We start from the raw sequence: 72,089 nt of genomic DNA on the forward strand, positions 1-72,089 counted from the left end.
TTCTACCAAGCTTTAGTGCAGTAGGGCTGGTAGAGGGTCAGAGAAACCCTGGGAACTAAGAGACTGGGTTGGGTGGAATTGGGTCTGCTGAGCAGGCAGCTGTACCAAAAACATTCACAGAGTTGCAGAAATTGTTTTGCTTAACATTTATGTGTTAACCAACAAGTCTGCTGTGTTTCTACTTTAAGTATGTTAGGTTGTGAGAAGATAAGATTAAATTAGAAACATCCCTATTCTTGAGATGTACATTTAGTGTATAAAGGGAGGCAGATGCATACACGTCAAATACAGAGATGCTGTGGAGCTCTGGGGAGGGTCTACTGAGCTAAAACAATCACCAATGGCTTCGTAGAGGAAATAGCCCCTGACCTGAGTCTGGAAAGAGAATGAATAAGAGTAAAAAGTAGGAAAAGTGGTGCTGTAGTTAACAGCGACATTATAAACAAAGGCAAGCGTTTGTGGATCACTGTGTGTGTGTGTGTGTGTAGAGAAGTGAAGGACTAAAATCTGGTGTTTAGAATTCAAATTCAAGGCAGAAAGTAACAGACATGAAAGGACTCTAGGTAGGAGAATACAAAAGGAAAATGGCATGTCATGTTAACAAGTGTGGGTTTTATCCTATAGTAGGTGAGAGGGAAGGGTCTTGATCAAGGTCATCCTTTAGATGGTGACCTCTGAGAACTGTGGAAGACAACTATGAGATTGAGAGGATCGGAGGCCTCTCTGTTGGAGAGCCACTATGTAAAGAGGTCATTTAAGTAGCGGTTGTCCAACTCAAACTTGGGCTAAAGGAAGGGAAGGGAAGATAAGAATTAGATAAATATTTAGGAGATGGAATAACCAAGCTATGATTCATTGAACATGGGTGTTGAGGGACAAGGCTGACTCCACAACGTCTCTCTGATTTCCAGCTCAGCCAATGTTGGTTCCATTGATGGAAATAGAAATAAAAGGAGAAAGAGTAGGAGAGATAATAGCTGAGAGTCTCATAAACCAGCCAAATGTACATCAGACATTTGGATATAAGAGTGTAAAACCCAGCAGAAAGTTAGATATGGAAAAACATATTCATGTGTTACCAGGGAGTAAGTGACTATTTGGACATAAAGTATTTGTGATTTTTTTTCAAACAATGATTGGGAGGAAGGGAACCAAAACCTCTAACAGTTCTGCCCATGTGGGACTTTATTATTTCCCTTGGGGAAGCAGTTTAGATGCCTGTTCTGTCTGGTTGAGGCTGGGACTGGTATAGATAAGAAATGAACATCATCATATTCTAACAATTATAGATATGCAAATATAGATAAGCAATTCTAATTCAGTAGCTATAGAGTGCCCTGGAATATGGGTGAATAGAGGAGTTCATTTATATGGACTCCTAAATTGTTCTATGTGTCATGAAGACCTGCCAAGATGGTGTGGTGGTGATTTGAAAGGAAATGCACTTCTCCACATTGGGAGTGTTTGAGAGTAAGCTGTGCAATCCCTGAGCATGGATTTATCAAAGGGATCTCTACTGAAGAACAGAGTAAGTGTTGGATAGGCCATTAGGTAAGATGGTCATATTTTCCAGACAAAATTTCAGGAAACACTGTTTTCTGATTCATTGGCTTTATAAAAGCTATCAAGCAAAGGTACCCAATTTGGCCACATATTTTTCAAAATCCAATAAATGCCTTATATACAGTAAAGCAGGACTGTCTTAAGAGGCAATTACTATAACTTTCAAGATTGTTTCAAGATTTTCTGTTGTATCCTTTGTGATTAGTATAGTATTTGGCACTTGGTTGGACACACTAAATATGTGTTTAATAGATGCAAGGATAATATTGACATCATGGCATTTCACCTAGACTCAAATAATTTTTATTATCTGAAGAGGTGATAAAGAAAATACAAAAAATAAGGAACAGTAAAATAATACTAATTATTTCGCTAACTGAAATCATTTCATGCATACTTAAAGAACACAGCTGCAAAAATATTTTGGAAACAGTTTTGAAGTAGAAATTCCAAACACTTGTTATTGTTAGAGAAGGTTTTTAGTTTCGTAATAGGGAATGTTAAGTTTTTAGCTAAGAGCATATATTTTTGCAATGAGACTTTAATGGAATTTTCTTAAGTTAAAAAAAACAGTAGTACTTAAAGATTGAAAATAGTCTATTATATTCTTCATTTTAGGGTAAAACCATATATTGATTTTATTATGACTCAAATATAAGCTCCACAAAGGCAGGAGTTTTTGATTTGTTTCCTTTGCTTAGTACCAAATGTACCTAGTATATTACAGTGACAAATACATTTTGTTGCATTCAGTTGATAATCTTAGTCCCGTTAAAACTGGATAATATCTAAGTGCTAAGGATAATCCTTGATGTATACTACTAGCATACCAATACAAAATTGTAGCACCCCATAGTCATGCAGGACTTGCTACACTGGTTGGAGGCAGGGCCATAATAACAATAGCAAAAACATATTCTCTGATTTCTGGTTACTATTTGGGAATAAAGTAGGACGAGCATAGCTCTCCCCACCCTGAGACAACCAGAAAAAGTGCTGGACAAACAGATTTCATGATTTCTCTTAAACTCATTGGAGAGATGGAGTAACAGAGCTGTGCGCTAGCCCAAAATCTGCAGAAAGACAGGCTTCTGCAGAGAGAGAAGACACTTGGGCATTTGTTTATTTGGGGCACACCTAGCCAGAGATGCAGGTTAAGAAGTTAGCTAAAATTGTTCATGCATTGATCGGGCGATGGGGGTGGGGGAGACAATATAGGCTAGACAGAGTGTGGAGGCCCTGGAGGCTGTCAACAGGGGAACAATTTACACCCCCTTGCACGCTCTCTCCATGGACCCCAGTGGATGTTCACAAGAAGATTGGTGAGAGTCCTGAGCAAGGATCCCTAATTGTGCAGGCCTGTGGGGAGGAGAGCACACTGGGAGGGGCCTGAAGGTCCCATTTCACTTGTGCTACAAGATCTTACTGCGCGGGTGGTAGGGAGGGCGAGGAGCACTCTAGACTTCAGGTCACTGGTTAAAAACCATTGCAGCTGGGGGAAGGGAATAGGAAATAAAATTCCTCTAAGCCTGGGAGAAGGACAGGCATTAAATCCTCTGGAAAATCAGTCGTAGCCCTAAATACAAGGTAGTGCTAGAGGAAGCCGAAGCCGTGGGGCACTGAAGTAACACAGCACCAGCACTCCACAAACCCACCTCAGCTCCTGCCCTTGCCCGATTCAAACCCCACACGAAGGGCTCAGCAGAAGGAAACACCAGCCCATTTCCAAGCATAAAAATCTATTTACCTTAGTCTTTGCTGTCCTACGGGAAAATGCATGGCTTTCAAGAAAAAATTACAAGGCATACTCGAAAAATAAAACAAACAAAAGCCACATAACACACCGGCAAGATACAATTAACAGACCCAGGCTCAGATACGACACAGATGTTAGAACTAATCAGTGCTATTTAATCTAACTATGAGACGTTATGAAAAAGGAGAACAAATGCAAGAGGAGATGAGAGGGATCATTTTAACAGAGAGATGGAAACTATAAGAAAGAATCAGAGGGATGTAAGTAGAAAGATAAAACCCAGTAGCCATTTCTGTGGTTGCTGGCAATCCTTGGTGTTGCCAGTCTTTGCCTTGTGGAAGCATAACTCCAACCTCTTCATCTGCAGTCACATTGTATATTTCCTGTGTGTCTTCAGATGGCATTCTCTCCTCTTTGTGTGTCTGCGTCTTCGCCTCTATATTGCCAGTAATATTGGATTGAGGTCCCACTTCACTATGACCTCATTTTAACTTAATTACATCTGTGACAACTCTATTTTTAAATAAAGTCACATTCTGAGGTTCTGGGAAGGACATGAATTTGAGGGTGGATACTGTTCAACCTCATACAAACAGGATCACCGGTAGACTTTATGTAGTCAAGGAAGGAATTCGTGAATGTGAAGATAGATCTATGGAAATTTCCAATGGGAATTTCTAGGACACATGTCAGATGATTTGTCCTTTTATTCTGTTACAACATCCTCAGTGACCGGGCTCTTTCTTCAACTCTTTGAGTTCATTATAGCTGCCTACTCTTTAGAAAGCTGGTACTGGTTCTCTATGGAAACTGAGAGATCATTTGAAGAATAGCATTTTGTATCCCATTCAAAATCATGCTTCCCTTCTGCTCTTTATGAAAAGCCCTATAGCAGGTGAGTCTCAGTCCCAGATGTATATTAAAATCGCCTGGAGCTTTTAAACATTATTGCTGGCAACAGCAACTGAAATGGAATTTCTGGAAATGGACTCACCTTTTAACAAACTCTTCCAAATTATTCTACCTTGCACCCAGGATTGGGAACCTTTGCCCCATGTGTAGCTTTTACATGCAAATATTCTCTTTCTTCTGTTGGACTTCTGCCTCATCCATTATTTGGACATGTATGTATGTCTGTGTGTGTACACAGGGTGTATGTGTGTGTTGTGTGTATGCATGTGTGCATAAGGAGAGTTGTTAAGATTTACACCCTCTGAGGCCTATCCAGTGATTTTGCAAATGCATAAAATTCAGACTGAGTTGCTCCATAAAATTCAGATTGAGACCCTCAGCACCCTCACTATGAAGGAATCTGTACAGTGTTCCATTAGCCTTTCATTGTTGTTACAACATTCCAGCACAATTAAATGCTGGAAACAATATCAGCCAACCAGCTACCTTTATGCCTCATTTGGAAAGGAACAGTCAGCTTGGCGAAGTTCCTTTGTAGTTACTGTTGTCCTCTTCAGCAAAGTGACAATAAAAGTGAAATTATTAAGTTGATTTCTCACAAAAAATGGCTTAAGCTGCCTGAAGGAACTGGAGGCATTATGGAGAGGACATTTAGTCATAGAGAGATATGTGGATCATATGTATGTGCAGATTTATGTATACATCTATAGAAGAGAGATATCCTATATATCACTGTCCCTACGTCTGCTTCTGCATCTCTATCTATATGTGATTGTATATCTACCTCTCTATCTATAAAACCATTTTTCAGGATTCATTACAGTGTTGAATTGTTACACATATAAACATTTATAAGCCAAAGTAGCAGAAATGTTATATAAAGAACCACAAAAGAAACATCCTGGTAAAATGTTGATCAATGTTCAAATAATACTTTTCTGGTTAATATGTATTAGAAAACGAAGTCCCAATTAAACTAACAGATAAATTGGCAATCAGCATGTTAGCAAATGATTATTAGAAACATACTTCTGGAGTTTAATAATTACGTCAGAAACATACTTATTGACAGTCAGCTGCATTCCTGGCCAGGGGAAAGCAAAGACAGTTAGATTCTTCTAGTCCCACTTCTACCAGATCCCCTTATGCCAATTTAAGGTCATACTCTACCTACAGTGAGTAGGAATACTGGTAAGTATGTGTATGTAGCATCATTCAAAGGACATGGAGGTCAGAAGTTATTTGGTTTGGTTTAATTTACAGACAGTCATTGTTTTCCAGCCCACCTTCCTGTGGTTTCCTTATACAATGTATAGAGAAGTAGAAGTGGACATTGAGATTCCATACCCTGTATTTAAAACCCAATCCGCTATTTACTATTTCAGAACAGGTACTTAAACTTTCTAATCTTTAGTTTCTCCTCGAGAATAATATCTTAGAACACTTCTATATGTATTGGATAATGTTTAAGAGAGTGTGTAGGAAACCCAGCAAAGCACCTGGGTCATAGTCACTTCTTAATATACAGTAATTCCATTACTTATGCCTTATTTCTTAAGCAGAATCCATAGTGTATCATTCAAAGGTGCTTATGTGGATGAAAAGAACACAGATTGCAAACTGCAAGCATTTATCCTGGAATCTTGAAGAGAGTTGGAACAGCTAAAGTCAAGCCCAGACCCTGGGAATGGAGAATTATGATGGAATGGAGAAAATGGTAATGAGGAATATGGGGTAGCATTTCAGAGAAAGGGAACAGGTTTGAATTGGTACATCTTAAGTTAAGCATTTTATTACAAGGGTAAGTATTATGGCAGATTTAAATAAGTCTACATGTATTTACAAGTACATGTATGATCATTGTCTCATCGAGTTCTCATGCTATCCTGTAAGATAAGAATTATTATGCACATTTTACAGATAGAAAAGCTGATACTCAAGGATGTTGATTTGCATGCACAAATCGTCTATAGATTTGTTAAGAGCAAAGATAAATGATGTTAAAATGGCCATTTGATTATTGGGTGTCCTTTCAATGAAATGTTAGGGTTCTTTATATAGGAATGTGATTCTTTTCTTGACTGAGCCACTTTATAATTGTACAAATTGTAGAAGACTGAGGGGGCCACAAGTAATTATTGTCTATTGAGTTGCAAATGAATTTTGTCTTTTGGATTTGTAATTGATTTCCACCCTGTGAAAAAGATGATTCAAAAGATGATTTAAAAAGATGATTTTATTTGGTATATATTGATCCATTTTGCATCTACTAGCAAATTTATTTCAGCATTCCTGATTACCCATATTTGTATCTGTGTTCAGATTTTTCTTTTGAACTAGTTTTGCCATTTTAGTTTTCCTCATCAATTAATGAGTTAAGTGTTAAAAATTTGCACTCTCATTGTATATTTTTTTATTAAGATGTCATTGATAGACAATCTTATGAAGGTTTCACATGAGCAATATTGTGGTTATTACATTTACCCATATTATCAAGTACCCCCAACCCACACCCCATTGCAGTCACTGTCCATCAGCATAGTAAGATGCTATAGAGTCACTACTTGTCTTCTCTGTGCTCTACTGCTTTCCCTGTGACACCCCTACATTATGTGTGCTATTCATAATGTCCCTTAATTCCTTTCTCGCTCCCTCTCCACCCACCCTCCCCCCTGCTTCCCTTTGGTAATCACTGCTCCCTTCTTGGAGTCTGTGAGTCTGCTGCTGTTTTGTTCCTTCAGTTTTGCTTCACAAATGAGGGAAATTATTTGGTACTTATCTTTCTCCACCTGGTTTATTTCACTGAGCATAATACCCTCTAGCTCCATCCATGTTATTGCAAATGGTAGGATTTGTTTTCTTCTTATGGCTGAATAATATTCCACTGTATGTATGTACCACATCTTCTTTATCCAATCATCTACTGATGGACACTTAGGTTGCTTCCATATCTTGGCTATTATAATTAGTGCTGCAATAAAAATAGGGTGCATATGTCTTTTTAAATCTGGGATCTTGTTTTCTTTGGGTAAATTCCTAGGAGTAGAATTCCTGGGTCAAATGGTATTTCTATGTTTAGTTTTTTGAGGAACCTCCATATTGCTTTCCAGAATGGTTGAACTAATTTATATTCCCACCAAGAATGTAGGAGGATTCCCCTTTCTCTGCATCCTCACCAGCATTTGTTGTTCCTTATCTTTTGGATGTTGGCCATCCTAACTGGTGTGAGGGGATATCTCATTGTGGTTTTAATTGACATTTTCCTGATTATTAGCAATGTGGAGCAACTTTTCATGTGCCTGTTGGCCATCTGAATTTCTTCTTTGGATAAGTGTCTGTTCAGATCTTCCATCCATTTTTTAATAGTGTTATTTGCTTCTTGAGTGTTGAGGCGTGTGAGTTCTTTATATATTTTGGATGCTAACCCCTTATCAGATGTCATTCATGAATATAATCTCCCATACTGTAGGGTACCATTTTGTTTTGTTGATGGTGTCCTTTGCTGTACAGAAGCTTTTTAGTTTTATGTAGTCCCATTTGTTCATTTTGTTTCCATTGCCCAAGGAGATGTATTCAGGAAAAAGTTGCTCATATTATATTCAATACATTTTTGCCTATGTTTTCTTCTAAGAGTTTTATGGTTTCATGACTAGCATTCAGATCTTTGATCCATTTCAAATTTACTTTTTGTATGGAGTTATACAATAATCTAGTTTCATTCTCTCATGTGTAAGTGTCCACTTTTGCCAATACCAACTATTGAAGAGGCTGTCATTTCCCCATTGTATATCTGTAGCTCCTTTATCATGTATTAATTGGCCACATATATGTGGGTTTATATCTGGGCTCTCTATTCTGTTCCACTGATCTATGGGTCTGTTCTTGTGCCAGTACCAAATTGTCTTGATTCCTGTGGCTTTGTATTAGAGCTTGAAGTTGGGGAGTGTAATCCCCCCCAGTTTTACTCTTCCTTCCTAGGGTTGCTTTGGCTATTTGGAGTCTTTTATGGTTCCATATGAATTCTAGAACTATTTGTTCTAGTTCACTGAAGAATGCTGATAGTATTTTGATGGGGATTGCGTTGAATCTGTAGATTGCTTTAGGCAGGATGGCCATTTTTACAATATTAATTCTTCCTATCCATGAGTGTGGGATGAATTTCCATTTATTGGTGTCTTCTTTAATTTCTCTCATGAGTGTCTTGTAGTTTTCAGGGTATAGGTCTTTCACCTCCTTAGTTACACTTATTCCTAGATATTTTATTCTTTGAGATGCAATTGTAAATGGAATTGTTTTCCTGATTTTTCTTTCTGCTAGTTCATCATTAGTATATAGGAATGCTACAGATTTCTGTGTATTAGTTATGTATCCTGCCACTTTGCTGATTTCAGTTATTAGTTCTAGCAGTTTTGGAGTGGATTCTTTAGGGTTCTCTATGTACAATATCATGTCATCTGCAAACAGTGACAGTTTGGCTTCTTCCTTACCAATCTGGATGTCTTTTATTTTTTTGTGTTGTCTGATTGCATAGGATAGGACCTCTAGTACTATGTTGAATAAAAGTGGGAAGAGTGGGCATCCTTGTTTTGTTCCTGATCTTAGAGGAAAAGATTTCAGCTTCTCACTGTTAAGTATGATGTTGGCTGTGGGTTTGTCATATATGGCCTTTATTATGTTGAGGTACTTGCTCTCTATACCAATTTTGTTGTGAGTTTTTATCATCAATGGATGTTGAATTTTGTTGAATGCTTTTTGAGCATCTATGAAGATGATCACATGATTTCTTGTCCTTTTTTTTGTTGATGTGGTGTATGATGTTGATGGATTTGTGAATATTGTACCATTCTTGCATCCCTGGAATAAATCCTACATGATCATGATGAATGATCTTTTTGATGTGTTTTTGAATTTGGTTTGCTAATATTTTTGCATCTGTGTTTGTTCATCAGGGATATAGGTTTGTAATTTTCTTTTTTTAGTGGTGTCTTTGCCTGGTTTTGCTATTAGAGTGATACTGGCCTTATAGAATGAGTTTGGAAATATTCCCTCCTCTTCTACTTTTTGGAGAACTTTAAGGAGGATGGGTGTTAGGTCTTCATTAGATGTTTGATAAAATTTTGCAGTGAAGCCATCTGATACGGGTGTTTTGTTCTTAGGTAGATTTTTGATTACCAATTCAGTTTCATTGCTGGTAATTGGCCTGTTCAGATATTGTGTTTCTTCCTGGGTCAGTCTAAGAAGGTTGTATTTTTCTAGAAAGTTGTCCACTTCTTCTAGGTTATCCAATTTGTTAGTATATAATTTTTCATAGTATTCTCTAATAATTCTTTGTATTTCTGTGTTGTATATTGTGAATTTTCCTTTCTGATTTATGATTCTGCTAATGTGTGTACACTCTCTTTCTTTCTTGATAAGTCTTTTCTATTTTGTTTGTTTTCTTGATAAGTCTTATCTATTTTGTTTATTTTCTTGATAAGTCTTATCTATTTTGTTTATTTTCTCAAAGAACTAGCTCCTGGTTTCATTGATTCTTTCTATTGTTTTATTCTTCTCAATTTTATTTATTTCTACTCTGATCTTTATTATGTCCCTCCTTCTACTAACTTTGGGCCTCATTTGTTCTTCTTTTTCTAGTTTCATTAATTGTGAGTTTAGATTATTCATTTGGGATTGTTATTCTTTCTTGAGGTAAGCTTGTATTGCTGTGTACTTCCCTCTTAGAATGGTCTTCACTGCTTCTTACAGATTTTTTGGGGTGTTGAGTTGTTGTTTTAATTTGTCTCCATATATTGCTTGATTTCTGTTTTTATTTGGTCATTGACCCATTGATTATTTAGGAGCATGTTGTTAAGCCTCCATGTGTTTGTGGGCTTTTTTGTTTTCTTTGCATAATTTATTTCTAGTATCATACCTTTGTGTTCTGAGAAGCTGGTTGGTACAGTTTCAATCCTGAATTTACTGAGGCTCTTTTTGTGGCCTAGTATGTGATCTGTTCTGGAAAATGTTCTGTGTGCACTTGAGAAGAATGTATCTTCTGCTGCTTTTGTATGGAGTGTTCTGTAGATGCCCGTTAGGTCCATCTGTTCTAATGTGTTGTTCAGTGTCTCTGTCTCCTTACTTACTTTCTATCTGGTTTATCTGTTCTTCAGAGTGAGTGGTGTGTTGAAGTCTCCTAAAATGAATGCATTTCACTCTATTTCCCCCTTTAATTCTGTATTTGTTCCCCATATGTAGGTGCTCCTATGTTGGGTGCATAGATATTTATAATGGTTATATTCTCTTGTTGAACTGACCCCTTTATCATTATGTAATGTCCTTCTTTGTCTCCTGTTACTTTCTTTGTTTTGAAGTCTATTTTGTCTGATACAAGCACTGCAATTCCTGTTTTTTTCTCTGTATTATTTGCATGAAATATTTTTTCCATCCCTTCACTTTAGTCTTTGAGTTTGAATTGAGTCTTTTGTAGGCACCATATAGATGGGTTTTGTTTTTTTAAATCCATTCTGTAGTTCTGTGTCTTTTGATTGGTATATTCAGTCCATTTACATTTAGGGTGATTATTGATAGATATGTACTTATTGCCATTGCACGCTTTAGATTCATAGTTACCAAAGGTTCAAGGGCCGCTTCTTTACTATCTAACAGTCTAACTGAACTCCCTTATTACGCTATTTCAAACACAATCTAAAGGTTTTTTTCTCCCTTCTTATTCTTCCTCCACCATTCTTTATGTACTAGGTGTCATATTCTGTACACTTTGTGTATCCCTTGACTAACTTTGTGGGGAGCTGATGATTTTGCATTTGCTTAGTAAATAAGGTCTACTTCCTTAACTGTGGTTTTGTTTCCTCTGGTGATCCCTATTTAGTCTTAGGAGCACTTCCATCTAGAGCAGTCCCTCCAAAATACACTGTCACCAGATGGTTTGTGGGAGGCAAATTCCCTCAGGTTTTGGTTATCTGGGAATTGTTTTGTCCCTGCTTCAAATTTAAATGATGATTTTTCCAGGTAGACTATTTTTGGTTGGAGGCCCCTCTGTTTCATTGCATTAAATATATCATGCCACTTCCTTCTGGCTTGTAAGGTCGCTGAGAAGTCTGATGATAGTCTGATAGGTTTTCCTTTATATGTGATCTTTTTCTCTTTCTGGCTGCTTTTAATACTCTGTCTATGTCCTTGCTCTTTGCCATTTTAATTATTATATGTCTTGGTGTTGTCTTGTAGGGTCCATTGTGTTGGGAGGTCTGTGTACTTCCATGGTCTGAGAGACTATTTTCTTCCCTAGATTGGGGGAGTTTTCAGCAATTATGTCCTCAAAGACACTTTCTATCTCTTTTTCTCTCTCTTCTTCTGGTACTCCTATAATGGAAATATTTGGATTGGTCACATAGTTCTCTTATTATTCCTTCATTCCTAGGATCCTTTTTTCTCTCTGTGCCTCAGATTCTTTGTATTTCTGTTCTCTAATTTCTATTTCATTTACTGTCTCCTCTTCCCCATCTAATCTGTTTTTAAATCCCTCCATTGTTTGGTTCATTTCAGACACTGTATTTTTCAAAGTTTCTATCTCTTCCTTGAAGTCCTCCCTGAGATCCTGAATATTTTTCTTTAGCTCTGTGAGCAGGTTTATGATTTTTATTTTGAAATCTTTATCAGGAAGATTGGTGATTTTTTTTCACTCAGCCCTCTTTCTGGTGCTTGAGGGATTTTGGTTTTTACCAGATTCTTTTGCTGTTTGAACTTTCTAATGTTTACTATCAAATAATAACTTTTTTTGTAGGTGGCACCCTCTATTGCCCAGAAGCTCTACTCTCTGGAGCTACTCAGCTCCTGGAGCAATGGCGGGAGGTGCCCCTGGCTGCCAGGAGGCAAGAGGTGCTGGTGCCCGCCAGGAGGACAGAGGTCTTTCCTGCTTCCTTCTGCCATGCCTGCCTCCACTGCCAAAGTCAGTGGTCCCAGCACGCAGGTAGGAGCTCCTTTGTTACACCTCTGTCACTGCCATAGGAGTGGCTGCCCTCTGGCTCTCCTGGCGTGATGGTGGGGACAGCAGGTTTGTGAACCAGTGCCAGCAGAGAGGAAGGAGTGGAAGGCTGTGAATCACAGTGGGGGGCCTTGGCACTGCCTTGCCAGACAGGGGGATGGAGTACGTGAAGCTCCTGATAGTTCCCAAGCTGCTGGGCTTAGTGTACTGGGTTGATTTTGTCCACGTATCCTTTCTCATGTTGAGAAAACTCTTTCTAATCCTTTCCCCTTTAGCACAGCATTTGCTGTTGGGAAGTCTCTCAAAGTGCCTGTGTTTCTTTCATCCTGGAGCAACCGGTTGTGGGTACCTGTTCTCCATAAGTGGCTAGAATCTCAGTCTCTCTGAGTATTCTGCCTGTCTTTGCTTTCCAACCCCTTTAATCTCCAGAGCACCATGTAATGTGGGTTTGTGCTCCCCGAGCAGATCTCCAGGGCTGTGTGTTCAGCAGTCCTAGGCTTCTACCCCCTCCCCACTCAATTTTTCTTCCTCTCTCTCATGAGCTGGTGTGGGGGAGGGCTTGGATCCCACTAGATCACAGCTTTGCTACTTTACCCTTTTCTATGAGATCTTCTCTTTTCCCCAGATGTAGGCAATCTGCTGTAGTCTTTCCAGTCATCCTTTCAGGATTAGTTTAATTTGCTGTATTTTTGTGTTATATGTGGTTTTGGGAGGAGGTTTCTGCCTCACTTCTCACACCACCATCTTGTTTAATCCCCCTGTATATTTTTATGAAAATCATAATATTACTCCTTTAAAAATTATAACAGACTTGAGTTCAGGTCTTCTGCTGCCAGTGTTCCAAGGACTTAATAACTGTAAGAATTCAAAGGAGTTAAATAAATTTTGCTCTGTCAACCATCAAATTCATAAGAGACCACCCCAAACATTGACCAGACTTATTGCAGTAAGGGAAAGTGCCACTTTGCTAGTAAACAATATTTGCACACATATACAGTTTGGAAAGAAATAAAATTATCTCTATTCACAGATGACATGATTGCATAAGTAGGTAATCCTTAAGAATCCACAGATAAAGAATTTGCATTAATAAACCCATTTTAGCAAGAACTTTGAATATAACAAATAGAAAATGAAATTTAAAAGATACCACTTATAAGTCAATCAAAACATAAAATAATTAGGACTAGATCTGGTGATAGATGTACAAAACATCTACACAGAAAACTATAATGCACTAGTGAGAGAAATAAAGAAGTCTTAAATAAATATACATGTACTTAGAAGATCCACTAGTTTACAGATTACAGTTCACTCCAAACTAATAAATAGATTGAATAGAAACCCTAGAGTTGCTTTCTGGAACCTGGCAAGCTGGTCCCAGAAGTTATTTGGAAATACAAAGGGCCAAAATTAGCAAAGAAAATCTCGAAGAATAACAACCAGGCTGGGGGATGCAGAATCTTAGGTATTAAGACTTCTATTGCTGAAGCATAAAGTAGACAAATATAACAGAATAGTAAGTGTAAAAAAAGAAAAATGAATATAGATGTATGGCTGTTTGATTTGTAACAAAGATGAGATACAGGGGAGTACAGAAAGGGTAGTTTTTTCAATGAATGGAGGTAAGTTCATTTGGTATCTCTACGGAGCAAAAACACATCTATCCCCTGTCTGCTGTCAGCTCCTGAAAGGACCACCCCTAAACCTGTTGATTAAGGAAACTAAGTTTATTAAATCTATGTTTGACAAAATTCAGAGAAAGCATTTGGGGCTTTGGAATTTGGAACTAAGTGATTAAAGGTAGATCTTTCAAAGCTGTGAACTGATCAAGACTAGAAAAACCTATGATATAACAGTTTAAGATCTGCTGAGCAGAGAATCTTGAAGTGAGTAAAGTAAACTGACTTTATGATAAGGGAACTGCTTGCTCAGTTAAGAAATCTATTATCCTGACTGAGGAGATACTTTTCTAGATAAATCAAATATTTGCCTGGAGAAATAGGTTTGCAGGAATTTCTTGTAACAAATAGTTAAGTCCTATTCCAGGTGGCCTCAGTTCTCTGTCCTGCTAATTAGCTATGTGGATGAAGATTTTGCTACTCCCGCCTCCTACCTCACACCATACACAGAAGTCAGTTCCATATGGAGTGTATACCCATATGTAAAATTAAATAAGCCTTCTAGAAGAAGACATAGGAGAATATTTTCATGACTTTCAGGTAGGCAAAGATTTCTTAAATAAGATACAAAGAATTAATTATCCATAAAAGGGTAAAAAGTACATAACCAAGCTAGATTAAATTAAGAATTTCTACTCATTCAAAATAAACCATTGAGAGAGAAAAAAGGCAGAAAACCAATAGAAAAATGGATGGAAGTTTGAACAGGAACTTGACAAAGGATATATCCAAATGGTTATTAAAGCTGAGATCGTAATATACTCTGCCATTCTACTTCTCTTGGAATACACCCAAAAGTTGTATGTACACATATTCACACATACAATAATTTCTATTAGAAGAGTTTATCAATAGATAGATTTGTGGCATATACAATGGAGACTGAATGAATATGAATCATCTATTGTCGATTGCAACTGTATGGATGACTTTATAAATGTGACGCTAACCAAAAGGAGCCAAACATAAAGGAGAAGAGACTGTATGAATCTAATTATTTAAAGTTAAAATACAGGCAAATTTATTCTACATGGTCATAAGTCATACAGTGTTTACCTTTCAAAGTAACTTGAAGGAGACATTCATATCTTCTGCCACATTAGACATTTTGTTTTGTGGTCTCAGTGCAGGCTGTGCTTACAGGGTATGTTCATTTTGTGAAAATTCAATAGACTGTTGCTTTTTTGTACTTTAAAATGAATTTACAGGAAGGCCAAAAAGAAAACTGGGAGAAAGAAGAAAGGGGAAAGGAAAGACTGAAGGAAGAGTTACTTTCTAGGGATCTACAGTTTGACAGTCACCATAAGGACATGAAAAGCCACATGGAAAAAGGATCACAGAAGCTAATTGCTTTGCACAGTAACCAAGACGAATGATAGGATGAGAATGTTGGTGCGGAGGGAGCAGAGCTTGCTCCTCTCTTTCACTCCTTAGAACTCTGCACTGGGGTATTTTTCTTGGTGTCATGCTTCGTCTTTCGTACCTCATTAAAGAAGCATTTACAGCTGGATGGGTGCTATTTCTCTTCACTTGGAGCCAAATTTAGATCTTCATTGACAGCCCAGCCCCTGTTCTCTTTATTTCCCATGTGCAATTAGAATGAAAGAGCATATGTTCTGAAGCCGAAGCTCAGGAATGGGATGTTTGGAGTTCCTGAAGTCATTCTTCACTCTGTGAAACCCCAATTCATTCCACTCCCTCCTGACTGCACATGTGCGCTGGAATATTTGCTGCAAGGTGACTCTAACATGGCTTTCAGCTGACATCCTTTCTGCTTGTTCCAGAAATACAAATTAGCCTGTGTTGGCAGAAGATTAGGGACTGCTCTTTCAAGCAGTCTTTCATTCTGCAGTTTTATTTTCCATTCATCTTGCCAAGAGAGTATCTTTTTCCAGAAGTTTCTCCTCTGCTCTCCCTGCCCTCCTCTTCTTTCATTTCAGTTTTGTTTTGTTTTGTTTTTCCCTCTGAGATCCAATTATATCGTCACTGGAGCCTTTTGCTGTTTCTTATCCTCATCTATTCTTACACTGTTGATTTCTTTCATCTCTGTACTTTTAGCTCTGATTTAAAAATTCTTGGCCTGCCGTAAAAATGTTTATACATTAAGGGCAACTCATGAAGTGGGTAGATTCCCTGTTCAATAGAATTTCATTTTCCAGTTAGATTTTTCTTGAATCTCATGAGTTTGAGATGTTGACCATCAGAACGACTATCATTCCTTACCAAATACTGATCATTAATACCCTGCCCATAATGAGAGTTTTCTTTTTTCTTGTCATTGGAGTGTCAGCAAGGGAATGCAGGCACCTTCCACATTCCTCTAGCTTTCCTACTAGTACCCCCACTATTTTTTTTTTGGTATCATTAATGTACAATTACATGAGTGACATTATGGTTACTAGACTCCCCCCATTATCAAATCTCTGCCACATACCCCATCCCTCCAGTGTTAAGTGATGCTATAATGCCCATATTTAGGAAACCTGATTAAGTGTAATAATCCATTAACAATGCTCCTGTATCAAAATGTCAAGAATGGGGAAAAGCTAGGGCCAGTTAGATCACTGAGTCCCCTTTTCCATTTGTTTCCTCTGATTTTGCCATAGTGGCTCTTGGTTTATCTTGTTTACGAATTTTGGACTTTGGAAGTCTCTTTATTATCAAAGGCCTTGCCACTTACGCACCAGAAGGAGGACTGGGCGGCACTGGGGTCTGTAGTTAACCTGCACTATTTGCATATCTCAGGGAGGGAGGAAAGGACAGTGGTTTGAGCCTCATGGAAACCTGGCCTGGTGACCTAGAGCCCAAGCACTGGTTGAGATATTTTTTGTGGCATTAGCTCATGCCTCTCTAGTTTAAACTTTTTTAAAAACGCTATCTGTTGTTGTTTTGTTTTCCTTTATTATTTTCTATGAGGTTGAAATAGCCAAACCTTGCCACTGAGGTGTACTGTTATTTGATCCTTTCTTAATACACTGTCTCAAATGTATGCTATTCCTGAGCACAAAATAAGGGTCTTTATGAAGTTATAGGCAAGTTCAGTAACATCTCTCCCCAGATCTTGCTTTTATTTCTGTTCTGTTAGACAAGAGTAAGATTTCAAAGGAGGAAGATCACTCAAATGAGTAATATTTAACAACTTTATTCATTTATTTTTTTGTATCTTATTTCTAGCACTACTTGAACCTAATTCATTTATAAAATGAGTAAAAGAGGTGCTTCTGGCTACAAGTAGAGGTTCCAGATTTATAGTCTATTGTATTTCAAACCCTGGTTAGTTACTGATATTTGTTTTTAATCTGGTCTAGAAATTTAAGTGATCTAGAAATTTGGGAGATTGTTGAGAATTGAAATTTCAAGTGGCTGTCTGTCTCTGTTAATGGGCTTTTAGTCATTTTGGGGGGAAATGCCTTATTGAGAGGCCTGACACTAAATATAATAATGTCTGTATACTTATATAATGGGTTCTGTGTCATAAAAATGACTTGCAGGAATGAAGTGGTTGCAGTCCATTTTTCTGAGTAGATTCTGTCCTTGGAATACAAAGGAGAAGAAGGAGATGGGGTGGGGGAGGGGAGAAAACTCTAATCATACTTACTCTGCTCTCATGAAATGTTAAAGAATTATTTAGGATCTCTTAGAGTGGCTTCAAGAAAACACTGATACAAATGAGCATAAAAATCTTTCTCCAAACAAGAAGGATTCAAAGCTTAAATCAAAACGAAATAGGTTGAGTAATTTAAAAAAATTAGTCTATTTGAGTACATCTGCTTAGAGGTGGGCTCTGATTATAGAAGGAAACATGAAGATAGACACCTGGATTCAGAGTGGACAGGTCCATGGTCATTTGTCTAACCTGTCTTTGGATTTTCCAGTTTCTCGAACTTTGATTTTCCAAAGGGATAAAAATGCCCACATAATTGGTGACTAGGAACTTAAACATCATGCTAGTTTTAATTGATTTTTACTTCTAATGTCCTCAAGTTTTCATGAGAGTTATGGTTTTACCATTCAGTGTTATAATCATACTTATGTCTAGTGCTTTGACATCACTTAAATGTATTCCTACATTACATATCACTTGAGTCTCAGAGCTGTCTGGAGAGGTGGTAAAGCAGGTACAATTATCCGTATTTTATGTATATAAACTCGGAAACTTCAAGAGGTTGTGACTTGTTCATCTTCAAGATCACATCTCTATCAAATGATGAGCTGGGTGTTAGACTTTTAGCATCTTTCCTGTATAACTTGCTCGAGTATTATTAACTTGAGAAGTTTTAAGTCAAATTTTTGAGAATTCCACTTGCTTTTTTCCAAGTCCATCCCCTCACACCCCAATCTTTTTAAAAAAGGAATTCTCTTTAGTTGGTAATCTAGTTCATTTTGTGGAACTAACCAGGAAAAAAAAAACTGAAAGAAGAAGAAGAAAAAAGAAAGAAATGTTACCCTCTTTAACTGATTTAAGACATAACAAGGGAAATGGAAAAAGTTGGACAATCCTGACAGATAACTTTGTTTGCCAAACTACGGGCAGATCAGGATTTAAGAAGTTTAGTCCTAAACTCCTGGAAAATAAGAGGATAATTCCAACTGGAAAATTAAAAAAAAAAATGACTTTCAAAAGTAGGACACTACTGATCAGTGAGATGGTACAAATACAGAAGTGAATAAAGGGACAATAATGAATCAGTCTCTAGGTACACTTACCAACATATCTAAAAACAATCTCTAAGTGTTGGTCAACATCATTATTGTCAGGGCTGCAAAAACATTATATACTGTCAACAGTTTCAAATGGCATTTTCCAGTTTATGCCTATTAAAACCCACTGAAATCCATGGGGCTACAGTATAAACACAGATATATAAACAGGCATGCATTAAATGTCTTCAACAGTGATCAAAATGTTAAATCGATTTTATGAGAAGTTGGTTTCCAGCCACTGAGTGGCTGTAATGTTAAGTGTTTTTACAGGTTGTTTGTTTCCCAGCTGTTGAGCAGTTTAAATGTTATCACACACACACACACACACACACACACACACACACACACACTTGCTTTTCCAGCTGTAAAGCCTCTCTGTACATTTTTTATGAAGTTTTTCCTCATTCTTTTATTTGCTAAATCTATTTATATTTTACTCACAAAAGCAAGTGCAAAATTGTCTTGGCACCATCCGACTTTTATTTTTATTGTGTTTTTTTCAACTACAAATAAAAATTCCATCCCCTGTTTCAGCGCTTTCCAGAAAGCAGGGGCTCTAGTTATAATGAATCCAAGATGAACATTACGCGTTCATCTCAGAATTTAGATACCACAAAAGCACTCTCCTTGAGGTATGTTCAGTGGAAACACTGTTCTTGTGGTATTTCCATTGGAAATATTGTACTTGTGGTAGTTTTTCAATGGAAAAACTATTACTGTGGCATTACTGAGGGCTACAGGAAATGCTGGCTGGAGCCTTGCAACGAATGGCCAAGGGAGAGAGGGGGATGCTGAACGAGAGAGTTACAGTAAGGCAGCAACAGATGGAAGCAAGGATTTTAAAAAAAAGGGATGATGTTGATGGTGATAATGGTACTTTATTTGAGAACCCCAAAGTAAGCCCCTGTTGCAACACATATGAGGAAATGGGGACATGCTTTTATAATTAGAGGAGATTTTGGAAAAAAAAAGATAAAATGAGGGTGAAAAAGACTTTCACATGGTAGTAGAATGAAACTGATAAAAACAAAAGTGAAATCGTAAGCCACTGGGGTGGAGGTAGGGGGTGTGCTTAGTTCTATCCTTGTATCTGTTCACAGGCTTTAGAAATAAGTACTCAGGGGAAGAGACGAGTACAAGGTAGATGTTCAAAGAAAGAAAGAAAGAAAAAAATAGAATATTCTGGAGGATTTTCCCAATCAAGTTTGGGGCTGACCGCTGTCCTGAAGGAAACCAGTTTAAAATAATTACCTGGTTCCAAAGACTCATTGCAGTCTGGCTGGAGGGTCGTACTTTCCTGTATTACCCAGTGCTCCCCCAGTAGGATTCTTGGCTTCTGTTAGGCAGAAGAACTCTCACCAGCTCTCGCCGAACGCCTGGCTTCTCTTCACATTTATTCCCTGCATGACCGTCTCCCTTCCCGGGACACCCTTCAATGACCCCAGTTCCCTTCAGGCTTCAAACCAAGGTCAACGTTCAGCAGCTCATCACAGGAAGCCTTTCTGACTCCATCAGCCTTCGTGGACAAACTACTTTTTAAAAACTTTAACTTGGAGGCATTTCTCTACATTTCAGCATTTAATGGTGTTTTATGTTCTGTGCCTTCCCCGCAGTATTGAGGGCAGGCACCGGGCCTTTTATTTCTTTGTGCCCCATGGCGCCTAACAAGGCTCTGAAGGCTGAGTAGGTGCTTATTAACTGGTAGCTGCCTATGAAGTGAATGAATGGGGTATCTCAGTTTCTCTGAATCCACAGGGGACGATTAGTTTAGCTACGATCGCACTAGGCACTGTGGTAGGTGAGCCCGCAGATCGCAGTTACTAACCCAGGAACAGCTTGTTTCTTATCCCCGTCACATTTCTCATGGGCGTTTCTGGTGGAGGGGCTCTTCTCTGAAGTGGTGGCTCAGGGACCCAGGCTACCTTCAGCCTTGTGGGTCGTGGGTCTTCAACAGAAGGCGAAAGGGGGCCGAAGTGTGCAAGTGTCCATAGACTTGCCCTGAAAGTGACATCTGTGACTCCCACCCATATTTTATGGATTGAAACTCCATCACCTGGTGTTACTGGCTGAATCACATCCGTTCAAAAGCCGTATGTTGAAGTCTTAACCCCCAATAGCTCAGAAGGTGACTGTGTTTGGAGATATCGTCTTTAAAGGATAATTAAGTTAAAATGAGGTTATTAGGGTGAGCTTTAATCTAGAATGCCTGGTGTCCTTATCAGAAGGGGAAATTTGGATGCAGACATACAGAGTGAAGACCATGTGGAGACCCAGGGAGAGGACGACCATCTACAAGCGAAAAAGATGGGCCTCCGAAGAAACCGCCCCTGCTGAACCCTTGATCTCAAACCTTTGACCTCCAGAACTGTGAGAAAAGCAAATCTCCATTGTTTAAGCCGGCTGGGCTGCAGTACTTAGTTACGGGAGCCTGAGCAAACGAAACGTCTCCACACCTCCTTGCAAGGGACTGTGAGAATGTAGTCATCCTGTGCATGGAGGGAGAAAGAAAGGAAACAGGTTTTGCTGAACAGAGAGCAGTTTCTGCTATAGTACAAGAGCTGGATGTGATAGAGGACCATCTATACAAGGCTTTTCTTTTTTAAAAGATCAGGATAAACCCACCAAGTGAACTGACTTGCTAAAGAATCCTTTGGATATTTAGTGACATCTTCACCAATCACTTCATTTTCATCTAGTTAACTGGGTCTCAAAAATTTGCAGATCACTCTTTTCCAACAATGCTCCACCACATTCCCTTACATTGAATAAATGCCACCCTAGATTGGCTGTCTAATTCACTGGGCCAGTACAAAATAAAAACATGGGTTCTTTCTTAACAAATGATGAAGAATTTCAGGAAGCTGATCACATTAAAGTAAGTGCAGAATCCTAACTGTGGGCCCCATGTGACCGACTGCACACAGGTCACATGCCCAGGAAGCTGGCTCTGGTCCAGTCTATACCCCAAGCAATACCACTGCTACAGGGATTTAAGGATTGAAGTTGGTATTGAAAGGTAGAAACTTGAAGAGCTAGACCACCCCCAGTCCCTGTTGAGTATAGTGATCGGGTCCTAAAACAAGCTTGTGAAAGTACATCTGCTTAAACTGAAGGAACAAAATGGCAGCAGACTCAGACTCCAAGAATAAACTAGTGGTTACCAAAGGGGACGGGTGTGGGAGGGTGGGTGGGGAGGGAGGGAGAAGGGGACTGAGGGGTATTACGTTTAGTACACATGGTGTGGGGGGATCACAGGGAGAACAGTGTAGCACAGAGAAGGCACATAGTGGATCTGTGGCATCTTGCTGCACTGATGGACAGTGACTGCATTGGGGTATGGGTGGAGACTTGATAATATGGATAAATGTAGTAACCACATTGTTTTTTCATGTGAAACCTTCATAAGAGTGTATATTAATCATACCTTAATAAAAAATTTAAAAAAAAGAAAGTACATCTGCTTGAGGTTACTGAGCAGATTAAGTTGCTTGGTAATCTTAGGTTAGAATCTCACACGGGGTGAGTTTTGTTTTTATTTCTTTAGCCTGTAGAGATTCAGATGACATTTATTAGGGTTGGGGCACAGGTAAGGTAAGTTTCCAAGTGCCCCACCCTGTGATTCTGTTGCCTACCCAGATTGGGATATCATAGGTTATGACCCTTGACATCTTAAGGACCTGTTTAATCTATTTAGCATCTCCAGTTTGTCATCTCTCACTTCCCTTATTCAAAGGAGGGTTTTATTTGCAGATGATATTTCTTTAGATGGGATTTGAGAATGTTAATAAAGGCCAGGCCAAAAACGATTTGCCTAGAGTGTACACAGTTAGTTTTCTACTACCTGCCTCAGCTGTCCTTAACTTCTTTCAGAGGTCATCTCTGGTGACTATCAAGGAATCAGTTTCCTGTTCTATTTATACTTTGCACCATCAAAACTATTCTCAGGAAAGGGCTTTATTTTTATACTAAAACATGAAAGACAGATACCAATTAATATTTCAACCCTTTCCAAGATCTTTACAAGAGATAAGAGGATTTAAGCCAAAATAATGAATCTCTAATTGCAAAATTTCAGGCATTGATAAAATTTTAATAGGCCAGAGGTGTCTGTTGTGGGGCTTTTCAATTGTTCACTTGTTGATTCATTTATGCTAGCAAGATATATTTAATCAAAATCATTTAATTATCAAGTTATCCCTACATTTAAGAAAATATTATCTTAAAGGTAAACATACAAAAGAAAATATGGAAAGTACAATTATGTACATCTGCATGTATGCATATAAATGAGAGAAAGAGAGAGAGTGCTAGGAAGATCCAGGATAAGGAACAACTAATTCTGTCAGAATCTGACAAAAAAGGTAAAAAAAGTAGGTATTGTTTGACATGAATCCTAAGGCAGCATGGTGTAAATTAAAGAGTGTAACCTTTGGTGTAGATATGAATGTCTGCCATCTGTTAAGCAAAATAAATCTGGGGGAATTACTTAGTTTGGTAGTTAAGGGCACAGACTCCGGAGTCAGACTGCTCCAAGTTTGAATCCCATCTTCCCCACTAACTGTACAACTTTGGACAATGTATATAATATCTCTGTTCCTTATCTCTTCAATTATAAAACGAGGATAAAAATAAATAAACCGCGTCACATAGGTTTTGTGGGAAGATTAATGAGCCAGCACCTACCAAGCACTGAGAATAGTGCTTATTGTATTGTTACTTAACCTTCTCAGGTCTTCGTTTTTTCTGTGTGAGATGGGGGAGAATAGGCCAAGTCCTTAGGACTGATTTGAGGATCAATCTGAAGTCAGCATATGAAACATCTCGCCAGGGCCAAATGGCTTCCACAGGACTCTAGCTAGTGATGTGGGATCAAAAACCTTTGTTTGTTCATTGATTCACTTAGACATTAATGTAGATTACCTCTATGTACATTGCCTTTTCCTTTTATGTAGATTGCCTTTATATAATGTAATTTAACTTTATACAGTTTAGGATGTGTGATAGATTGTGAGTGAGCACAGATCACACATTTAGTGTTTACAAATCCTACAATGAGTTATTTTTGCTTTTCCTTTATATGAGTCTCTATGATCATACCAAACAATTTAAATGAGGCTGTGTAAAACAGTATGCTCTGAATAAAAATATATAAATAGCTCCTCTTTAATTAATAATCTTTGCAATTTTTAGCGAAATGATACAACCCTGAAAAAATGTTACTGCTCCAAATGAACAGGTGCAAAAAATTCTACAGTTCCCTTTACAGTGCCTTTATCAGAATTATTTTTAGCATTATTAGTTATGTCCCACTTCACTTCAAATATATTTTTAGATGGCTTAAAGAGATACATGCAACAAAAGTAAAAATAGAATAAAATAAAGAGCAGGTGAAGGGAAAGCAAAAGTGGTAAAATGAGAAAAAAGATCAGATGTTCCATAGATACATCAAATTCGTGCCGTAGCCTTTGCACCCTCCTTGTCAACGACATGCTCCAGTTCCTGCTTGGATTTACTTTTGGTGAACTGGTTGGAATGTATCTGGCTCTGAACTGTGACACACCCAACCTGGCTAAAAAACTTAAAGAAATTTAAAAGGACTTAGATGCCAAGAAGAAACCCCCCAGTTCATGAGGCTGACTCTAGCACTACCTTCTGGATATACTGATTCTACTATTCTTGAGGGCCTCCTTTACCATCTGAACCAAGAGCTTTTGTTTTAAAGCGGTCCCTAGGTGGGACCACAAATTCAGAATTACCCTTGTATTTCCAACATCCTTGCCTCTTCCCTTCCTTCTTCCTGCTGCTTGGAGGTCCTAAGACTGGTATGATGGTGCTGGATGGTAGACATGACTGTAATGACTAGTCTCTGCCTTATTCTTTGGGATTTCATTACCTGTTTTCAGAAGACAAATTTATGAGTTTTATATAGCTGATCAGAATTCATAATGCTGATTTCAAAGGTTAGCAATAGTAATGGATGTTTAAATATTTGATACTAAATTACCTTGTTTCAAAGTAGTTAAAATTAGAATCTAGAAGCTAGTTTCTGCTGAATTATCCATTTATTTCCTACTGTTGTCAGGCAGCTCTATAATTTCTAGTTTAATCAATAAATCAATTTGCTATTCATTAACTGAGAAACTATATTTTGAGATCCCTGTCAGGAACTGGGGAATTTAAAAAATATATAAAATAATGGCTTTTGTCCTCAGTAGACTTCATCGTCTAGTATGCATGTTTTTCCTTAGTACTGTATTTGATCTGGCTCTTTTTGTTCAAAGGAATCATACTTATTTTAAGGGATTACAGGTGCATTTGACATTACATGATGGAAAATGACAAGTTGTCTATACAGGGAGTTTTATGCCTTTTCACATTAAAAATGTATTTACATTAAAAAATTCATACTCTAGGTCACACTATAATATGGCTAGAAGTGGGCCACAAAAATTGGTTCTGAGCATCCTGGTAGGTAGAGCAAAAAGGGGAAAATGATCAGGTATGATATTCACTAAAAACAAGCATGTCAAAAAACACTTTAAGCCAATCTTTAACTGTCTTACCATTCTCTAAACTTAAAGGCATCTTTTCTAAACCTCTGATCTGCATTCATATTTTTAATTTATGTTTAATTTTTTATCTATTACTAAACCATAGATCCATGAAGACAGAGGCCTTTGTTTATTAATTTTTGTATAACACTGAGCCTCACACCTGATAGGACTTCCCTAAAATGTTTGCACAATGAAGTAATGAATGAAACTTTAAGACATATGTCAAAAGAAAGAAGTCTGAGTGAAGTTCCCACTTGCAAAGCAAATGGGCTGGGAAGGCAGGTTAACTGATCAACTGTGGGAAGAGATGAAAGTCTTAAGTGGATTTCTCTGTGTGTATAGAAATAATTTCTATGGTGACTTATCATTGTATATGAAGGGATAAGATGTGATGTTGAAGATAATGGTTTTCCAGAAAGGGAGAATTATGGAACCCAAATACTTCATTCCAAAGATCAATCAACATCTAAATCTCAATAGGATAATAATCTGACTTCATTAAATAAATGGTCTTCATTTGCTTCAAAACCAATGGCTATATTTATTTCAGGTTGTAAGTTCCCCACTAACTTGTGTCTTTAAACACATCCTCAAAAATTTATTGAATGCTCTAGCATTTATTATTGTTATCTGAAGTTTAGAAATACCTAGTCAAATGACTGCATTTGTAATATTGTAGACAGTATTCTTTTGGTCTTTAATTTCAGAGCTTTATATAATGGTTATCTGAGTTGGAGTTCCTTTGGGCATTTCACCCAATCTCCTTTTCATTCATGTATGCATTCGGCAAGCACTTACTTTGTGCTTACAGTGTATTGGGCACTGTGGGCAACAAAGACATGATACCATCAGTCAGGCAGCTTAGAGTCAGGGGAGAGAAATAATGACAGCCCACTGGGGAATCCTTGGTTGTAGGTGCTGTGGAGTGGTGCCGAGTCCACCATGGTCCACCAGAGGGGCTGTAAGAGGGGAAGAGGTACCTTCTTGGCTTGATTTTGGGAAACAAGACAGATGAGGGGGTCACTGGACCTGGTCTTAAAGTATGTAAGATTTGGATTCCTAATAAAGGAACAGAAATGCAGAGGTAAGGAAATGCAAAATTGGGGGAATGGAATTTAGGCTAAAGGATCTTAAGCTCAGAAGGAGCTTGGACCGTCCTATACAGCTGTCTGAAGAAAGAGGAGAAGGAAGACACGAGGACATTAAAACCTTGCTGGAGGGGAATAGCAAAATCTGTGTAATATGTGAAGTGAATTAATTAGCGGGGTATAGAGGAAGCTATGTGCTACATTTCATTCTCCTTAAACACATGCTGCAGGTCAATGTCAAACAGAGGATGAAGCACATTTTCCAGAATAGGCAAAACCGTAGAGATGAGACGTGGATTTAGTGTTTGTCAGAAGCTGGGGTGAGGGGGATGTAGGGAGTGGGGGTGACTGCTAATGGGCATGGAGTCTCCTTTGGTGGTGGTGAACAGCTCTGGATTTAGGTAGTGATAATGGTTGCACAACTTTGTGAATATACTGAAAACCACTGAATTGTACATTTTGAAACACTGAATTTTACGGTCTGTGAATTAATATCACATTTAAAAAAAATAAGTTTTAAAAAGTCATACATCTGCCACTATTTTTAAATAGTGCTTACTTAACTTTTTTCATATGTATTATTCGTTCCTTAGTCCTCCTGTGTTTGCGCTGTATGCTTATTTGGCTACCTCAGATCCTGTTCTTCATGTCCTCTTCAGAGGGGCAATTCTGTCTTTTTCATCACAGCTCTGACAGTGGCCTTGCTCCAGCACAGCCCTTCAGATCTCATTGACCCCACTGTGGATGACAAGGCCCCGTCCCAGCAGGAAGTCACTGCCACCGGATGCTTTTCTTTACCTGACTTCACACCTTGACAGAGCAGGGGAATTGTGCAGGGAGATTTGACTGGAGTTCAGGAAACCAACTGGGCATTGAAAATGAGTTTTAAATGTCTAAGGTTTAACCTTGGATTGGTGGAAAAGAAAGGAGGGAAAGGAGAGATGATCATGTCCAAGAATGGACAGGAAGTGGTTCCAGATTTCATCCGGGATAAAGTCGGAGCAGCAAAAGCTAAATTATATTTTAAGTGGCACAACTTCTTGATTTATTTCCTTGGAGTTTCTACTGGAGGGGTATATATTACAATACAACACATTGTATAGTGCCTGGCATATAGTAAACATTTGATAAGTTATAATGACTTTTGCTAGGATTTTTTGTTTATTTTGTTTTTTCTTCTTTCTAGAAGACTCTTGCTTCCAAGCCAGTCCATTAATCATTATCATCAATAAGACATAGGAATTAATATCCCCATTGTATAAATAAGACTGCTGAAAGATGAGCAATATTAAATGACTTGCCCAAGACCATGCAGTTAGGCAGTAACTTGACCTGCAGCCCTTGGCCTGCAGCTCAGACTGTGATTTTGTACAAAGAGCAAATCCTGTTAGTTCTAGATAGAAGTTGGGCAATGGCACGGGGTGATAGAATCGAGGGAAGCAAAACAGAGATGAGATTTAGAAGCAGAAGTGGATATGATGAGAAGGCCAGGAAGAGCAAGGTCAGTTGAGGAAATCTCTGTAAAAATAAGATGGATCACAACAAGAGCTTTGGGGATTTGAATTGGCAGGACGGAGCCTGCTAACCAGCTCAGCAAGAAGGGCAGGGCGTCTTCTCCACATGCCAATGCCTTGGAGCTTGGATGGGGAGAGCTGAGCAGCTCTGGGAACCTAAGCAACCCGGAAGAATGGGGCCAAGGAGGGCGAATCTCACAGCAACAGTATTTCTGGAACTATGCTTTTTACCTGTTGCCATTGTGAATTTTCTGGCAGCTTCATCATGAGGCATGAAGAAACAGAAAGGTTATTTGGAGTCAAGGTCCTCTGTAGGGTGAGGACTCTAGATAATGAGCAGTTGACTTTCACCGAAGAATAGCCTGCAGGTAATGCGGGGTTACCATAATTCCATTGCTCCCTAGAGAACCAGCAACTATTTTGTCTTAAAACCAGTCTCCCCTTTGATAAATCCCAGTGTCACATAATTCTCTGATAATCATCATTTATTTTGTAACATTACAGGCTATTGTTTTACATATTTATGTTGTCCCCCCAATGGGACGATAAACTCTTGCCAAGACTGGTGTAGATATTCTTCTTTTCTGACTGACCTATGGATACTGCTTACTATGTTACATCCATTGATCAAGCACTTGATTGATAGATGGAACACGTGAATCACACACAGAAATGACTCCCCAGAACGGGAGCCTTATATGGCCAAGGATGGGTTCCCTGGGAGGCAGATACTGAGATGGAAATTGTAGATTCAGATGTTTATTATGGTGCACCCTTGGGACAACTCCATGGAGGGAGGAGAAGGAAGCAGACAGAGACGGGCTCTGGAGATAGAATGACCCACTGGAATTCTCTCAAGCTGGGTTGACATGGATAGGCCCTCGCACCTCCCCATCCATCAGTGACAGGATGTGGGCCACCTGGGAAGGGATGTGACTTTGAATCAGAGGCAACTATTTGCAGCTGAGACGATCCTGGAGGGGCTGATGGCTTACGGCACCAGCTGACAGCACTCTCAGCAGTGGGAGGGCAACAGGGGGATCTAGGCAGTGTGGCCCGGTGCTCGCTCAGACCAGGTAACCCTAGGGAGAGGGAAGCACTTTCCTTAAAGGTGGGAGTTATCCATATCCTCTCCCTGAGAGTACCTCTCTGAGCCCAAAGACAAGGCTATCAGTGCCCACAACTGCCTTCATCATTTCCTGGTTGAGTTCTAGTAAACTGCATTTGTAATGGCAGTTTGGGAATGTGCTGTCAGCAACCACAGAAGACACATTTTTTAAAAAGTCGAGCACTGCCTTCCCCACTGCGTTGGGACCCTTTCGGAGTAAGTCCCCAGGACTCTCCATGGGCCGAAGAAACACTGGCTGAAACAGCATCCCACTCAGTTGCCATTCTTTGCTTTCTTTTTCTAAGAGAACTTCCACTACACTCAGGCCTGAAAACACGGTCATATAAAACAAAGGAGATAGCAACAGTCTGCTAGCGCTCTTTGCTGGTTCTTCAGAGGAATCGCCTTCCTTCGCAGCTGAAACTAGCTGAAGGGAGGAAGCCAGAAGAGCGACTTGGGTGGAGAAGTGGAAGGAAATGCAGGTTTCCCAGCACACGCGCGTGGCCCTTCTCTAGGAAGAGGTGGAAGGGGGGTGGCAGATGTTCCTGAGAAAGGAGCGAGCCTCGGGGCCAGAGGCGCCCTCGCTCCCGGGCTGTGGCAGCCGGCAGACAGCACACCTGCTGTTGCACAAGCTCCCTGTGCCAGGCCGAGCCGCCCAGCTGGGAGACCTCCGCCTCTGGCCAGCTGCTCTGAGTTGTGCCTGTCTGCAGGGATGGAGCCCCTCCCAGGGCAAGTTCAACCAGGTTCTTTGGCAGCGGAAGTCTACACGGCCCCTACAGGGAGCGGTGGGAGAAAAGTGAGTTTGACACGCTTGGAAATATTTAGATCTGAGATGTAAACTGCAAGGAAAATATTTACTCTGTTTGTTTTAATACCACAGAGACTTGGATCCAGGGAATCTTCAGAGAAGTACAAGAGGCTCCTGCCAAGGCACCAATTTAACAATTTGGTCAGTGACAAAAGGGCATCCTGTTTAACTAGTCTGAATTTAAATAGCATGTTTCCAATGTCTTAACATGTCTGTCCCATCTGTTTACAGACTGTTTTCTTTAATCCGTGAGTTCAGGGTTTGGTTTTTGAATTTGGACAGGAACAAAATGCTTTCCTTTGATAGAAAGCAAGCAAGCAGGTCATCCACAGCTCCAGGGGCTGCTTCCTGAGGATCAGCAGCTGACGTCTGCAGTGACTTGGCCACTAGAATGACCAGATCTTCAGGGAAGAATACAGGCTCCCTTCCTCACGGCCCGTGGTGACAGGTCCCTCCCCTCTGGTTGCCTGGGGTTTGGATACATCTCAGATGCTGCAGAACGATCTGATCTGGGCCAGTATTCTTGGTCAGTGGGTTTAAATCAGGGACTTATGGTATAAGAGAGATATTTGTCAATGTGATTGGCAGAGTTGGCTATTTGGAGTCTGTGTCTTCCGTGGAGAGTTCCCACCTCGGGCAGAACTTTCAGGACCCGCACGGACTCCCCTGTAGTTTTCTGTTCACGTTGATCTATAGCAAAGTGGGACATGGTTACTGTAGAGGGAAGTCTCAGAAAAACATATCAGTTATGTGCACTATATATAGATGTGCAGACATCTGGAAAAGGAACATGAAAAGTGAGACTGGGGTCAGAACGTTTCCCCCTGAGAGTTGGGAAGATATGAACCCAGGACACCTTCTTGCCTTCAGAGAGCATACGAGGTTGAGAAAATTTTGACCATTTTTCAGCTCTTAGAGAAGTAGATTTCATGATCTCTTACACCTTCCTATTCCATTGTCTCTAATAGCTTCTCCTCTTTGGCAATGTTTCTCTCGATTAAATCCATTTTGCTGTACCATCAAGCCAGTTCCTCTTCTATAATTGACATGGAGAATGAACAGCTGCTTCTCAATCACTGGTCACGGTTGTCTTTTCGATATTCTTTTCACAGCTGTGAACAGAACCCCTAGTCAGGATTTTACAACTGTCCATGAAGCAGAGAGACTCTTACCTCTCTGGTGATGGAGTTTCTGTGCTCTGCTTCCTTTTCAGACCCCTTTCTCAGTCCTTCTTGGCTATTGCCACCACGTGTGTAATTCAAACTACATTTGACATCTGTTGATGAAACTAAATATTTAAGGTCCTCGGGTCAGTTTGTGCCTGAGTCAAGGAAGACAGTTATCCCACTTCTCCTAACCATTTAACAATTAAGTGAAGAAAACACTTTTATTCCCAACTGGTTATTCTAACATAGCCCACTGTTTTCCTATATCTTCTTAGTGCACATTAGTTATAGAACAACTATGGTGAGAAAAATTGAAACACACAGAAATTGATATTTACTAATGAGTTATTTCCATGAGAGCTGTTAGAGAAATACAGACACATTTGATTTACAGCAGCTTAGAACAAAGGGATTTGAAAGATCAATTAGTCGAATTGCTTTCATTTTGAAGACAGAAAATCAAGCTAGAGTGGTGATGTAATATTTTTGAGGCAGGTAACTAGTCTCAGGTGTAGTTTAGGTATCCTAGAGGTCAATTCCCTATTCTAGTAGCTTCCTCACTCTTTAACAAATGGTCATCTGAAATCAGATAAAGGAAGGTTCTGGAACATTGGAAGGTAAAGAGAACTGTATGTTATTGTTCTGATGGACAGAATAATAATTCTCCCATTGTTTAGATCAGATTGCAGTTCCATCTCATAGAGATTTATGCATTAACTGTAATGCATTGTTCACCTCTGAAGTTCAGATCTTTCTGGGAGGCAGCAGTTTTATGCTCTTCTACACAGTGTGAATGAACAATCCGAGAGCAGGTATTGATTGGATGACAGGAGGAGAGGAATGAGGGATTTTTAAAATGCCATCTAATTTAAATTTAATGACCATTTATTGGTTTTCTATTGCTGCTCTATTATAAGCTTAGTGGCTTAAGTAATAGAAATTTGATTATCTTATAGTTCTGTAGGTTACAAGTCTAAAATGGGTTTCACTGGGCTAAAATCAAGATGTTGGCAAGGCTGCCTTTTGTTCTGGAGGCTCTAGAGGAGAATCCGTTTCCTTGTCCTCTGCAGACTCTACAGGCCCCCTGCATCCCTTGGCTTGTATTTCCTTCCCCCATCCGCAGAGCCAGCACTAGGAAGTCCTGACATTACATCACCCTGACTTCCTCTCCTCCCCCTCTTCTACTTTTAAGGACTCTTGTGCTTACACTGAGCCTACCCACATAATCCAGAATCATCTCCCTATCTAAGGTCAGTTGTCAAGCTATCTAAATTCCACGTGCAGCCGCAAATTTCCTCTGCCACGTATCCTAATATATGCACAGATTCCAGGGAGTAGGAAGTAGATATCTTTGGAGGGCGTCACCATTCTGGCTAACACAGGCTGTAACAAAACAAAACAAGTCTCAGAGACTTAACTAAATAAAAGTTTCTTTCTTATTCACATCAGGTGTTTCTGGTGGGGCTCTTATTCCTTTCGTTCTGACTTCCAAGGGACTATTCAGGGGCCCAGGCTCCTCTGTCTTCCGAGTCTGCCCTCCTGGAGGGCTTCAGGGTCTTTGCCACTCAGTGAACATGTGGGGAGAGAGTGTGGTTGTCTGGGGCAGGCCTGGAGATGGTGAAGGTCATTTCCGCCCATATTCCATTGGCAGTACTCCGTTATGTGGCTACACCTAAGAACAATGGAAGTTGGGAAATGTAGTCTATCCACGTGCTTGGGGAAGAAAGGAAATGTACTTGAGGAAGAGCTAGCTACTCCACCTCTGCCCAGTCTGTTCCCAGTCACCAAACATCCATTTCCTCCTCCTACTGCACACTGGACGCATTTTCCTTCCCAAAGGTAGAAAACCCAAGGCGATTACTCGTCATTGCATCAGGCTCAAAGTCCAGACCCTTGGGTGATGTTCAGACCCCTAAATCAGGACTCAAGAAGGTTTCTTGAACTATGAACTGTATATACTTACACACATAGACACACAACATCCAAAGGTCATATATAGACAGGAAAACCATATTTTAAACTCTTATTTGGAAAAAGAAAGAATGAGAGACACACAGCCGTTTCCAATCCACAGCAATTTTGAAATTCTTCTAGATAGATATTATGAAGGGACCTACCCTTTGGGTACAGAAAGTTCTTTATTTGGTCCCGATTTATGCTCTCTAGAACCTCCCATCTCTACTGTTCTCCAGGGTTCCTGCTCAGGCCTCTGGAAGGTTCTTCTTTGTCCACTATGTCCCGTGGCCTTAATGAAGTGGGTGTTGGAAACTATACCTGTCACTATTCTTAAAGCTCAAGAAGTCAGTCTTTGTAGTCTAGGCTCATAGTATCTTTAGTGGTACAATGCCTCCAAAATTAACATCTTTTCAATCTTTTTTAAACTGAGTTATAGTTGATACACAATCTTATATTGGCTTCAAGTATGAAACACAGTGGTTCAACAGTTACTCATATTATTAAATCCTCACCCCCACTAGTATAATTACTATCTGTCAACATACCAAGATGTTACAGAAACATTGGGTATATTCTCTGTGCTGTACTATCATTTCCATGACCAACTTATATTATGATTGAGAATTTTTATGCCCCTTTGAAACTTTTTGTTTCTAGATAATTCCATGTTTCAGTAACTAACTTTGAAGTTTTCTTATTGCAATATTTCTTAAAGTCTGATTTACTTATTTGCTTCCCCGTCTACCTCCTTCCAAGCCAATCCCAGCCTCTTCAAAGCCATCAGAAACAATATGTTGGAAGCCCATACTTTTGATCTCACTAGTACGATCTTGATCTCTATCCTTGTGGGTGTATATGTGTGTTTTAATTAATAATCTTAGTGTATTTTTTTCATTAAAAGCCTTTTTCAGTTTCTATTACCTGGAGTGCAGAAGCAACTTTTGCAACCATAAAAATTGTTGATCTCTGTATACTATACCTGCCTTGATTTCTGCCTCCGTACAAGCCAGTTTTTGTCTGTGATCATCTCTTGTATGTTGCTAAGAGTAGCATTATTTTAATGTAGAATAGTAGAAAATAGACTCTCATTCTTATCAACCTCTTGTTCATAAGACTCATTATTTCATTCTTATCAACTTCTTGTATAAGAACTACAGGCTTTAAAGTCACATGATGTCTGGTCTGCCTTTCTATGTACTGTAGTCCGTAGTTCTACCGTATGTTTTGCTATGGAATACCATGACTAGACCTCCTTCTTTCCATCTTCATCTATAAATTTCTCTGTTCCTTGCTGATCAGTATGCCAATGCCACAGATTTTAGGTTTGTGCTTTGTTAGCACCCCATTTCATATATACCAATTTCAAAACTGGTTAAGGTTAGTATTAGGCACTTAAACCCTATGATCTCAGAGCTCTAGCCCTGGGATGATTTATTTCCAGCTCACGTCATGGTCCATAGCAGCGACTTCATCAAAAGCAGCTTTACATGCAGTCCTTCAAGGACTCAGGTTCCTTCTATATTGTAGGTCTACCTTCTTCTGGATTCTCAGATACTTCTCCTCTCAGAAACAGATGAGGAAAGAGAGCAAGGATCACTTGTGGAATTTTGTTATGAGCTGAGCTGGAAAATGGTGAACAGAACTTTTGCCCACATTCTATGGGCCAGCATTAAGTTCCATTGCCACAAATCACAAAGGGCGGTAGGATATTTATTCTTTGATGTGTGTCATCAGCGGGAAAAGGTAAGGGTTTGGGTGCATACGTGCAGTTCGGTGCTTACGTGCACACTGAAGGACACAGAATTTAGTATATGGCTGTACCAAAATCCAGCGTTGCTTAGGGCTCTGTGAACTATTAGAGATAGTTATTGACCATCTAGCAGCAAAAACACTGTTGCAAGCGTGATATTGATGTGCAGATGATTTAAAAATCTTGAGGTGTTCAAAGTATCATAGATCAGACATCATTCATTTATACAAGTGTACTACTGAGTACTCCCCAGGTATCAAACATGGTGTCAGATGCTGACAGCTGGAGATCAGTAGGATGAATTGTTGCCCTCAGGAAAGCTCTCAGTATCCCAGGGGAGACAAACATGCATGCACATCACTACAATACAATATTTTTCTATAATAAAATTGCAAATGTATTATAGGAGCACAGAAAAGGGAACTATTGTGTTCTGGTCTTACAGAGAAAGAGATGGGAACAGAGAAGAAAAAGCTTTCTTGCTTTATTATGTAAACCTGCTGTCTCATTCAATAAGAAGGACGATAAGTAGGGGGCTATCAAATGGCTGAAGGTGCCACACTGAAGAAGTAAAAACCAAAGGTGTGAAAAAAGGTCAGTGGTTTTCCTAGTTCAATGTTTTGGGGCAGAGATCTTCAGATCTTAAAATCTAGAATAACGTTCAAACTAAGAAAATCAGCAAAGCCATTTCCCCGTGGCCTTTGGTGGTTGCCATTGTTGACGCTGAAGAGAAACTGGAATGACTAAGTTAATGGTCAAAAGTTTGTTTTTGAGATGCCTGCAGTGTGGCACTCGGGCAGCCCCCCATGATGCCAGGCCCCCGTTGGGTCTGATGCAGGCAGACATTCATTAAGCCTCCCGCCACCAGTGGTTGGAACCCATCCACTTCATGCGAGGAGACAGCCACAAGTATTTCATTCCGTATATCAGTACCAGAAGCTAGAAGCATGGAATGCGTACAATATGCTTTGAACCTCATAATTGTTCCTTGTAATAATAAATTTTTTGCATTTGAACCTGTGAGTTATCAAGGAAAAAGAAACACCAAGCCACTCTGGTTAAAGGATAGACTTAAAATAACAGGAATTATGGAGATGGAAAAATACCACTTTTCTTTGTTGGCTCGGGGATTTATGTTTGGGGAAAAAATGATTCAGAGGTGATGGCCTCTCTTGGATGTTACCAAACCGTAGAGCCGTTTGGTGTCCGACAATGGCTGGTGTGTGAATCCCAGTTGGGGAGGCTGTGGCGGAAGGAAAGAGCAAACTAAGACAGCTTGATATTTGTAGAGGGGATAACTCTGGATTCTTTGGGTAGGGAACTTCATTATGAAAATCTCTTCAGTCTTTAATAGAGAGTGAGAACAACTGTTGTGCTTTAAAGTAGAATGTGAATATTGCTGAAATTGCTACGGTCATACAAACAACAGGCTTTTCCCAGCCAACTTGTTACACTCAACTCATGCTTATCAGATTCTGAGCCTTTCAACAAATGAACTCCAGATGGGTGAAACAGTCAAACATTTGAACATTAGAAATCTCATGACAGAAGAATAAAGAAAAATAATAGACATTGTTTTCCCCAAATTTCTAACGAGAGAAATTGAAAGGAAAAAGTTGACTGTTGGAGTCTTGATACATTTCAAAATTCATAGGGGAAAACATTATTTTATATTGAAAGGCAAACTACAGATTACCCGAACAGTTGCATTAAATAGGGGAAGAAGTTTGTTTCTTTTCTTAATACCACATGCAAATTTAAAGAAAATAGATTATTAATTAATGGATATAATGACCAATGTTATAGCTAAATTATAAGTGAGCAGGTATAAAAAATAGCTATGCAAGTGAGAAATGTTCAATTAGGCTAATAATAAAAAACTATCATTACACTGAGGTCACATTTCACCTAATTATAATAAACATCAAAAGATAATTTTTAAAGCTAGCAAGAGCATCATAGAACTGATTTTCCTTCATCGCTGGTGATACTGTAAATTTGTAAAAATGTTTTGGAATGCAACTGGAAATTTCATGTACTTGATTGAATAAGCTAAGTTCAGAGGTATGAAATTGTGATGTAATTGTATTTTTTTTGGCAATAGTTTGTTAAAACTTCTGCATTGAGCCTTTCTTCCTTGTTCTTGGACAAAAACTTCTGGTAAACTCATTCTCAGGTGTATTAGAGTCCAGTTTGAGCTTAAGAAACAAAACTAAACATAAAATCCTTATATTATGTCATCCTATTACAAGCTTCTATCCTGGACTCCTGACTTGGGACTTGAAAACCTACAGTAGGGAAGGTGGACACTTGATTATTTCTCCACTTCTTATTCCATTCTCTTCCTCTCTTGCACCCTGGTGATATGGAGGCAGAGAGGAGAAACTGGGGCTTAAAAATTATTTACCAGTTGGTGCAATTGTAATCTGGGGCCAGCGCCCTGGGATGGACATTTTTACTGGGACGCTGGTCGTTCTGTCTCGAGGTATTTTATAGGTTCTTCAAGGAACCCAGTGAAAACACCCATGATACTACTCCTGACATGGGCAAAGCCCCACTGGCTGGCGGTGGGAGACGCTCCCCCAACTCCTGCTTCCCGCAGGAAACTTTCCATGGCCTCCCCTGTGGTGGCGCTCAGCCCTGGCAGGCAAACCATACGCTGAGATCCACTCCAGGTGGCTCTTGCCTCCGTGCCTTCTGTTGTGCCTGCTTGGCTTCCTGTTCTTTCTGCGATCAGCCATGAGGAGTACCTCCATCCCACCTCTTGCCTTTAAATTTTTCAGGTGAGAGAACTAGCTTCTTTCTTGTCCAGATTTTACATCAATCTACGTTTCCTCACTTGGCCTGAGGTTGTTCAAGAGAGCCAAGAAGAGGGCAAGAGAAATGCCGGACTTACTGACAATTGTGCTGAAAAATTATTTATCTGTCTTCCTAATGCATTCTTCACTTTTGTTATATAAAAGCAGGTAGGTCAGAGGGGCTGCATCTGGTTTTGGTAACCCCCTGGGAAGGTCACGTATAAAGGATCAGTTCTCTCCCTCTAGAAGGGAGGAATATTTGTCATGTAACTTTTCAGCTTTGAAGTCCCAGCTAAAATGGAAACAATGAAAAATATCTCACTTAGACTTTACACATAAAATAACGACAAAACTTTAAAATGTTCTAAGGATTTTAGGCCAGAGGAAAAAAAAATAACCCTAAATATGTGAAAGCTATATGCATTAAGACAGTCATTACAGTATTAATTATGAAACTAAAATGGTAATTCAGAAGTAATTCAATGTCCTCTTATAGGAATGGTTCAGGAAGTTAGTGCACATTTATACTAAGGAAAACCATACTTCTAAAATAATGTTAACAGATTTTGTTCTCATGTGGGAAAATATAGTTTGGCATTGAAGGGGAAATGCAGGGTACAAAATTGTATTTACACAACGTTTACAACCATGTATGCTCCTTATTAAGAGGTTTGGGCTAGGAAATCAAACAACTAGTTTTCTAATCACACCTCTGTGACTTGATAGTTTGTTAACCTTGAAGAAGTTATTTAAAACCTCCAACTCTTCTCTTCTGTCTAAAAAGAGGGGACTCCTGCCTGTTGTCATGAGACTTTAGGCGCTAATGCAGAGTGTAAGTGTTACTGGACACTTAGAAATTACTCAAAAAGCTCTATTAAAATCCTGGAAAGGATATACAACAATGAGAATAGAAGACAGGTTAAAATGGTGAGACCTTTTTTTTTTTTTTTTTTTACCTTCTTTGTAATGTCCCTTCCATGATGTAGTACTTCCATAATTAAAAACAGACTCAAAGACACCAAGCAGTGCGGGGGCCACTAGGTCCCTGATGCCTGCCCACATAGCCAGAGGACATCTCCTCAACAGGACTGTCTGTCACACGGAGGCTTCCTTGCACTTCATGAACAAATCTGGTTCCCAACATATCGTATTAACCAGTCTAAACAAAGCTGTGCTCCTCCTCATCGATCGGCATTCTCTAGCAGTCTTTGCATTGCCTGGGTATCATTCCCTTAGACAAGATCTAGTTCGGTTCCTCTCTCTTCCTAACCCATATATATCAAATGACACAATCAAAATAGAATATTTCAGAAATAAAGCTAATATCCTGCTTGTGGTCATTTGATAAAAGAAGGTAAATTACCATCTGACGTAGATTCCATCCTGGTGAACCTGTCGATGATTTTTGTACAGTTTACTATGTCCCCTTATTGTCTGGACTATGATCTTCATATGCCTTGGGTATTAAAGTAAACTTCTTTTGAAAGTGGGCAATTAAACTCTCTCCTTAAACATTATCACTCTTTTATTTACTGCTGTTTTCCCAAATGAAAACATGATTTCAAACTGAAAGAGAGCCAACAATAGCATTTAAATAGGATGAAAAAGTTGAAAATTTAAAAGGTCTTTGTTGAGTGGATTTTGGACAAGGGCCTTGACCTAACCTGGAAACATATAATTGATTAATCTCAGCTGGTCTCTTAAAGACTAAATGAAACTAACTTTTACATATTTACATTTTACATAGCTTTATGCTACAGCTTCTGAGAACCAGTCAACTTGCTCAATCAATAATAAAGAAATCCATGTTCTCATATTTTCAAGGAAGTTTGAACAATTATAGCTGCATGTCTTGCCTCACAGTTGTATGTGGATAAATGATTAAAAAGAAACCCCCAAATGAAAACATGTCAAACAGAATAAGAATTCTCTTCCATTGATCTTTTATTATTTAAAGAAAAGATTGTGCATTTTGGCTGGAAACTTGCAGTCAGCTGTTTTTAAAATGAACATAGAGTTGGGGATAGTAATTTACTAATGTTTCAGATTTTTAGAAATGTGACTCCAGCGGTGTATCACTCAACTTCTGATAGAAAACAAGCTTAAGAATTCAGTGGCATACAATTCATTTCTCACCTCGGTGTCTGTACGGCAGCTGGGTAGGGTAGGGGCACTTCACTGGTCTTGGCATGATCAGCTGGACGTGGGCTTCTGCTACAGATTCAGATCAGGTTTGTTTCATACGTTCTCAATTTCTGGGACCAGTACACTTGATGGGAAATGTTCCCGTGAAGGGGAATGGAAGATCCCAAGGAGGACGAGAGAAAACACATGATGACCCCCAAGGCCTAGGCTTGGACCTTGCAAACCGTCACGTCCACCGCGTTAGGATAAGCTGCGTGCTAATGCAGTGGAGAAATACACTCTTCCCATCGAGACTTGGGGAGAAGGAGGCACTGTTTCAGAATAACAGTCTAACCCAAGCCATACTGTTGTGTTCCGTGTTTCTATAATATCACAAACATAACCTAATCACTGAATTCTCACTTTTTTTCTCTTGATCTCTCTCATATTTCTTCACTCATCTCCATTTCCTTGGTTATATGTGTACCATATCTTCCTGAATCTATTTCCTGGCCTCCTTTCCTGTGTTTCATGCAACTTGACTTCATCTTCCATAATACTGTTACTTATGTTAACTTTTTAACATAGGATTTGTGCATGTTGTTCCTCCCATCATAATTCAGTAACTCCCAATCATGGCAGGTGGGCAAATTATCTGAACATGGAACAAGTGGCCCTGTCAATCTTATATGCTCCTGTGTCCTCAGCCCCCTTCCTACCCGCTTCCACATTACATTCTAGACAGCCACAATCCTCCCGCGATCTCTCACACCACCATGCCAGCATCTGCCTTACCATCTGTCTGTAGTGCCCTCTTCCACAGGTCCATGGAGCACAGTCCTTGTCCTCCTTCAACTCTAACTCTTGTCTGAAGCTGTTTAAGTTAGGCAAAGCTGATTTAAAGTAGTAACAAATGACAGTGGCTTCTAAACACATTTTATTTATCGTTCACAATATATGTCCATTGTTTGGCTTTGTATCTCTTCATTCCAGGACCTAGACTGATGGGGCAGCTCTTATCTGAGACATTTCACCATAGGAAAAATAAAAACAAAGCCCGTACTAGCTCTTAGAACTGCTGCTTGGGAGTGGTCCATGCCACAGCCTTTCATATTTCATTGGTTAAAGCATGTCACATATCCATGTCAGAGTTCGTTAGGATGGAGGAGTAAGACTCTCAGAGAAGGACACTTCAACGGGATCTAGTAGGTATTTTGAAGAATAAGGAAATATACCACAGAAGCTGTTCTTTTGTCTTCCTACTAGACTTAAAGTTTCCTTCTTTTATGTAACAACAATTAATATAACTATTATTTATTTAAAGGGAATATGTAAGTACATACATCTCTATTGATCACCCAGTTTATTGGATATATTTTCTAAATTTCACGTAACTTCAGGCAATGGTGTTACTTAACTTTCTGCCATAACATATGAAAGATCCCTTTTTCTCCAGTTTCTAATATTTCTCTCATTTATTGACCCACCTTCACCTGAAGCTTTATGAATAACCACAAGGCTTCTGTTGACAGTTTCTTCAAGGTTCTCAGGCTGTTGCCCTTAAAGCCCACTGCCTCTTTCCAAAACCATTCCAAATTTTGGGCTTGTATTTTGGCAATGCCCCACTCTTGCTATAAATGTATGTATTAGTTATGTATTGCTGTGTACCGATAACTACACAACCTAGCAGCTTAAAACAACAAAAGCCTCTTCTCTTAGTTTCTGGATGATTTTACTAAGAATATTTCCAACCAGGGTGCTGGAAGTGTCTCTGGATTTTTTCTTTCTACTGTTAGGAAGATGAAGAAAAGGGAAATAAATTGAGGGAAAGGCTATTAATTAATTTTTTTTTTTTAGGTCATGGCTTTGAAGACTCCCACTGTCTAGCACAGGATTTATACAGAGAAGGAGACTTGAATACATATAACTAGCTAAGTGAATCCATGAAAATACAACCAAAATAGGGCATTAAGGCTATTCTGTATGATGCTGCAATGGTGGATACACGTCATGATGCATTTGTCAAAACCAGTAAAATGTATACCACTGAGAGTGAACCTTAAGGTAAACTGAGGACTTTGCTTGATTACGATGTATCAGTGAAGGCTCATTCCTCTTTGGTGGGGGAAGCTGGCAGTGGGGGAGGCTGTGCTTGTCTGGGAACAGGGTGCATAAGGGAACTCACTGTGCTTTCCTCTCAATTTTGCTGAGAATCTAAAACTGCTGTAAAAGTAATGTCTGTTATTAAGAAAAGAAATACCGCTTTGGGGAAACTTTTTTTTTTTACCCAAAGTAGTCACAGTTTAGTGAGTACATACTGAGCATTCAGTTTTGACTATTATCCTGTGGCCTTTGTTCCTGAACAAATTTCAGTGACTCTTGAAAGAGTCTACCCTGGACAACTTCATTAATCAGAGGGACATAAATAAGGAAGTACAGATGATGCCAAAAATGAAGTGACATTGTCAGAAGCTCATGCAGAGGTTTTTCATTCCAGATCCTATGATTCTAGATGGAGTCTTTGGAATTGGCCACCAGGTATGCATGTATCTGTTCCTGAAACCCTTTTTTATTGATTTGTAATAGCCTAGGACCATGTCAGTAGCTTCCATGGATTGGATTCATTCAGCTCCCTCATGCCTCAAAAAAAGATTGTCTGAGCTCTGGGATGTCCCTGAAACAACTTTATTAATCAGTGCCTTCAAAGAGAAACAGGAATTGGTCATTCAGATTTGCGCACCTCTTTTACTCTGTCCTGCACTGTGAATTTCTACTGGTGATTGCCAGATTTCTATTTGTTGTCCCAACCTAAGATGTGGGAGAACAGCAGGTCTACACAAACACAAGGACAAAGGGAAGGCTGGGGGAACTGACACTCTAGCACGCAATATATATCAACCCAGAGGGTGCTGATGTTTTATTTTGCTCTGGGAATGCACACAAGAAGGGAATTATAATCCTTTTGCTTTGTTTTAAATGACCTAAACGCCCTAAAAGGTCTAAGTATAGCTATAAATTGGACCCTATGGAAGTGAATGGAAAACAGGTCATTAGAAAAGAGTCAGAGAAAGAGGTGGGCTTAGTAATACCTGGGACGACTGTGCTGAGCCCTGTGGTTGTGGGCCTCTCTCTGAAACCCCATGGGCAGCCTTCACCCTGTAGCTATAGCTAAACTGGAAACTGGACTAGACTGGAAATCGTGGTGATTCCTGGGTTGTGAAGGAGAGCCTCCTGCTTCATTTCTACCTGAAACTCTATTCATGGGACAGCAATGACATCAGCTGCATATGGGACTGGAAGGGGGTGAAAGAGAGTTTTGGAGATAGGGAATTCTCCTATGTATTCAGATAAGCATTTCTTGTTGTTTGCTTATTCCCAGCATTTGGGTTTATGATAGAGAATCAAGGAGGAGCTTCCCTTCTCCTTGTAAAACAAATAAATGCCTTTAATTCTCTGAAGAATATAAATGAGAAGGGAAATAATTTACTGCTTGGGTATTTGTCAGGAGTCTTAGATATGATCGAAAAAATAGTCATACAAAACTCTTCATCTTCCTTATTGACATTTAGCCTGACTTTGGCCAAGATTGTTGTAAAAAGCCGGAGCCATTGTGATCATTCATTCTGATGGACCATCTGCTCGTATAACCTCAGTTGTAAGGTCATAAAATGTGCCATAGTTGTTGGAGAAAAACTTGTGCCCTTGAAATTTAAGAGCATTTTTTATTCCCTCTGGTAATCTTTCTGAAGTTCCGTGAGTAGAACTTACCTAGTTTGATTCGTCATTACTTGGAAACACTAAATAGTTTTTCTTGGAAGTGACTGGATGGAAAAAATTAAAGTTTTAGAAGAGCTATTAATGCTGGACAGATTTTTTCTAGAAGTCATTTATTTTTATTTAGATTTAGATCAAGAACATTTATGAGATGAATATTAGCTCATTCAAAACAATAAAAGCTGTTTTTAATAGGCTTTTAAGAAGTAGTTATATGCATTGAAGCTATGCTCTTGTTTTAATGATTGTCTATCTCTTGAACTTTAATACAACAAAATCAAAACTTTTCATTACAATTTTGCTTCAAATGGCATAAGTTATTTCTTTTAAAAATATGAACCTTAGGAATCAGTGATATTATCTCCAGAATCTTTTCATAGAAGACATTTGGTCTCATTCTTATTATCCTTAATGGATATTCCTTGGTAAAGAACAAGTACCAAATATGTAATGGGGACTCATTAAAGAAAGAGTATGTTCTCTTACTGCTTTTCTGGGGAAAAAATTCCACAGGAAAATAATGATCAAATCCAAAGAAATTCCATTTCTTCTTAATATTTTGTAATCATACGCTGTAATCCCATCTACAATCAGATGAAATTTAGGTGTTGAAATCCTCAAAATTTCCACAAATGGGAAAACATTCTGTAAAAATTTCATGCAGATATAAATACTGTGGATTGGACACAGGAAGAACAAGCTTCTAAAATCCAAGGAAAGAGCCAGATGCTTGGCTACTGTGTGAATGCAAGTTAGTGTTTCTACCAGAACAGTGCATCCAGGAATTAGTGTGTCCCTCTTGAGGTTTTATATGGCAGAGGTGGTATAGGAAGAAGAGAAAAGACTTTGGAATAAGGCAGGCCTGGGTATAATTTTTTTAACAGCTTTATCTGAAACATATTTCTGAATAGGATCAGAAATTAAAGGGAAGTTGGGAAGCAAAGTATCTGGTGTAGCTCACCAGGATTAGGTATCTTCCACTTGGCATTGGGTCAGATTTACATTTAATTTGTTAATGTAATTCGCCAAGAGAATGTATTCATCTTTGTGTCAGGGTTTTCTCCCTGCATGCACAAGTCCAAGGTTATACAGAAAACGTTATCCTCTGGGCATAACACAAAAAAACCCAGCGAGGTAAATTTCAACCTGTTTGAAAGCAGCTATGGAATAGTAGAAAGAACAACAGTCATGCAATTCTAACCCCAGATTTAGCTGTTAGGTCCTTAGTTCCTCATGTGTGTGATGAAGCAGGTGCCTACCTGGCAGGGAGAAAACAATAAGTTAGGTAAACTATTCAAAAGTTCCTAGAGTATAGGAGATGTTTAATAAAAATCCATTATAGGAAATATAATGAAAATTAATTATCACTGAATAAAAATGTGTTAGAAACACCGGTCCTCCTGATACATTTTTAGCATAGCAAAGACATTTTGGCACTTTAGTGTGCCTATGTTTTTTTCTATTTTCATTTTTTCTCTGCATAATATATATTGGTATTGCCTTTTTCCCTCAGCATGGCTTATTAAGAGACACCTTTGCTGGTAATGATGCTGTTACCTTCCTATAAATGGGTGAATTCTTCTGTTGCATGTCTGATACCATCCAGTGTTCCCACCATGTTTTATTCTTCTTTAGAAGTTGCTACAGACAATTACAGATCCATTCTCCTCTTGTTGGCCTGTTCCTGCAGAAAAGGGCTTTAAAAGTGTCGTGTGTTCCAGTATCAGGTTGATGTGCTGTTTGGCTTACACAGAGATGACGGCAGGTCTCCAAATGGCTCAGGATGTGTGATTTTGACTGTGTTTCCAGGAAGGAAAGCATATTTTGGGTGAGGGTGACCCATTCACACGAATTCAACCTGGTGCTCTTGTAGCTGTAGCATGAAACCAAAGACTAATTTTTGAGGAAGATATTACAGGTCACATCTGGGATAAAGGGTTAGGTCGACATAGCTTTGACAGGATTTCATGGTAAAGAGTGATTATTGGATTGCTCGCCTCTGATATAAGGGGTTCTTGCAAAATTTATTCTAGTTATTTTTCAGTTGGCTTAAAAACCAAGATATAAATTATACAGGGAAATTCTCATAAAATTAAATTAACAATAATAATTGTGAATATGATCTTTCTATGTCTGAAACATTCTAACATGAAAGTTCACTTCCCTATTCATGTCTCAAAACGAAAAATTTGTATTATCCTTTAATAGTAAACCTGACTTTTCCCTGAAACTTGAAAGGGTCTGGTTTGGTGCCCTGTCTTGAAATCTGAAATGAAAAGAAACCAGTCATTGTAAAATGCTTTTCACATACTTCAAAATACAGTGTTATCTGTAACCCACATCACCTAAGAGGAGAACAAGGAATGAAGTATCCTTTTTAATAGTAACATAAAGGTTAAGAAAGAATTGGCAAGGCTAAACAAATAGGCAATTATTTGTTTACTCTATTTGTTTATATTATGTCATTTTTCTTCTGGCAGTTTTTGTTTGTTTTTAAAATTAAAACAGGGAAGACATAATACCAATTCTCATAGTTTTGGATTCCTGATTTCCCCGATTTTCAATCCCTTACAGCAGTAAAATGTCTTATCTTGTATCCACAGTTGGATTCTTACTCCAGTATGCTATTGTGACTAGTGACTGATAGTGGAGCATTCATGCAATTTCTATAGTACAGAACCAATTAAATAAAAGTGGCATTCAACCATTATTATCAAGTAAATTCAAATATACCATATACGTTTAGAGTACCAAAAGTCTAGGTGGGTTCAGGAGAACTATTGCCAAAAAGGATCAGCTCAGACAGAGGACTGTTTACAAAGCATCGTTCACAGACAGGGATATTTGGTCCATGATGGGGGGTACATGTTCAGTATCCCCAGGCAATTAGTGTCAAGGAGCCCCAGTTTGCAATTTTTTTTGTATGCTCATTTATAAGGATTATCATGTTCTGTTTTTTTTTTCTTTTTTAATTATCCAAAGTTTAATTTTGGAAAAGCAAATCAAATGAGATGAATTCGTGAAACTCTTCTTTATGGAGTCTCAATACTCAGATATCCTGGGTGTGGTGAAGTTAACATTGACCTTCAGAGTTAGAGACTAGCTCTTCTGGTCTAATCTTCCATTTAGATAATAGCACCTGGAAGCAATGAAGTTATGAAGGATTCAAATGTTTGTTCCAAGATTTCAGGTCCATTTGACAGTTCCTGGTTTTTCTTCCCTCCTACTTCTCCACTAGTGAATTTTCTTTCATTGTAGCAACACCTTAGAATATAGACTGATGACAGTGTGAAAGCTGTTTGCAACTGTAAATACTCAATTTCCATGTTGCTTTTTTTCCCTCCCTCTACATATATGTGATAATGCTGAGAGGAAACAATTAAGAATAATGTCTATTTTATTGCAAATAAGTTTACAGCTTTTCAACACAGCAACTCCAGCACAACTTGGAGAGACATCCAAGAGACTCATAAAATGCCCTTAAATATCAATTTGAAAGTGAATTTGTTTGTAGCCTTTCAGTTTTGCCAAGAAAAGGAAATTTCCTGAAATGTTTGCTGAATTTTCTCAGACTCAGGGTAGAATGTCCCAGTGACTGAGGTCCTCTGGAAATTATTGACACAGCTTGCAACTGCCTTGTTCTCGCTCATCCAGGAAATGAAATAAACAAGCTTATCTTTGGTGATGTGTCAGTGGGAACACTGGAATATATCAACTGATGTGTTAGAGGAGTGAGGTGGCAAGAACATCCTTTTTTTAAGCTGCTGGTCTGATATCTTCCCCCCAGTAGACCTGGTCATAGATCTAAGACTTACTGAAAGTTCACTGGTATGCTTCCCCAATTTATAATTCTAAATTAGGTTTTTCTCAACCTTGGCTCTATCAACATTTGGGTCAGATAATCCTTTACTGGAGGGTTGGGGGTATGCTGTGCCTTGTGGAGTGTTCAATGCTGTCCTTGGCTTTACGCATGAGATGCCAGTAACCCTCTTCTTCCCCAACCAAAATGTCCCCAGACATTGCCAAATGGCCCCTAGGGGACAAGCTCCCTTGGTGGAGAATAATTGCTGTAAATCTTATTAAAAAAAAAACACAACAAACTTCAATTTTAATACTTACAAGGCTTAAGATGTTATCTACTACAATATAAGGATAGACATACAGATACAGGTATTGATATAGATATAGATATTAGATGCCCTTTATATATATATATAATATACCTCATATATACTGTATTACTTTAGTCTTACATATCTATGGATACTATAGATACTAAATATATATGTGTAGCATATAATCTATGTAATGCAGATATATGCTTAGTCTAATATATATCTATATCAAAGAGTTTAGAGAAGTGTAAATGAGAGACACAAAAAGATATATTTAGATCTAAATAGCTTTTAGAAGTGGATATAGATATTCTTTTAGATATAGGTTCATAGATATCTGTATCTTTTTGTGTCTCTCATATACACTTCTCCAAGCTCTTTGACTGGGCTCCTAAAAGAAACTGAGGATTAGCTTAAGAATAATTTTCTTCTCTGTCTTATAATGCTTATCATATGCAAGATGTGTTTAGTTTGAAAGCAGATTTTAATTTGTGGGCTGCCTGTTTATTATTGCTAGAAACCACTTCTTGCTTTCTACACATGACCCAAGGGATCTCAGATTTAGTTGGGGAAGAGTATGTTGGTGGGCTAGCTTCATGTGTGTTCATATCACTACTTCTAAATGTATCTGCTGGTTGTGCAGTCTTCTGTGTAGCTGTTTAAGAGACCTAGCCAACGATATCTCACTAGAACAACTTTTCCACATTCCTCTTCCAACACCTTTTCTTTTCCCCTTCTGTGTTATAGGTACTTTGATCTTAATGAGAGAGCTCACTAAGAGAAGTAGTCAAGAAAGCAACATATTGAAAACAAAGTCGTGAATCTGACAAGGAAGGTAGTTAAGGTAAGTAAGAAGGGGTTGCATTTTTATAATATGTTAGAAAAAGTCATCCTAGAAAAAAATCTGCCTGGGGAAGGCCAACCATCATTCATTTTGGGGGACTGCATCATGCAAAAGAGCTCCTGACTTTAGGAAATCTCACAATACCCTATACATCGTCCAGGGTGCTTTACCCAGGGACATGGACCAAGTTTCACCCTAAGGAAGAATGTTGACTTAAGACAACAGCTTTCTTTCTCTGGGCCATGTTCCCTTCTTTGTAACCTCCCAAGTGTTATATATAATTTACATCTGGAATGGGAAATACATGAACATGGAATGTGGCCCATGGATTCATTATTTGGGTTTCCTGAATTTGGGACAATTTACTTGCTGAAACAGATGTTTCTGAATTTTATCTCTTTGCTGAAATCTCCACAAACTGAAATTCCTCTTAGACTGCATAATTCAGTAGTTTGATAACCTGAAAAGAACCATCCAATAAAGTCATGTACCTTTCTTCAGTGTTTCTGATCACATATTTTCAAGAAAGCATTGAAATCTGTACCAAAGATCTTAATGTAGAGATGATCTCTTAAAAGTTGGGATCCATATGGGGAGTGAGAAAAATAAACTCAGTCATAGACCTAAGACTGTTTCTTAACTTTAACCTAAATGGAGTTCTGTGCTTTTTACAAGCCCCTGAATGTTTGAAAACTCTGAACGATACAAAAGTAAATTCCCTATGAATTTCCATTTTACCCTAAAATTGAACTCCCATCATCTTCACTTGGAACCTATTTCATCCATGTTCACTATACTGACTGCAAAGGGAAGCGATTGTAAGAAGAGTACTAACAAGCTAAGTGTGTTCAGGTGGGTGGATATTAACCATAAAATTCACAGTGGGGGAAATTGCATGTGAGCAAGGAATACATTTTCTTTTTGAAAATATATGGTGTGTGGATGTATTTTCCTTCTTTCTTCCTTTCACAAGCACTGTTTAGATTACTATACATGGAGATAAGTATCCATTGGTGACTTTCTGGGTGATAAGTTAGAAGAAAAGAAAGACTAGTAGATCTCATTTACCCTCATTTCTGACCTGAGAAACTAGAGGGGAATTTTGTGCCTAGTAGCTGTCTTTTTACCCTGGATCCTAGGGCAGAGGTATCTTAAATATCTTCTTAAGATTATTTTCTCCATAATCATCAAATTATGAGGTGATTGGAGCCAGCTCCTTTGAAAACATGACAAATGCTTTGACAAATATACCACAGTAGTGTAAGATGGATAATGTCAGGAGCAACTGACACTGGGTGAGGGCTGGATGGGAACTCGGTAACTTTCCTGTAAATCTAAAATTATTTTAAAATAAAAAGTATATTTAACAAAGATTATTTTATGATGTAAGCAAAAAATATAAAATTCCCAAGAGCAAGTAAGATAATGGGTCAGAGCAACATCTTAAACTTTATTGAAAGATAATCAGGAACACTAAATGAATGGAAAGGTATAACAAGTTCCTTCATTAGAAGAAGCAATATTATGGAGACGTCAATTTCCCCTAAATTGCAACAGTGATGCAAAAATGTCTTCATATTGCCAATCTGTTGACCTTTGAGAGTAAAATTTGAAAAAATGTCTAGAGATTTTAATTTAAATGTGTAGGATTTATAATAGAATACTTTTAATGAAGGATTTGATGATTTAATGCACCAGTCACCATAATTATTAATCAAACATCACCACTTCAGTTATTTATTCATTGCACAAATAAACATGTCCTGAATGCTTTACAGACTAGGTGCTTTGCAGAAACACTCTTCAAAAATGAATGAAGTTGTGTGTCAAATCATTCCTCTACGGTGACAGTAACCCTCCATATTATTTTGAAGTTAAATAGATAAACCTAAGTTCCAAAGCAAATTGATAACCAGAATAAACTGATACCTTTTCAGCTCTCATGTCCCCTTTGGGGCTAGGTAGACAGGACCCCCACCTGATTGGCATGGAGCTAACCAAACAAGAATGAGGGCAAACCAAACAGAATTGATGGAATAAGCAATTGGAGGCAAACATACATTTTTTCAGTCTTGAAGTACTAGCACCCTTTCAGTAGCCTCAAGAAATCATGGTCACTGTGACTGTTACAGATTGGGAAGTGGGCTTCACAATGTTACTTAACATATTGAAACCTCTCAAGCTGGTCAATGGAGTCAGAACTGGAATCCAAGTCCAGACTGCCAATCGCTGCTTTATCCTCCTGAACTGACACTGTGACGAGAAGCTTCCCTGTAGCACAACAAAGGACTAAGGATTTCAAATATTTTGGCACCCAAGGAGACTGTTTGTTTAGGTAAGGGTGAAAACGGAATCATTCTCATTTTTCTCTTGACAGTAAATCCTGAAGTCATGCAAACTCTCAAGTATAAATGCTTTGGAATTCAGCGGAACTGTGTTTCCTTATTTTAAAAAAGGGATTGAATTTCCAGCCAAGTGATTTCTGGAAGGACTCATGCATGTGAGGCAGGACTAATACCCTGGAGGTCCCGCCATATTGGGACAGATCCTAATGGTTGGAAAGAAAGAGAAGAACTCCTAATGAATATAATAACAGGGAGAGATGGCACAGGAAGGTCTCCTTTCTCTTTTCCTTCTAATCAAGGTCCCTGATAAAAGACACAGAGACACTCAGTAAGAGCCTTCCAAGGTTGAATCGCTTTTATTTCCAAACCTGCTATCATTTAAAATGTAAGTTCAGAAAAATAAGCAACCCAAAATCAAACAAAATCCTCTTATCTTGGGCCAAATTCTGAGCTGAACTGAAACAGGATATTTTCTAGAAGCTTATTAAAGGTTGGGCAAACATTAAACAATCCTCTATTTGTTATAAAATTATTGTTAAGCTACCAAAGCTTCAACGATACTAATAGGTTAAAGTAAAGAGACATACATGGGGGGAAATGTTAATGACACCTATTGAAATGGACTAATGTGAAACACAAGGGTGGGACCGCTTTAATCCTTCATTTATATTATTACAGGTGCCCACTTTGATGACTTGCATTAGTGCCTTTGATCTCCGCTGTAGAAAATGCTCTGCTCCATTTCAAAAGAGATTGCCATGTGCCTTGATTGCTGGCCTTTGGAACAAACCAGCAACAGACCTCACAGATAGCATTCCACCATTGGCCATTCACAAAGAGGCAAATTGTAAGTTCTTCGTGTCGCTTCCAAATATTTCTTTCAACAGAGAACATTAAAAAAAAAATCTATTAGCTAATACTGCCATCTGCTTTGGTTGCTAATAATGTTTAAAGTTTGGGCCTTAATCATGAAGTCTTCTGCCAAAGCCCTTTTAGTTTCAGCTATTTAAGGAATAAAAAAAAATTTAGCCTGGGTAGATATGGTAAGAAATGTTTTTAAATGTTGGCAGTATGCCTTTATTGCTGATGATAGTAACATTCCTATCTGCAATTCAAAACTTGATTTTAGATAAGGGTGCTGCTACTGAGCCATGATTAGCAGGAGGAGGTCTTTGGATTTCCATGGGCTTTTTCCTACTTACATTTTTAATCTTGGGGCCAGTTACACATGCATTTTTGAGATAAAGAGAAGGCATTTTGCCATCATGGGGGACAGAGTCAATGTCACTGGCTCTTGTAAGGATAGGAACTGTGGCTCATTGGCAGTGTTTTAATTATCCAAAATTAAGGAAGGTAAAGTGGTGGCGTAGAAAACCTTGGAAATTGTAGGTCTTGGGACCAAAACCCAAATTTATCATTTAGTAGTTGGTTAACCTTGGATAAGTCAATTTATCTCTCATAGAGTCAGTTTCTTCTTCTTTCACCTGAGATAATAACAGTTATTATTATCAATGAACAGTTATCTCAATGAACAGTTGATTTAATGCTTATGGGAATAATTTGTAAATGGCAAATTCCACATAAATGTTGACTGAAATAATGATGGAGGCACAAGAGCTGAGTTGTAGGGAATTTGGGATATTATTATGAGGTGTAAATAAATAACAGTGTGGAAAATTGAAATACCTATTTGTATTGGTTTTCTATTGCTTCCTAACAAATTACCACAAAGTTGGCTTAAAACAGCACATGTGTATTATTTTCTGTGTGGTTCTGTGGTTCAGGAGTCTAGGCATGCCTGAGCTGGGGTTCCTGGAGAGCTACAATTGAGATGTCAGCCAGGGCTGAGTTCTCATCTAGAGGCTTGGTTGGAGACAGATCTGCTCCCAGACCCACTCAGGTTGTTGGCAGAATTCATCTCGTGGGGTTGTGGGACTGAGATCTTTGCTTCTTGCTGGCTGTTTGTTAGGGGCTGCTCTCAGCTCCGTGAGATAGGCAGGTCTTTGCCCTGTGACTCTCACACCTTATTCCTCAAAGCCACGGGAAACAAAGTCCCTAGAATAAGTGTGCTAGCAGCGCAGTTTTATGTAATGTAATCACAAGCATGACATTGTCACCTTTGTCATATAAGTGACATGTCACAGGAGTGACAACCATCCTCTGCCTTTTCTGCAATTAGAAAGCAGTCACACGTCCTTCCCACAACACAGGGAGCAGATTTCACCAAGGCATGAACTCCCGAAAGCCAGGCTTAGGAGGCTGCCTCAGAGTCTGTCCACCAAACCATTCATTTTAAGGTCTCTAGACATTCAATATACCCATCAGAACATCATTTCTTCAGGTCATGGAATACAGACTATAGGCATTGTCCTTCTTTAAGCAGATCCCACTCTGGAAACTAGCACCTAATACAAAAGTAGGATACTACCTTCCCTGCAAAGTGCAAAATATACAGAGCATTCTATTTAGGAGCCAAAACTGGGTGTCAGACTTACTAGTCTTCTCTAAAACAAGATGGAGTTTATTTTAGTTTCGATGAGATGGGGTAATCACAGCGGTGTTCCCACGGGGCCAGTTGTCTAGTGATTGCCCTTCTGCGATGGTTCTCCATCATTCTCCATCCTGCCCTGTGCCCTGGGAGGCTGTCTGCATAGATTCTGTCACGTAGTCTGGGTTCCAGTTGTGCTCAGCCAATGGGAGGCCACCGCAGGAGGGAAGAGTGAAGGACAGTGAAGTCACCTTATCCACCCCGCAGTCCTGTCTCCAAGGGATCAGCTTAGGCTGCCTGCGTCCCGAAATTATCATCTTCTCATGGAAGTCCCTCGGCATAATTCTCCTACCAGGATTCAGTAACTTCTCTCATCTCTCATCCATTTAGGCATCGATAAGAACAATTTGAATATTACTAGCCCTGGGGTACTACTGTGTGTGTGTGTGTGTGGTCTTTTCTCTGAACTTTCCTCACCATTTTGCTGGTAGTTTCTTTATTAAATCTTCAAATTCCTGTACATTGAGTGTGACATTTTTTCTTGCTGGATTCTGACAGATAGATCATCAAAAGTTTTATGAACATAAGGGTATTTTGCTTAAGGAGTAGTCAAAAAATTGTCATTGAATGGACAATTTTACACAAAAAATAGTAAAAATAGAAAAACAAATGACCCTGTGCCAGTGACTCTAGTCCTTTTTCCATTTTCTAATCCACTGTGTCTCTCATGAAGGGCTTTCTCTGCCTCCTAGAGTTCTCCTAGTAAGGAGAGTCAAGGTGACGGTCCATATTTCCTGGACAATCTCCTCAGAGGCCTGAGACGACAAAGCCCATCTGTCTCAGAAGAGATAAAGGGCATTGATTCCCTGCTTTCTCTGTCCCCCCCCTTGGGGAGACAGGTACAGGGAGAAAAAAAAAAAAAAGCAAGATGTGTATGTTTGTAACAGAATTTGGTGCTGATTCCTGTGTTTAATGATGTTATAATCCACATCCGTCTTTGGTGGGAGAAGCAAGAATGCAGGAGCAAAGTTTGTGATAGTAAATGAGAATTCTTTTAACGTTTAAAAAAAAGGGTAAAGTAAGTGTCAATATTGAATAAAGCTAAAATCTAGGCACTGTATAAGGCAAACCTTAGTAAATGTACGTAAGATTGTGGAATAAGCCCTCAAGGAAATGGGAAGTGTTTGCTTTTTAAAGAGAGTCGAAAAGAAGTTTGGCTGGCCATCCAATATGGCATCGTAAGTGAAAATTGGGGTACTACGCGGAATTAAATCGATAAATTTGAAGTCTTGTTATGGCTGGATTATCGGGCTATTTTCTTCCTCTTCTGGTGTCTGATCAATGAGATACTGCTGAGAATTCTCAAACATTTATTTTAATCACACAGATAATGAGTTATCGTAACTTCCAGTAGAAAACAAGCGGCTGCCAGACTTCTGGGCTTTGTCTGCATTCTTTTCTCATATTAGTTTTGACATTACAGACACAAGACATCCTGGATGGACCAAGGACTTTGGCATCTTAAACCCATTTCTAGACCTAGAATCATTTTGTTTGTTTGGCAGCTCATGGGCTCCATAGAGTTCTTTTTTCTTAGTCTACTTCCTGTGCTACCATAAAAGTAGGACACAGCAGGTCAAGACTAAACACCGGCTTCTCTATAGATAAAACAGTCCTGAGTTTTAAAGAAGTAAGGACCTTTTACTCTTCGTAGACATCCTTAGCTTTCAGTTAAACTCGGTGTGCTTGGCTTTGTGTAATTTTCCATGCAGGTGTTTTGTAGGGAATTGATGGATCTACTTACTTCTTCCAATTTGCTACTCAAAATAGTAAGTGATCACATCATAGTTTGTCTATGAACATCTCCAGAGGATTTTTTACTAATTTTTCATTCCTGTTTTTGAACTCTCGTTTGGAAAGCTCTGGGAGCAGTTGGGGCAGAATTAACAGTAGATGTAGCAGAGAGACCAGAATCTAGAGACCTGTGTTCTAGTCCCAGCCCTGCCACCCGCTGACGTGGAAAACAGATCACTTCATCTCTTTGAGCTTCATGTCCAACTTCTGAAAAATCAACATATAAAAGCAGTACTTTTGTCAGCATAACTGTGATTCATATAGTTTTAAGATTCTCTAATGTGTATTCGGATTTTAACTTGCTCAAAATATACTTAAGTCTAATAGCTCATTTTTGCAAAACTTCTGAATTAACCCATTCAAAATATTTATTGGACATTTGCTCTATTCAGAGAGTTAGTATGGTAATAGAAGCAGAATAAAGTAGCTTAGTTACTGAGCTTTTTTTTTTTTTGGTAATGCTTACCCTGTAAACATAATCATTACTTTTAGGGAACTTAAGATCTATGAAGGAGAAAGGCTACATTCTCTTATATTATTCTCAAATAAACATGATGCTTGGCAATGAGTGAAAAGAGAGACTGGGACCAGAATCTAAAGCCATAAAAAGTTATTGTGTGTCAAGGAAACATAATAAGAAATACAGTAACAACTAATATGTAATTGTTTATTGTGTGTTAGAACCTGGGCTAAGTGCTTTTCATAGGTCAAAACAATGTTATTAGGTGGGTACCATTATTTACCCCATTCTGTATATTAGAAAAGGGTGTCAGAGATATTAAGTGATTTTTCCAAGGCCACAGAACTAGACAGTCATGGAATCAGGATGCAAATCAGGCTGCTGTCTGACAATAAGCCTGCTCCTTTTCAGATACAATCAACATGCTTGATGTATTCTAATGAAATATTTTCAACAACTGGTATCAGAGAAGTCTTTGTGTGTTCTATGTTTCTGGACTTTATGATGTTTCCCAAAGTTTTTAAATTCCAAGACCATCTATAGGATAATCCCTTGGGTGAACTTGTTAAAAATATAGATTCATGAGTCCTGCCTTAGATCTATTAAATCAAAATTCTGAGAGTGGACAGGGAAATCCAAAATGTCAACAACCACTGTGGTGAGTTGTGATGTGCACTAAAGTCGAGAACATATTCTAAAGTGAAAGATTAGATTTCAATAGGTGACTAAGTTGAACAATTCTAGGTGGAGAGAATTTAGACAAAAGGTGTAGCCTCCAAAGATAAATTATTCTGGGGGTTTGAAAGCAAACACTTAGCAGGTGTGTAGGGTGTATATCAGGAAACAGCAAGACCCAAATACACGTTTTAAGAACATACAGGTCAACCTCCATGAGCCTTGAGTAAAGTTCTTTGGACATTTGGCTTCACTGGACATTCAAATGGAGCCATTAGTTTTTCGGATGGAGAAATACCATATTAAAGTAGAATTTTAGGCAAGTTTGTCTGCTAGCCATTAGGATATGGGGGATGTGGATAGATTGGTAAGAGTCTACCTTATTGGGGCCCTTCCTGCCTGAATGTGTGAAATACCACTTGGTAATATGGAGTACTCAGAAAAGAAGGGAGCAAAGTAAAATACATTGTGGGGGGAAAAAACATAGCATTAAGACACTCCCTGGGTCAGATGTTAGGAGGGGAGTTCAAAAGATAGGAGCCTGGGTCTGTGTGTGGAATGATGGAGCTTTAGGAACAGAAGAGAACAGTGAGGAGGAAGCATTGGCTTAATTGCAGAAGGTGAACAATCCCTTTTTGTACATTGCTATTGAAGTGCAGTTGACATACAATATACATTAGTTTCAGGTGTACAACATAGTGATTTGACCATTATGAAATGCTCACTGTAACAAGCGCAGTGCCCTCTGTCACCATAGAGTTATGACAGTTTTGACTGTATTCCCTATGCTCTACTTTTCATCCCCATGTCTTACTTATTTTATATTTGGAAGTTCGTACCTCCTTATCCCTTTCACCTAGTCTGCCCAGTTGTAGACATATTTGAGGTACCGGCAAGACACAGATCATCAGGTCTGAGAGGCAGTTAGAAATTCAAGACAGAAGTAAAGGTAGAAGGTCAGAGCTAGAGGCCTGGATTCGGATGTAGTGGGCATCACTAGTAGAACATTGCAGGTGAGGGAGTGAATGAGAACACTGAGGATTTGAGAACAAGCACAGGGCAGCACCTGGGGAATGCCTTTATTGATATTGTGGAGAAGAAGTTGAAGAGAAAAAAAAATGCACTTAATTCTCAAGAAGAATTGGGCAAAAATATAGCCTGAAGCTCATCTTAGATAATTCTCTTTTTAAACAGGGGTGAGAAAAATGCACACAAAGTGTCTCAGAGTAGTACCACTGGCCACTTATACAAACGTGCATTCCTAGAGAACTTACAGTTACAATTAAGATCAAATAATTTCCTGCTTTGGCAACCATGAAGATGGAAATGGATTTTATCCCTCTTCATAATCACACTTAGCAATAAATTAGGTAGCATTTGCGAACATCTAGTGAGCAAGGCACCCATCTGATCAAAACTATTTGATTCCCAGAATGCCCTCCTCCCTTAAAGCCCATGCTCACTGGTGGAGATGAGCCCCACCTGACCCAGCTACAACCTGGGACCAATGATGAAACATTCAGAATGAAAGTCTGGTCTTTCCTTACCATGAGAGGTCTCCTCTGAAAGTACCTTATCATCAAGAACTTTGCTATGATTTGTTTTCAAGTCCACCCTGACAGCAGAACAACTAAAGCAAGTCAATATCAAAAGCCAAGAGAAACCATATAGAAATGTCCGAAACGCCAAGTTCAGATGGCTCCAGCTTTTAGGGAGGAATCAGGGAGGTCTTTTTTATGTCAGAATCAGTTTCTCTTTCTTACCTTGCCTTTCACTGACTATGCTTCTGGGCATGCAAAGGTGTCCTTCCTTGCAATGGGGAGTCAGCTTATTTACACATGGGTGTAAAGCAGCCTTTGATAAATATAAAAGCCCATCATTATCTCATCTTGGTATATTCTGAGATTTTCCTTAAACAGATGTCATGGAAAATTCATTGAGAATGATCATAACGCATTACAAAAGTAACCCACAGATTTTTATCTTTCTCTTTTGCTACAAAAGTTCAAAGCTGGAAGAAAACAACTTAACTGAGATGGGCCTTATGAGAAAGAGAACTGAAGGGTAATTCATGTGGCATTGACTGGGTAGTATTAAGTGAATTGTGGTGGATGGAAATTTAAATGTCCTAAATGCCTTGTGATCATGTTTGGCACTTCAAAAATGTTCCATTTTCTTGAAGTCCTCAACCATTCTCAGTTTCAGTGTTGCTGCTCTTCATATATTAAGAGGATGCCATTGTGAACAGGAAGGGAACTTTCAGTTTATTTTTCCAAATAATGGACTGGTTTTCCCATGAACTATTGACAGACCTACCTAATGCTCCTGCTAACAAAATAGACTCATTTTCAAATAGTAAACTGGGATCAGGACTATACCAAAGGGCAAAGAGCTGGACTTGATCATTCATAAATCAAATCCTTGACTTTGATCACCAGTTGAGTGCTATTTGGACTTGTCACTAAAATGAGGAAGTATTTCTAAAGGCCTGTATCCTGGAATATAGTGTAGGGTAACATAATGCCCCTTATTATGCAGTCATTTGAGACATGTCTTTGAGGTACGGGTTCTCTTAGAATCCAAGCCTGGATGATCTTGCAAGGTATCTAAGAATCAGCTAAATCATTTTTCTTTGGAATTATCTAAAGAGATACCTTTAACCCTCCCTATTATAATGATTAAAACAAAAACAAATACATAAACCAAAATTGATCATGTCAAGGGATGGTGAGGCAGTGGAGCAACAGGAATGCTCAAATGTTGCTGACGGGAATGCAAAATGATAAAGTCACTTTGGGAAATAGTTTGGCAGTTTCTTATAAAGTTAAACATACACTTAGACTATGACCCAGCAATTTTACTCCTTGATATTTACCCAAGAAAAGTGAAAATTTAGGTTTACGTGAAAACCTATACGCGGATGGTCATAGCTGCTTTATTCATAATTGCCAAAACCTGGATGCATTCCAGATGTTTTCATTTAATAATTGGATAAGCAAACTGGTAAATCCATGTAATTAAATTAATTCACTAAACAGGGATGAATCTCAAATACATTCTCCTGTGTGAAAGAAGCCAGACCTAAAAGGCTACATACACACTGTGTGATTCAATTTATGTGACATTCTGGAAAAGGTAAAATTATAAGGTAGAAGAACAGAGTGGTGGTTGCCCGAGTTTGTGAGTAGTGGAGGAATTGACTACAAAGAGGCATGTGAGGGAATTATGGACTGCTGAAACTGTTGTACATCAAGTCACATAGAACCGTGTACCACAGAGAGTGCATGTTACTGTAAATTTTAAAATAAAAACTATATATGTACAGAAATGCTACACACTTATTCTGCAGTATCTCTTCTCCAAACTAGAATTGAAATCCAGTAAAATGGCTTCTACTAACATGTTCCTCCAAGAGAAGTGGATGCTAGGAAGATCTGAAGAACACTAGGCTTGCTTTTCATTCAATATAGCAGTTGGAGATTAAATACCTTCCCAGAGGGATTTTTCTGTGTATTTGTATTGTTCTCCGGTTCTCTTCCCTACTTTCTACAGCACATGCCTACGTACCTTCAGTTGGTTTATTACTTCAACTCATCATGATCAATGAATCACCAGATTTCCAGAAAGAGTCATACTTCACTGAATTAACTCATCAAATGTTTATTCAGTGTCTACCGTGTTTCTAACACTCTTCTAGTTGATTCATCAGCTTAGATGTTTAGAATTCATCCTCTACTCAGCAACTTTAATTTGGCATTTGTAGTATTTCATAGTCAAAAATCTTTATTTGTAACTCATTTATTTGCCAGTTACTGCAAACTTCCAAAATCAGTGTGGAATTTGAACTAGCAATTAAAGTTGATTTTTAAAGCATAAAAAGGTAGGGCCAAGGAGCCATTATCAATTTGGTATCTCCATTATTAGGTGTTTTTTTTATCCTTAACCCAAAAAAACTTGTGTCCTTTGCAAGTTGAGATTCTGGAAACTAATTGATATTTTCACTTAGCTACAAACTTTTAGGTAAGAAACACTAATTTGTTCATTTGAAAATAAGCCACAGAAATGTAAAGTGCTGTTTGTCAGATCCAAGGACACCATTTCTATCTTTTAGTAGCAGTGAATATGTCTCAAGATATGTTAATAATTATTTAACTAGGCAAAAATATCCTGAGTATACAGGAGTTTGGAGATCTCTAGAACTGTCAGAAAGGACCTGCAGTAATGAAAAGCGATCGTCTCATCCTAGATGAAGAGCGTGTCCAAGAATTGATAAAAACACCAAGGGGCTTTATTAATTTCCCATTGCTGCTGTAACAAATTACTGCAGACTCAGTGGCTTAACATATCACAAATTTACCATCTTATACTTCTGGAGGACAGGAGTCAGATGTGGATTCCAGGGGGGCTAAAGTGCAGTCTTGGCAGGTCGCCATTCCTTTTGGAATCTGTTTTTCCTGAGGGTTTCAGCCCCTGGCAAGTTCACTCTGGATTCAGTGAGACTGAAAAATGACAATGGAACACTGGAGGTAAAAGCATTTATACTCAGCTTTATTCTCACGGTGGCCAGTCAAGTGCTCCAGTCCCATCTATCTCAGGGCAAGTCTGCATGCAGCCAGCCGGTCTCTGCCTCTGGGTCTCTCTGCCCCTGCAGCCGTCTCAGTCTCTGTCCTCCGTGCTGCCACCACTCCAGCCTCTGCTCCCCTGCAGCAGTGCAGCCCAGAGCACTGGGCAGAGCTGTTTATATGGAGTCAGTAACAACATATTGCCCACACATGTGCGATGGGCAAGCCCACCAGGGTCAGGTGAGAATCCTGGCCATAGGAACTTTCATTTTCTCTATGGAAGTAAACCAGCCAATGGACAGAGGAATACAGGCAGCCTAAGGCTGGTTATCTGCTCTCTCATCCTTTCCAAGCAACATCACCACCAAAACAAACAACACTGTGGGCCTCCAGCTGCACTTTGTTCACATTCAAAGCCACGTTAACGGGCCCATTCCCATTGGAACCACTATTCCTTTGTGTTGGTGCTGACAAACTGGTCTAACACCTTTCCAACAAGAATTTCAAGGACCTCTAAGTCAAGGATGCAACATGGTTGTTAGGTTTTATGTGTTTCATCCACAAATGGGACTTCCTGGTTTTGGGGTAATTTTGACCAGAGTTAGCTTTTTGACCTTCATTTTTCTAAATAGTGATTTAGAGCAACACAAATGAGAAACATGAGTATCTTACTATTTTACTTTGCTGTAAAAGATTCGCAAAAGATGAAAGTTTCATAATAAGATCTGAATGACTTTAGTGTGGATTTCTTAGCCAATTACCAGTTTCTCTCATCCTAAGGGAGACTATTTGAAGGCCTTAAAACTGTGTTGGATTCTTTAATTTTGTGACTCAAAAAAAATTTAGTGAGGAGTGATTTCATGCTTTAAAGAAGATGAAAAATGTTTGTAAAATTAACTCAAGGTTTTTTAGACATTGAACAGGTTAGGTTTTCCTCATCTCTGACCTCACAAATATTTTCATGTGTTAAATGTACATGGATCTGAAACATACAGATTAAAATAAATATTCACTATGCAACCAAAAAGGAAAGGACTTGGCAGCATGGGATGACTTTGAATAGACAAGATTGGTAAGGACCACAAGCTTTGAAGCATGTGTTCTGAAGTCGGACAGATTTTATATTTGAATGTTGGTTTTATCAGGGTAGATACTATAACCACCAAAAATCTGTTTTTTTCCCCTTCTTCTCTAGAAATGGAAACCCTCCATGCATATGCCAATTTTTACCAAGGCTTATGAATATCTAGAAAAATACTACCTTTCCAAGATTTCCTTGCATTAAATGTGTCCCAGTAAAGAAATTTTGACAAGTGATATATAAGTGAAAGTAGTCATGTAATTTCCTGGAAGAAGGGCCATCTCTTTTACCCCTTCTTTTTTCCTTTCTTCATCTTGGACCAAGATATAGAGAATGGTAATGTAACAACCTGAAGGATCTTGAGTCCATGATGATTGTTTAAGCCACTATTATATATTCTGTTACTCAGGGCCAAACCTATTCTAATTTAGTCAATGTATTGAAACTAATAATACCTTAAAGGACTGCTTTGAGGATTAAATGAGATAATGTATGCAAATCACCTAGCTCAACAGTCTATCAAAGGTAAAATGAATGTCAATCCCTTCCTTTTTCAATACCTTAAGTTCTAAAGGCCATCTATGAAAGAATCTTAGTGAATTTAATCTTCAAAGTCAATGACAAACATTTTGACTATGAGGTAGAAGGACAATAAAAGGATTTTTGTTTACTAATTTACTCTTTTGTATTCATTTATTCAACATATTCTGAGTACTGATTATATCCCAGGCACTGTGTTTGGGATTGTCATTGTAAGGTTTAGGTTTTGCCTATGTTAAGTTCAAATTCTATCAGGAAAGTGAGGCACAGCATCAGTAATTAAGATACAGTGTGATGAGTACTACATTAGAAATATTCACAAACATACAGTGAAACTAGAGAAGAAAGCGTCTCCCATCTTTTTAAGGAAGCTAGGAACATTTCATGGAGGAGACATTTTAGCAGGAAACTAAAAGAAGACTTGATATTTGATAGTAAAGGGAAGGAAAGGTTTCTAAGAAGAGGGAACAGCATGTCAGTGCATGAAATGCATAGTGTATTTAGTGGATAATAGAATAGTTCTGTCAGGCAGAAGTATTAGTAATGAAGTGTCATGAGATAGGGCTATTCAGTAGGTTAGAATCAGACTGATAAAAGGTCTACTGGTGGTATGGAGGATGCATTATAAGGTCGTATGTGTGGAAAACATGACTCCCAAAGACCACTGAGGGCACATTTTCAATGTATGATAAAAAGCTAAGACTATATCAGCAGAAATGGAGAGATAAAAATTCAACAAAGCATTGGAGATGAAATAATCATTCAATGATTTTTTGGATGTGCTTAAAAAGGGAAAAAATAAGTCTAGAGATCTTTGGGCCTCTAGATTAGCTTGAAATAGAAAAAAAGCAAATATGAAAGAGGAAGATTTTTATCTCAACTATGATATGGTGAATCTTTTTTGTCCATGTGACATGTAGGTGGAGATATCTTTATCTACATGTCTCAGTCTTTGATGTATTATGTTTTCTTAACCTTCAGTTCAAGATGTTTTATAATTTCCCTTCGTGTCTTTTTTTTACATTTGATCTGTGAGCTATTTAGGATGTTGATTAATTATTGGATATTTTTATTTATCTTGATATCTACATGTTTTATTGTTATGCTCTCAATTTGGTTTAATTGTGGTCATGGAACAAGCAACGTATGATTTCAAACTTTTGAAAGTTCATTTGAAAATACGTTTTATGATCCTGCACATGATATTTGGTCCATGTGGTGCAGCATATAGTTGACCTTGGTAAACATTTCATGTGCACTTGAAAAGAATGTATTGTGCAGTTTTTGGATGCAAAGGGGAATCATAAAGGATAATAATGGACTTTCCTGAACAGCTTTATGCCAATACTTTGAGAACTTAGGTGAAATGGATAAACTCCTTGATAGACACAAACCACCACAACTATTATAAAGACATAATAAAAAATCTGTGTTGACAAAAACAGTTTTTATATATTCTAGGTATACGTAGTATTTTTTTTCAGATAAGTGGATTGTAAATGTCTTCTCTTGGGCTTGCCTTTTCATTTCCTTACTGGTGGTGTCTGAAGAGATGTTTTCATTTTGGGATAAAGTTCAGTTTATCAGGTAATTTTTTCTTTCATGGTTAGCATTTTTGCATCTTGTCTGCTTGAAGGTAAAGAAGATATTCTCCTCTGTCTCCTTCTAGGGATGCATTAGATTTAGCTTTTAGATTAATGTCTGTACTTTACCTGGAATTAATTTGTGCACACAGTGCGATGAGTCCTAGCTACTTTGTGCTTCAAACAATGGAGAATGCCCTCCGGGGAAGATGCTGTTATAAATGGGGAGTCTCACCAGTGTGGTTCCCTTCTTTCAAACATTCGTTGCCTCCAAATTTCTGCTCTTGCCTGTCACTCTGCAATGCCTTCAAAGCTGTTTTTGTATTTTTGCTCAACTTGTAATTGTTATCTGTGGAAAGACCAGTCATTCCACTCTGGGCCCAGAACTTCCCGCATCTCTTTCTAAAACCACATGTCAGACTGTGCTTTTAAAATGTGAGGATTCATCTCTCTGAGCAATTCTGGGAATGTTTTCAGCTATTCCCTTCAAATATCTCATTTATTATCTATGCTACTTTCTCCTTTTGTACTTCCTATTAGACACTTTTATACTTGCTTATTCTATCCTTCTCTCTCTCTTGATGTCTTATATTCTGAATTTCCCTTTCTCTTTGGGCTGCTATCTGGGTAATTTCATGATCTATCTTCTAGATTATTAATTCTCATTTCAAGGGCAGCTTAATTCTGTCTAATGATATTTTCCCTTTGGTTACTTATTTTAATTCCCCCTCCCTCAGTAAATCTGCCTATTTTTTATGTTTGCATTCTTCATTTTTTTCCCCTTAAGTATCTGACACATACCCATGTTTTAGTATTTTTGCATTGTTCTATTATTTCAAGTCTTGGATACTCATACTCCTGTTTGCTGACCCTAAGGCACGCACATTGTTTCTTTGTGCAGTATAACTTTTGTGAGTATGAGGACATCTATAGTAGAAGTGGATATTTTTCTCAGAGACACTGCATGCTTATAGTTCATTCTGTAATTTTATATGATTTCAAGGGCTAGTAATCTGTTGATTTCTCATCTTGAGGACACATGCACCATGAGGATAACAAACTTTGCTCCATACCAATATGTAGTATTAGGCTAAGATGTTTAATTTCCACCAGAAGACTGTATTATCTACTCCTATTAAGAGGAACACAGAGATATATATTCTCATTGCCTGTGAATGAACTTATCTATCCCACCCTTTATAAAAACCTAGACCAGTGCAACCTCTCCTGTGTTCCTGTATTTGAATTAAAATATCAGTCTTAGTTTCTACGGTCTAGCTCCATTCTAGTAATTTCTGGGGTTCCCAAGGCATCCACTTACAAGCTTATCTCTATAGCTTGAGTTGCCTCTTTATTTCTGGAACCTGAGAATTTTCCTTTCTTCCTTTATGTTTAGCTATATGATTAATTAAATATTTCCATTGTAATGAGAAGAGAGTCCCTAATCCCCATTAGAACTTAAAGTTCTTATTAGATTTTAGATGTTATTAGCTTTTATTATTCCTGAAGGCATGTAGAGAGTGTGTCTGATTTATGTTTATCCTTTGTAGTATTTAGCACAATCCTATAAAACTCCACCAGTGCTTAATAAAAATAGGCAGAATGAAGTTAAAAATGAATGAAAGGAGGCAAAAGAGTAAAAGTTAAAAGAGAGAAGCCTTTAATGTCTCAAATAGATGAATTCTCTCTCCCATCCCAAGTGCTTAGAAGAGTCCATGGGATGAGAAGGCAGTGGAAGATGTTTTCTTCCTCCCTAATCTATCAGCCATCGCAATACACGGCTTCAGTTCAGAAAGAAAAAAGTGCCATGCTGGTGGCTGTCCATAGAACTTCTGCCAGCATCCTGGTGGTTGCTGGTTTGTAATTTTATGGTTTTACAGAGGATCAAACACTGTATTATTATGTTTGGCTACTAACTCAGGTCAGCAGTTCAAAAGGAGAAAAAGGGGGAGTGGACTGGGAAGCAGGGGAGAGGGCGCACATGCAAACTGGTGTATTGAGGCAATGGGTATAGTTTACTGAGTGTGACGCAGTCTTTATGAATCTCAGTTAATTTCATTTCCTTAGAAGATAATTAGTATATGCTCAAAGGTCTATTTTAGAAGAACTGAAGATATAACAATGATGTACTGGTTTTCATTCTGACTGCAGAATAAATTAATAGGTTGTTGCATGTGTATCCTTTCACAGAGATTTGAAAGGAAGATTTTTACAATATCAACAATGACAGAAACAAATGGATTATTAAACATAGCCAAGTCCCAAATCCACCTTCCTTCAAAATACAGTTATTCATCTAACTATAACTTGTAGGGTATTGATACTACATATTGCAAGTATAATTTTTAACATTTAAAAATAACATTCTATCATTGTGGCAGGATTGAAATACCTAAGTTACGTTAATATCTTAATTGTTGTGTATATCTTCTTAGAAAGTGAACTTCAAATTATTAACATGTGAAACTGGACCTTGACCAAATTATATTGAAATCTGCATCCCTGATACTTTCTTTGGTCTTAGAAAAGAATGGGCATATGTATAACCCTGGTAACAAGTGTAATATCCTCTTACGGGGCCAGAAAGAAATCACAAGTGACTTCTTTGCCATAGTTTCTTTGCCTTAGATCCAGAAGGGGCCAGAAATAGGGGTGGGTAAAATAGTGGGATTACCATTTTGTTTAACATAAGACACACTAATTATTCCTCTATCTGCTTCTCTTTCCTGTTCCTTTCTCACCATAATTGTTTAGTGGTGTTAGCTTTATAATTGGCTGGCTCCCTATTAGGTCCAAAAGAAATAGGAGAGGATTGTGCATTGACATTAGAAAAACATCAGCCACACAACGGTTTATTATTATTATTTACAATAAAAGTGCATACAAATCAATGTATTTCACTTATTTATCAATTTAGCTATTTTATTCAACATTCCATTATTCTCTCATTAAACAAGTACTTATGGAACACTTATTTTATGTTCCTAGGCCCAAGGAATGCAACAGTTTGGTAACACAAGACCTCTGCTTCCAGGGAGCAAACATTCTGGTGTGGAGGTACGATAAACAAGGAAACATAGTATGAAGTGCTGTAGATTAAATATAGGAAAGGGGTAGAGAGTAATTGATTTGTATAGGAAGAGCTGTTTAGGGGGGTGGTGGGAGATGGCCGTTCTCTGAAGATAGCACTTATGTGGCTTTCTGGAGGTCACGGAGGGGCCCGTGTGCACAGCCCTGAGAAGACAGCAGCAGCAAGTAAATGGGTCGGTCCAGGCCCTCCGCTAACATTTTTTGCCTTCCAGGACAATAGTACAAACAGCAGTTCATATGTCCCCTCTTTATTGACTTAAAAGTTATAAATCAAGTTAACAAACCATGAATACAATATTTTCTGTCCTCCTACCTTGACAAATAATAAAACCCTCCTGACAACCTGGAAGGCATACTTGCATGTAGAATTCTTGGGCTCCTGGGTGTTATTTGCTGGCATGAAGCAGCTTGAGGAGAACCAACCCAGCCCTTCGCAGCCCCAGCCCTTCCCAGCCCTTCCCAGCCCTTCCCAGCCCCAGCCCTTCCCAGGCCCATCCCCAGGCCTGCTTTCTCCTCTCTTCACACCCTGGCTGCCTCCTGCAATGTGAGGGGCCCCCCTTTGCTCGTGTGTGGACACCGCAGTCCACACATCCGAGCTCTGTCCTTACCCCAGTGCTCAGCTGGCCCTTGGCAACCCCTAGGGCCTAAGGAGTGCCTGTCGGTACTTTCAGCCAATCTAACTTTACTATAATCTGTCTCCTCCACCCTTTTTGGGGGGGGGAAGAGTCCAATAGTTCTGAATGTAAAGCTCTCAAGCTGTGACAGCGATTGAGATATTTCATAAAAATCAGAAAGGCTAGTAAAACTGGAATGGAGATAGGAAGGAGGAGGGCGATAGGAGACGAAGTAGAAAAGCAGGGGCCAGAACACAGGGACTTCTCGGCTGTGTTGAGCAATCTGTTTTTCCCCCATATAGGAGAAAGCTATCAGTTTGAGCATGATCAGCAATGCTTCACAATTACCTCATTTCAGCATTTTGGTCTGTTCTAGATACGTCCCAAAATGCCAGTCTAGTTTGTGGATTTCAAGGAATACTTTCCAGTCAAATGACTGGTATTATTCCCTCCCACCCCAAAAAAGAAATGCCCTTCTACAACAACACATACCTGGAGAAAGTGAGACTGGCTCCATTATATGCGTCATAAAGCTGAAGCTCAATTTTCTACAGGGCAGTAGAATTAGAAATGGTTAGAGGCAGGGACACGGATCTGGGCCCTGGGTATCCCACATGCTGGCCGTGACACTTTGCTGAGTTGACGTCTCTATCCTTAGTTTCCTCTAATCAGTCATCTGAAAAATAGTGATAATAATAGTATTTACCGTGCAATGTTATTGAAGGTATTTAAATGAGGTATGCATGTAATACATTTAGCAGAATGCCTGGCACATAATATATATGATCCATAAACATTTGTTTATACTACTACTGCAAATTTCTCCAGTATTGCTATTATTCAGGGCTACAGTAATCCATTGGGAGAACTTAAACTCAGGTTTTCTGATTCGAAGACTAGTGCCCTGGCAGCCTCTAACCTTGGTTATTTCAGGAAAAAAAAAAAATTCCCAACATAAATCTAACAGCAGCATTATTTTCAGATAACCACCATCATCTACTTTCACTATAAAAGGAGGTAAAGGGAGGGCGCTGACATACACTTTCATAAAGGCAAACGTTTCCTTTTTGGTCTAGTCGCCCTCGCTGTGCAGCTGACTTGGAAATCAGCAGCTGGAAGGAGCGCTGGAGTGTTTACACAAACGGAGTGTAACAGTTTCAAAAATATAAAACAATGAGCTACAAAATCTGATTACAATTTGGCTTTTGGCTTTAGGGCTGGAGGTTCAAAATCTCTCCTGTCTCTCTCTACCTCCCTATCTCCCTTTTCATTCTCTCTGTTTATCTCTGTCTGTCTCTGTCCCTCTTTCAAACAGACACAGAAAGACACACACACACACACACATACATACACATTAGACGTGCATGCGTGGTTTTCCCTATATTAGCCTATTAACCTCTTCTCTTTTAAACCTGCTTTGGTGCCCCCAAATGAGTGGATTATTTGTAGATAATCCACTCATAATCAAGTCTACGTGCATGTGCCACACTCAACTCCAACATGATCTTAAATAGTTGGTTCTATTAAACACTGTATTATATTTATGACAGGTTCAGTGGGTTAGGAAAGGGTAACAGGGTTATTTTTCAGAATAAAATATCTTGTTCCCAGACATTGTTCTACTTCTAGGAAAACTCCTTGCCATTGTGTGTGGGAAGAACTTTGAGCTCAGGCAGCCCGGGGATCAAATCCTGACTTTCCACGAGTGATTTCTACAAGTGTTAATCTCTCTGAATATCAGTTTCCTTTTCTGTAAGGCAGTTTACCATAAATAACTACTTTTGTTATGATTGATCTTTATGATTATAATTCTTCCTTGAAATTAAGGCTGAGAGACTTTGAGAAGCCCATAATAATTCGTATCTACTGCTCAAGAGGAAAATCTGAGATGTAAGAACTTTAAGGAGCAGGTTGTTTACCCAGGTTCCTCAGAAAGAACAGCCTGAGGCCCAGGCTGCGTGGGGAAGTTTATTTGGGGAAGTGGCCTCAGATGTGAGAGTTGGAGGACAGGAGAGAGTAAAGCAGGGACAGCAGGAGGAAGGCCACTTTATAGAAGCATTGTCACCTTGCTCTCCACTGAGCTAATTACTTGACTGCCTCTCCCCAGGGGTTCCTCTGAAAAAGGAGGTTTAATGTGATCTAGCATTTTGCTCCTCTGAAAGAAGGAGGGGAAGGACATTTATTCACTAGCTTCCAGCCTCAGTGTTCAAGCATTGACCCACAAGGCAGTAATTCTTTAGAGGTTCCAGGATGTGCATGTATGACTGCCCAGAAGGTTCTTGTAATCATTCCACTGTGTGGGTGTCAGAGAGGCCCCAGGGTAGAAAGTGAGAGGTTCTCGTTGCCGCTGTAGCAAGTTGCTGTCAGATCACCCTGCTGGCAGCTAGCAGCCGGTTGCCTAAGCAATAGTCTCAGTAAAAGATGGGCCAAGGAGACAGGGAGGCCCAGCCCAAGAAGAAACTTCTACAAGCATTTTCCCTAACAGTGGGTTAGTAGTTGTTCTTTAGTAGAATTCAAAAGGATATGCAAGTGCTTATATATTCAGATAATGATTAGTTTCCTTGGGGGATAGGAAATAGAAGCTAATGTCTTATTTTCCTCTTTCTATCTAATACAGTTTTTTCAACATTGGTACTATTCACATTTTGGCTCAGATATGAATTCTTTGCTTTTGGGGGTGGGGTGGGGAGGAAGTGGTTGCCCTGTACACTGTAAGATGTTCAGCAGTATCTCTAGCCTTTATCCACTAGATTCCAGGAGCAATCACTCAACCACCATGACCCCTCACCTGCGAGTTGTAGCAACAGAAAATGTCCAGACATTGCTAAGTATCTTCAGGAAATGGGCAGTTGCCCCCACTTAAGAACCGTCGATCTAATAGAATCGAGATGTCTCTCCAGCTCCCCTTTCCCTCTTCCCCAAGCCCCAAACACTGCCCCCCATGATTATTCTCCTTGCCCGTGTACACAAACAGCCTGCACCTATGACTTACACCACCATCCTAGTGACCTGTACCAACCAAGATTTTTCTCTGCAGCTCTGTTTACTAGAAGGGCTATTAAAAGCAACTTGATAGGGCCAACACAACTGGATGTAATTAAGATCAGTTAAAAGAATCTTCTGAAAAAAAGTATAAAGGGAGTACTCAAATAGTTTGCTACAATGAAGCATGTTTAAAAATATTTTTTATGTGTTTTTCTCCATGTTAAAATGCTCCTCATTTAAAAAAGAGCAATTTAAAGAGTACTCCAGAATGGTTCCTTGGGTAAGTGTACACCGGACCAGCAAATTTAATGAAGATAACGTAAGTGTCCAGGAACAATGTTTTCCCTTTCAAATGTTACATTTTTTTAAAATAAACTTTTAAATTTAGAGTTTTTATTTACAGAAAAATTTCAAAGATAGTACAGATGGTTCCCATAAACCACACACCCAGTCATCCCTGTTATTAACATCTTCCATTAGTATGGTACATCTGTCACAATTAAAGAAACAATATTGACACTTTATTATTAACTCCAGTCTATTCTTTTCTTCAGCAGTCTTCATTCTCCTTCAGTATTAGAGAGTATACTAGGTAACTGGAATCTGATTAGACATGGGTAACATTGAAACAACAAAGAATGTAATTTCTTAACTATGGAATGGGTTCCTAGGGACACACAGACTTTCGATGGTTTTAGGTTCTGGTCCCAGCCTCCTTTTTTCTGCTCACATTCTCCTATCCTGAGGTCCAGGTGTCCACACTGGTGTCCACTCTCTGAATGGATCCGAAGGTGTCCTGACTCAGTGCTGGACTCCTGTGTTAAATCTGTTCGGAATGCCTTTCCTCCTCATCCTTACCTATTGACATCCTAACCATAGTTTAAGGTCACCTCCTCTTTTGGCTTTCCCAGTGGCCATCAGCAATGTCCCTATTGACTGCTCCACAGTCCTCAGCTTGGACTTTTTTCAGTTAGCTTTCATTCTAGATGAATGCAAATAAAAACAGTAATAATGACCATTCATTGCATTTTTTACTAGGTGTGCCATGCAACTGCTTTTCATGAGTTGTCTCATTTAATCCTCATGACGGCCCTAAAGGGCAGGCCCTAATTACCCCATTTTACAGAAGAAGACACCGAGGCACAGCATACTTGAGGAACTTTTTCATTGTCCTGTGACTAGTAAGTGGGAGAGCAATACTGCATGGAACCTAACTCTGTCTGACTCTTGATAATGTCTGATGCTAACACCTTATTCCTCTAGTTTCTAGCATGTCTCTTCCACCACCTTGATGAAACCCACTGCTCCCTATAACACAGTAGCGTGTAAGCTATTTAGACATAATGATCCAATTTATTCATGTCTACATCTGCAAGGCACTTAGTTCAATGCCTTATGCATTAAAGGCATTCACTAAAGGATAATTGAATTTGAATTTCTCAAACTAAAAAAATAAATAAATAAATAGCCAAAGTTATTCTTGCCTCTAAGTTTGAACCCAACAGCTGTGAAAGTGAGTTGGAAGAATGCTCCTGGGATGAGAAGAGCTAAAAATACCTTCTCATTAAAGTAATGATCACAAATTCCAGCGAACTCTGGGAAGAGAAAATCTTCA

General features: G+C 38.8%; 1 pseudogene; it reads left to right on the plus strand.

The window, feature by feature from the left end:
* Window positions 1-24,085: 24,085 nt before the first annotated feature.
* LOC118919777 (short transmembrane mitochondrial protein 1-like) lies at window positions 24,086-24,229 on the plus strand (annotated as a pseudogene).
* The last annotated feature ends 47,860 nt before the right edge of the window (window positions 24,230-72,089 follow it).

Source organism: Manis pentadactyla, chromosome 4, assembly GCF_030020395.1.
Source record: "Manis pentadactyla isolate mManPen7 chromosome 4, mManPen7.hap1, whole genome shotgun sequence".
NCBI classification, from domain to species: domain Eukaryota; kingdom Metazoa; phylum Chordata; class Mammalia; order Pholidota; family Manidae; genus Manis; species Manis pentadactyla.